At 44.6% G+C, this 72,089-nt stretch overlaps 1 protein-coding gene across 1 annotated transcript; it reads left to right on the top strand.

Moving 5' to 3' along the window:
* Nucleotides 1-21,246: 21,246 nt before the first annotated feature.
* kiz (kizuna centrosomal protein) lies at nt 21,247-63,806 on the top strand. Its single transcript, XM_080783287.1, has 15 exons — nt 21,247-21,364; nt 22,777-22,839; nt 23,526-23,688; nt 25,410-25,487; nt 27,130-27,715; nt 28,814-29,135; nt 34,905-35,036; nt 36,374-36,550; nt 38,225-38,375; nt 41,506-41,710; nt 44,440-44,502; nt 46,073-46,162; nt 46,702-46,762; nt 62,731-62,777; nt 63,506-63,806. The coding sequence occupies exons 1-15, from the start codon at nt 21,291-21,293 to the stop codon at nt 63,610-63,612; spliced, it is 2,319 nt and encodes a 772-aa protein (XP_080639413.1). The 5' UTR covers nt 21,247-21,290; the 3' UTR covers nt 63,613-63,806.
* The last annotated feature ends 8,283 nt before the right edge of the window (nt 63,807-72,089 follow it).

Raw genomic sequence — 72,089 nt, 5'->3', positions numbered from 1 at the left:
GCTTTACATTGCAAAATGCGAATTGTTTAATACGGCAACACTTCTGCGTTTAATATATACCTCCCCTTGCAACTTGCAGTTAAAAAAACAACTAATAATATTTGAAATAAAATACTAGTAATTGCGTTTTTTAGAAACATGACATCAGGGGCCTTCTCCTTATCGTGTGACTGGGTGTCTTCTTTTCATTTTTAAAGGGAATCGACATGCGTTTAGGAATCACAGGAGAAACCACAGCCTCCCCATAAACCCTCCTAGTGCCATCTCTGACCAGGAGGGGGCACCCTTAACCAAGTTTTGAAACACCATCATGCTTGCTTGTTGGTGAGTCGAGGCAGCGTTTGACAACAAGGAAAAGGAAAATACACACATTAATTATAATATACAGCAAATGGGTTTGATTTATTCTCATACCTAAAACTATATTCTGTTATATACAACAAAGTTCAACCAGTTTCATATCAAGGCCCATCATTTAGTCCTGTATTTGAGCCACAGACAGACCACCATTTGATGAGACTTAGCCTCTCAGAGCCAAAACGAAATACAATATTTTATTATCGTTGGATAAGATTTTGTCCACAATCCCATGCTGTGTTGATGTGGTACCATAGGAGAGATAACAGGCGAACGTTGACGAAAATAACAATTATTCTACATTCTACAACTGTGCAGACTTCTTGTAAATTAAGTAATGCTAGATCTTTAACAATAATGTAACTCTTGAGACTAGAGTAACATTTTACACAGATCTATTTGGTTACCAACTCTCCATCAATTAGCTGGGGACCACCTGGAACCCCCTCAAGGACCACTGGTTGAAATCCACTGTGTTACAGGCTACAGTATTTATATGATTTAGTCATACCTAAAAAAAAAAAAAAAACATATGTGACTAACAGTTATATTATCACTGTATAGGCTTGGCTAACGTTGTTAATGTTGGTTTTTAATGTTCAAAGACTATTTGTTAAATGCACGTTTTAAATGCAAGCAATGTAACATGTAATTAAGCAAGAGCGCATCCGGCATACAGTAGTGTGTGTCATATTGTGTACTGTATCCATAGTAGGGGATATGATGACTGCACTGGAGCCGCCTATTGTTTTGTGGAGTGTAACACTAGATGGCTCTGTACTCTGTTAGTGGTCCTGAAGAGCCACTCAGTCTATTTTCATAGATTCTCTGAAGTCGTCTTATTTCTCCCCTCCTGCTAATCTTATAATGTGTGATGCAAATAATTCAGCTTTTGTTTTCAGACCATTGAGAATATTGTATACTACATGATTGTTATTATTATTATTATTAATTTTTTTTTAAACATTGATTCAAAATGATTATGAGAGATCAAGTGTGTCCATAATGCAGTGGGGTTACTTTCAACCCTTTTCACATCAAGGCCTATTATTAGTTATTCGGCCACGCACGGACCACCACTTGATGGGATTTAGCCTCTCAGACCCAAAACTAAAGGATATTTTGTCGTCGTTGGATACGATTTTGTCCACAATGCCTTGCTGTGTTGCCGTTGGTGTAGCATTAGGAAATAACGGGCAAATGTCGATCAAAGTAACAATTCTTCTACATTCTCTAACTGTGTAGACTTCTTGTAAATTAAGTAACGCAGATTGTTTAACAATAACTGTAACTCTTGAGAGTGTAAAATGAAACCAAATGGACCCTGAGGGTTCATGTTCATTGGAGATCTAATAAGGGTCCATTTGGTTACCAACTCTCCGTCATTTAGCTGCAGGGGACCACGTGGAACCTCCTCAAGGACCACCGCTGGTCCCCGGGTACCACTGGTTGAAAACCACACATTTAATATATACTGTATATATACCAATTTTAGAAAGTAATAATATAACAGTTATGAATTTCCCTCACGTCTTCAAATAATTTTTGCTAACAAATGACACGCACGTCCATTCACGTATATCTTTGCCAAATGACATTTAGAAGTGCCGATTGAATCCCGGTCATTTACACACGTGGTGCATGCGTGGCGATCAAGAAAACACAGTGGTGCGGCGCGGCGCTCAAACCGGAGTCGTAATGGACGGTTAACCCCTTCTGACCTGAGATCAGATTCATACGATGTTTCCACTGGACACACACTGGTCTGATGAACCCATTCTGACCCGAGATGAGATTCTAAAAATGTCAGTCGCTCTTTGATTTTTCAAAAATAGCAGACCTACAAGCTCGTGGCGCGCCACTCGGTGGCGCGCTATGAGCTTGTAGATCTGCTATTTTTCAATAGCTAAAGCATAACATGATGCTATCACCAAAATGGGTTCCCGTTCAGAATGGCTTAAGTGACTCCTCACCAGATCTCTTACATATAATGTAAGTTCCATTAGCCTCCGAAATGGCTACTGTACGGCATTTAATTAAATATAGCCTTTCAAAGAAACCCACGGCAAGCAATTTAGAGAGTGGCTTCACGTTTGAAGCTCGTGTGAGGTTATACCAGTGCTTTTAACCACTGCACCCACTGTTAATTAACATATTGACAATGAAGGAGATTCGCCGCCGCGCTAATCATCCTCCAATTCACCAAGAACCACAACCTTTTCAAAACACGCTGCTGCGGACACTATAATCAACATGGCCGGGGCCTAAAAAAATAAATTACATAATCGCTAATTGGGTTATGCCAAGGGGGAATAAAGAAATATATAAATAAAAATGTACATGCATGAAACAAAAGGCGCTTTGGGTTGAATGATTAATAAGGGAGGGGGGTGTCTTTGCGAGGGCTAGGTCTCTTTGCCACGTGCATCACACACACAGAGACCCCTGCGACCTACGATAAATATACAACACACAGCCACGCGAGAGTGAGAAAGAGAGGAAGTGATACAGAGACAGAGAAAGACCCGGAGAGAGAAAGAGAAAGAGCCCCTCAAGTGCTCTCCTCAGTGACGTCAAATATTTAAAACGCATGTTTTGTGCCCTGGATTGGACACAGGAACGCATTATTTTGTTCCACTGCGTCATTCTGAAACGGGGGGCCCCCGCCCCGACAGGCCACCATAAACAGAGTCCACTCCCCCCTAACCCCCCACCCCATACGTACATACGTACGGTGGGAGGGAGGGAGACGAAAGAGGGAAGGAGCAGAGGATTGTCCCAGGGAGAGAGAGAGAGAGAGAGAGCCCTAGTGCACCATGGGTAATGGGTTTGTCTCTCCTCAGGTATAATGAGGGAGCGGCGGTTTGGCTGCTGAGAGGGAGAGTGGCAGCACTCCAGAGCTGACCTCTCCTAATCCCGGGGAGGGAAACCCATCCTGGGCTCAGCCAACACACAGTGCATGGCGGGGCTGGGATGGAGAGGGCTGGGAAGTCCTTCAAGCCTGACGGTTTATATAGCTCCCGTCGCACGTCGGGGTGCGTGGGGGGAATAGCAGACCCACAAGCCCACGAGTCATCGCTCACGGGACGCCTCGTGGGCTTGTAGCTCGGCTATTTTCTGGTGTCGTCACCAGGGGGGGGCAGTCAGACAGATATTTTGTGAAGCCACTAAGGGAATCGGGAGTCGGGACATCCTGAAAGTTCATATAATGGCCTGTTGTGGCAGCTGTCATTGGGCCCAAAAAAAACCATATCCCCATAGAGGTCCATGTATTTGGGCCCAACTTCACCTAGACTGTATTACCTTAATAAACATGGTCATGAATACTTTCTGCTTCTAGTCACTAGTTTAAGGTCTCATTTCTCATGTCATAATATTATTTTTGGAAAATTATGTTCCCATTTATTTAAAAAATGTCGCGTATGTCCTGAGGGGCGTGGCATCCGTTACAGTCTATGAACGGGAGCCACCCCCCGTTCGAGTCAAAATAAAAACCAACTAAGAAGAAGGGGGGGGAAGTCCCGCCTCGTTGTCTGGGCCAGCCTATGGCCAGCTGGGCCAAAACGGATCTAGAAAGATGGCGATTTACAATACAAGGACTGACTGGCTTCATTTTACGTCCATATCAGACCCGGCGAATGCTTTGTCCATATTTTTTTTTACAGTCTATGGTTGTGACACAGTCCTGCGGTGAGGCTTCAGTCTCCAAGAGGACCCATCAGTGTGGACTGTGGAGACTCTGAACGCCAAGCACCGGTGGTCCCGATCATAGACGGTAGCCACGCCCCTCAGAACATACTCGACTTGATGGTTGTTTTTTTTATAAATGGGACCATAATTTTCCAAAAAGAATATTATGACATGAGAAATGAGACTTTAAACTAGTGACTGGAAGCAGAAAGTATTCATGACCATGTTTATTAAGGTAATACAGTCTAGGTGAAGTTGGGCCCAAATACATGGGCCTCTATATGGAGCTATGGGGTTTTTTATATGAACTTTCAGGAAGTCAGGCTTTCCTACTGGCTTCAGACACTATTGGCTTCACTGGTGTAGAGTCACCCATGGGTTAAAGCAGTGGATATACTGTAGGACTGTGTGTGTAGAGTATTTTGCATTCTCTAATTGTGTAAACTTCTTGTAAATTAACTTCATTAATGCATGATGTACTGTAACCCTTGAGAGTTTAAAATTAAACTTAATTTTACGCTCTCAGGATCGACAAGGGTCCATTTGGTTACCAACTCTTCATCATTTAGCTGGGGACCACCTGGAACCACCCTCAAGGAACACTGGTTGAGAACATGGGGGTTACAGGATTCCTTGGAAAAATAATGTAAATCAACCAGCGTGTTATTCAGTGTTTACAACAGGGCCGCAGGCATGAAGTGCAATTATTTTTGGCCAACGGATTCCTCGCCTTAATTCCATCTCAGACACCATGAAAGTGATTTCAAACGTTGTTTTTTTTTGCCTTGTATTACAGGGCAAACACACCTAAAACTCTATTCCATAAAACTGAATTTATAGCTGCCTTCAAAATGAGGGGTTCACTTCACACTCTTTTCTCAGGGTCTGAGGAATTCAGTGAAGTCACAGAGATAGTTTTAAGCCAGATGCATTTTTTTTATTTGCTAATTTGAATGACTAATGATTAGTCATTCAAATTAGCAAATAACAAAAATGTGTTTTGAAAAAGAAAAAACCAGCATTTTCTCTGTATAGGAATTGGATATATGTCACAGTACGAATGGAGAATATATATATATATATATATATATTATATATAGTTCAGTATTACTCAGACATAACCATACAGTATGTAGAGTGGTACTTTCAAACCGGCATCGATGAGCACAGACGTTGTCGCCTGGAAGATCAACAACGACAGGTCTGCTCCAGGTCTGCTCATGAGGTGCACGACAACGCAAGCGTGAAATAAAAAAACCTCAACAGAATCCAGGTCTGGTCATTCGCGGGCGTGTGTCGCGAAACGAGCACTCACGCGACAATTTCACGGGACTGCAGCGCCGCTCACGTAAATACGCTTGCGTTAATCGCTGCCCTGTTTGAAAGGTCCTTCACTCAGACAAAATAACCATATAAAGAGTCCCCACTGCAGCTACAGCTATATAGCACCCAAAAACAGTATGTTTAGGCCAATGATACTGACAGATCCTGCTAAAGAGACTATGGTGACCAGACAGTGGCCGCCCTGAAACTGGGAGGTCGGCCGGGTCATACAAAAGACTGTCAAAATGAGACCCAATGCCTCCCTGCTTGGCACTCAGCATCAAGGGTTGGATTGGGGGGTCAAATCGACTAATCAAATGATTCCCGGGCGCGGCACGGCTGCAGCTCACCGCTCCAAGAGATGGGTCAAATGCGGAGTAACTTGAGTCACCATGGCTATAAAGATCAACATTCACTGATGTCACATCAAATTCAATTCAAATTCAGTGTGGAGAACACACTGATGCCATGCACAACATAAACATAAGATAAACCAAACACTGTATGGAGAGTTGCACTGATGTCAGTTACAACAGAAACCGTGTCAAACAAGTCCATAATATGGTCTTGTAACACCATAATGTATGTCCCTTGAGAAAGCGCTACTGCAGATAAAGGTGAACTCATGTTCGAGTTCGCCTTGACTGAGTCAGTCAAAATGTGACTACAACAGAAATGTTAACAAATCAAACAAACGTGTATAGTCTCTACAGAACGAGACGAGAGGGGGCTTGGCACTTGAAAATGTCAATTGAACGCCACGCGAAACCCAGCACAAACATCTCACAAAGTCCTGCCTACCATTCAAGGAGTCCATGATTAGCCCTAGCAAGAGGAGCCTAGAACCGATGCCTATCCGCCTCAGGTGTCGGGATGCGTCAAGTCCATCCCAATTGGCGTTTGGCCCCGTTCCACCGAGGGGTCTGAAGCTCACACCCCGAATCTGGGGTGGACAGTCAGGAACGAGGGAGGGAGAGACGAGGAGAGACATGCAGCAAAGGGACACGCTGTCATTATGTGGCATGTGCCTGGACCACTAGGCCAGCAGGCGCCCCAGCGGACAGAGACTTTTCTTGCAGACAGAGACTTGGTGGCTTATAGTATCATAAGATACTACGATCATAAGATTTTTTATACACAGTATATATATATATATATATATATGAAAAGAGCAGTAAGAAGCAGCACAACTGTTTAGCTGGTGGGGGGTTCAGATATATTTTGCGGCTGTATTATTTCAGAAGCCTGCATGGGGTTCAGTCAGATGTAGACATGGGGATGATCAGACGGTCTGTCCTGGTGGTCAGGTGACATTCTGGGAGGTTTTTTCGATGTGTTGGCGGATCCCAGCAGGGGAGGCGATGTGCTGATTCGCTGACCGCCACCACACGCACGCACACACACACACACACACACAACAACGTCCGCCTCTGAACCCCGCCTTTCATGGCAAGTCCCTCCGGAGCTTTGATGTCGCATTTAATTGGCCGAGATGAACTGCTGCTGTTCGGCTGCATGTTACACGATGGATGGTCCGCACGCACACACGCATGCACACACGCACACACTCTGCATTTAATTAGGTCCTCTCTGCTATAGCCTGTGTATGTTTGTGTTTGAATGCACAGAAAAACATACACACACACACACACACACACACACACACACACACACTTCTGTATGTTTGTGTGCACCCCCTTGTGCATGCATACGGGCAACTGACTGAATTTATGATGTGTTTCTCCATCTTCAAGGAAGGGGGGGGGGGGCGGTATAGTGTTCTCTCTCTGGTATAATGAAGAATAACCAGAATGGTATACTCGTAATCCCGAGGCCTGCGAGAGTTCACATCACAACGTGCCGACGGGGGAGGCAGGGAGGTGGGATGGTTTAACCCCGCAGCCTGGATGAGGCTCCGCGGTGGGATTAAAATGAAAAAGGCGTACATGTATATGTGCTGTACACTACAGGAGGTGGTTTATGTGCATGGCCTCGTCAGGTATAGACAGAGGTATACCGTGGCGTGGTGGTCGACTACAAGGAAGGGAGAGGGGTGTGATGTCGTTATTGTCCTAACGTTTTTATTTTTGCCAGTTGTGGAGCGTAACTGTGTACCTTTACTTAACTACTGTATTTAAGTACAATTTTGCTATTTTAAAGGTCCTTACACACACTGGCAAATTAGCGATGTGATTTATTTGTGCGAATAATATTATTATTCTTTTTAAACCTCGTAAAGTCAATGTAAGCTTCCACATCAGTGGCGAATGTGCGAATTTGCGAAAATGCGACTGTTTTAGCTCCTTATTTTTTACTCTGTCGGCAGGTCAGAAACCGTCTTCCAGTGACATCATCGATGGGGAATACAAGCGAATACAAACTGCAGGCTTTCTAGTCCTGAAAAGTTGCAATGCGAAAATGGAAGCCATCGTTCTCACAATAAATACAATCTTGTTTAAAAAACTACCTAATGATGATGTCACTGGAAGACGGTTTCTGAACTGCCCACAGCCCTCCTATATGAGACACAGACAGAGTAGAAAAGAATTGCGCCATTTTTTCAAGATTGTTAGTGAGGACCTATTATATGAAGATAGGTTGAAAAGTGGTGAAGTGGTCCTTTAAGTAAAACACGCAAGTACTTTTCCTACCACTGCATTAGCGGTGTGTTTCCGCAGGCCCTTCACCTCTCAGCGCTTGGCAGCGCTGCGACGCAGGACGGGCTCTTTGTTTAACATCCTCTCAGTGCTCAAGACACCAACAGGGCCCGCTAATGAGTCTGCAAACACAACTAACATGGAAGACGCCTGCACACCGTACAATCCTCCGTGTCAATGTATATGTTAGTGTATACAGAACGCAGAGTAATGTAGTAAGAGAGTGGTGACACGCTTTGATCTCGCCGCAAAGCGGGTGCCTATGGGCGATAGTTCCAAACATTGCTCCTATGGCTGGAACTATTCCATTGAGATAGAATGAGGCACTTCCGCATTCCATTGGTACAATGGGAGTCAACGGGAGTGTCATTACTCTCTTACTAGATTACTCTGACAGAACGTACGCTGGGGTGGGTGAAAAATATAATATCAGTAAGTAGTATCACGTGATATTATCATAGTTTTTGTGATATTGTTCACGTTATACTTAACAGTACAACGTAACAAAAACTAAAAGAAAAAGGAGTAACACTACATTTAGTTTAGACCAAAATACGTATACGAAACCGTCATTCTACAAAAGTATAAATGAAAGATGGAGTGCAGTGATTTTTGTACTTTTTCTGTTTGGCATGTGTCTATGGAGTTAACATTATTCCAACAGACCCCCAGGTATGTGGTTATAATAATCAAATATGTCTTCCCTGTGTATTTTTGGTTTCTTCCAGGAAAGCTGAAAGCCTTTGAGTCAAAAGGCCCAATCGCAATAACACCATTTTAGTGACATCATAACCCTAACCCCGCCCCCATTATCATACAACAGCTGTGGGCGAGGCTTAAGTTCAGGTGGGTGGTGCTAAGGTGAATACCAGGCATACTTAATGAACTGGTGGGTGTGGCCACATAAAAACATAATTTTAACACTTTCTGTACACTTTTTTGAAATAAATGTTCCTCCTAGTATAATCATAGTACCTGATGTTTTAGGGGGGGGGACGGGGGGTCACAGCACATCATCTTTAAGGTATAGAACTGCAAATCCACATTTTTATAGTGCTTTTACAAGAGATCATAGCCCATTGAAATGGTCCATTCATTCATACATTGGGAGGTGAAGCGGCGAACAGTCGACACCATTTTCATATATTTCATCACGATGTGATATTTATCACCATATCGCCCACCCCTAAATGTACGTTTGTAAAATTAATAAATTGTCTATATGCTTGTGTCTCTGTGGTACATTGTGGCATTGTACATTTGGCAACGGGCATTAAAATGAGGAAACTCTCTTCAAAGCTGTGCTGGTTGTTCATTTGCTGGTTGTTAATTTCAAATAATTGTGTTAAGTGTTGTTGCTGTTGTTGTAACCGTTTGTTTTTTACTGTTTGAGACCGAAGACGAATTTCCACACGTGGACAATAAATTAAACTAACTAACTAACTAACTACAATTGAAACAAAACAACGACATGCATGTATCATGTCTCTCAGCTAGTCAGCTTGTGCTGAAACTTATCTGTGCACACAATGACCAATTATGACAAATTACCATCTCTGTATGAACCAAACAGCATCGTCTCTGCGCCGTACGTATAGGTATGGACGTACAGTATGTACAGTATACGTACTCAAGCCGAGAAAGAGGAACGATTCCACCAAAATACAATGAAAACAGATTGGAACTTGCTTTCATGGTGGGTTGTTTTGCTATCTTTGTTTGTATATGAACCGGTGCCGTCAGTCACTACAGAATACTAGTAAACGAAAGGATTACCGTATAGATGGCTAGAGAGAAAGGTTCTAATGAGGACGCCATACCGTCAGCTCATGAGATACTGCTGCATTAAATGTCCGTTACATTCTTCGGTTTTGTGCTGTGTGTGTGTGTGTGTGTGTGTGACACTGTGTGTGTGTGTGTGTGTGTGTGTGTGTGTGTGTGTGTGTGTGTGTGTGTGTGTGTGTGTGTGTGTGTGTGTGTGTGTGTTCATCAATGAACACACACATATTGATATTGTGTTCATCAATGAAATTAGAAAAACTGTCACTATATTTGAAATAGGCTGCCCATTTGATTTGTATATGGACACTTGTTTTACATCCAAACTTATGAAATATCAGCTTCTGGTGGAACGTATTATGGCCTTGGGATATAACTGTCAACTTATTGTCCTTGTATTTGGAAGTCTGGGCCATGTCCATAAACTTGTGCTCAGGGGTTTGCAATTGGGTGGATTGCTAAAAACAAATGCAAAAAAGCTGGCTAAATACTGTTCTGTCTCAGCTACTATGGGCAGTCTGTCTGTCTGGAGAAGGCGTTGTTTCATTTATCCCTAGGAGGCTTAAAAAAACTCAAAACAAACATCCTGTCTAGTAGTATCAAGTATATAGTATGTCAACAATGTGCTGTATATATATATATATATATATATATTTTAATATATACTTTCTCTTCTTTTCCCTCTGTGTGTTAAGCGCATGTGCAGCAGCTTGGTTGGACCATGTAATGTATAACCTTATTCTGACCAGTGTTTGGGTCTATTCTGTATACGCCTCTTGTGCAGATCCAAATAAAAGAAATCAAGTGTGTGTGTGTGTGTTTGTGTGGAGGGGGGGCTGCTGTTTGATGAGAAGGGTGGGAAAAGTTTGCACAACTGCTGAGGAATCGCATTGTTGTTGATAATCCTTTGGAAATTGAAAGAGGGAGGCAGCAGCTCCTCCGGGGAGGCTGATGCAGTGGACACCCACAGCGCAACGCCTGCGCGCTCGCGACACACACACACACACAACACACACACACACCACAGGGGGGGTGGCACGGATTGGGGCACCGAGAAGGAGGAAGGTGAAGACGAGGCCACATCTGCAGTGATTGCAGAAGGACACGCATATCTTCTGAAGTCACCTTCGTGCTCACACAGTCAAGTCACATGACTGCGGGCGACGACAGCCTGACGTAATTAGTCTATGGGACGCGCCAACTATACTGGCGATAGCAGGCAAAGAGGCAACTGTCAAAAAGTGGGTCGGAGGAACGTCGTTCAAAAAACATGAAAATGTTTTATCTTTACCCTCCACGTGGAACCTTACAGTACCACCTGTACGAGGTCATACTGTAGGACGGTAATGACAGCAGGAACGCCCACTAGAAGATCTGTATCGCCCCCAGAGTCGTCGTTGTTATCCCGCCGTTCAAACTGTATACTGTTGGGGTTGGGATCCTGTAGGAAGCTCTACAATTGTGGTTCCTTAGCGAGGTCCCTTTAACGATTTGTATATATATTAGAGAGAGAATTTTGGCTTTGAGGTCCAACTACTTATGGATTACTTATGGACCCTTATACAAGTGTGCAACGGTCCCTTAATGTTGGCTCTGGTTCCAGATGACGCCACCCCTCTAGTCACCGTGGGTCAGTCGGTCACTTTCTAGCTTCACACCAGGGGGGCAGTGAAGCCAATAGTGTCTGAAGCCAGTAGGAAATCCTGACTTCCTGAAGGTTCATATAATGGCCTGTTGTGGCGCTGTCATTGGGCCCAAAAAACCCCATAGCTCCATAGAGATCAATGTATTTGGGCCCGACTTCACCTAGACTGTATTACCTTAATAAACATGGCCATGAATACTTTCTGCTTCCAGTCACTAGTTTAAAGTCTCATTTCTCGTGTCATAATATTATTTTTGGAAAATGATGGTCCCATTTTTTTAAATAATTTCCATAAAGTCGAGTATGTTCTGAGGGGCGTGGCTACCGTTGCAGTCTATGATCGGGACCACCCCCCGGGCTCGAGTCAAAATAAAAACCAACGAAGAAGAAGGGGGGGGGGGGGGGGGAGTCCCACCTCGTTGTCTGGGCCAGCCAATGGCCAGCTGGGCCCAAACGGATCTAGAAAGATGGCGATTTACTGACAGGCTTCATCTTACGTCCATATCAGACATGGAGAACGCTTTGTCCATATTTTTTTACAGTCTATGCTTCACACAGTCACTCGGTTTACTCCATCCAGACCATGGAATGTACTCCGTGCTTCCATTAGTGTCGTTATGAGTGTGCTTTGATTACTGCACTCGTTCAAAACGTTAATTACGATCCTGGAAGTAGTGCTAACATATCAGGTATAAACAGCGAGAGTGGCGACACGCCGCTAGCTATAAATACACACAAAACACAAAAGGCACGCAGGCAGGCGGGCCTTTAGTGCGCGCACACACACACACGCATGAACATTGCACATGCACACACACACACACACACACACACGCACACATACACAACTGCAAATGTATACAGTATTGACATAAAGATGGTCAAATCAATGACATTTAAAAGGATCTCTGTGGGAGGATGATTCAGTCACAGTGTGTGTGTGTGTGTGTGTGTGTGTGTGTGTATTTGACTGTGTATTATACATCACGTACATATTACAGGCGTCAAACCAAAGCAAGAATCCACACAACAAGGATTCAAAAATGTCCGCAGTTTTCACGTCCAGACGCCTCGTTTTATGACCTCAATTACACCCACACAACCTGAACTTATGGGGTTTTATCTGTGTGTTCTGAAGCCTTTTTGAGCTGCAATGAAAACAGGCAAAGTCCCTCAACAGTGACTTCTGCTGGCAAATTCCTATATGTCATATATGGGATTTGTGGACTCTTACCTCACAGTACAGTACATAGGCAAAATCAGAGCACTTGTTTGAGCCAGAAAACCCCAGACAAACAGAATATCTACTGAATGTTAAAAGTTCAGGTTTTTTGGGTGCAATTGAGCTCAGGGGGGGGGGGGTGTCCACACATATTCTCATAACCACCACAGAGTTGGGTAAAACTGAATTTGGCGTTACTGCATGTTGACTGACACTGAACACAAGAAGTCAGTGACTGTCCCCTTTAATAAGAAGCAGAAATGGACCGTGAATATGACTTCCACTGGCAATTAATTAATCTTCCTTCCCATTAAGCAAATAAACAAACAATAACGACAAGGTTTCTGCAGTGATGAGAAATACCCAGCAGGTCATTTAACATTTCCCCTTCAAAGACATTAGAATCTACGTCACCATATTAAACAACAACCAAATATACAGAATGTGCACATTTGTTTATTTCTGCTATTTAGGCATCAGTGTTTTTTTTTTCTTCTTTTCTCTTCTAATTGTCCCCTCTGAATGTAGTATGTCTCCTGTCATTGACGCAGCACTGACTGAGGTCCTGATGAGAGGAATTGTTATCTTAAAAGACGGACCCGTCTTTTCATTTACTTTAGTTGTATTTTTGTCCCGCCTGCTGCGACGGCAGCATTCGACCCAGACAGTGCATTTCCATCCCCGCTGTCATCTCTCTAGAAATGACGCTGCGCAGTGCTTCAAACTGTTTATCCCATTTGGACCCCGACGACGATTCTACAAACTAGATCATGACAGCTTTCTGAAAAACCCTGTGTTTCCATGTCAGCGGTGCTCAACCTTTTTCATGCCATGGACCCCCAGAATTATCTGTATTTGGCCGCGGACCCCCATCTCGTTCCAGGGACGCCCCCAGACGTAAATATTTGAGTTAAAAAGACGTTCGCTCTGAAATAATATATGTTCAAAGATTTTCCACATTTTCACGATTTCTCAGAAAATAGCAGACCTACAAGCTCATAGCGCGGCACTCGGTGCCGCGCTATGAGCTTGTAGATCTGCTATTTTTCAATAGCTAAACACCAAAAAGGGGCTTCCCGTACAGAACGGGTTATTTTCAAATTCAGACCTCCTCGGCGGCAGCACATCGGCTTCAATTACCAGTTTTTCCTGAGCGGAGCCATCAGCCCGGGCCTGACACCGAGGTCCAACCTAATTCCCACCTTCTCCAAAGTCAAGAGCATAATGTGCAGATAAAAAAAAGAAAAGGTGGGAAAATAGCCTGCCTGCTCATTAGCATGCAGCGCCTGCCTGTTCATTTGCCTGCCTGCGAATGAAAGTTCTGACACTCAGCGCCTTGTGCAACGCGAGCACAGTGCCTCTTCAGACTTGCCGGCGTGTCCTTACTGCCGGGAAAGGTCATCGGCATGGGGGGGGGGGGGGGGGGGGGGGGGGGGTTGGGTGCTGCGTGTGTTCGCCAACCTGGCTAGCATGCTCTTCACCCGTCCGCCACGGGAGAGAGAGTGAGAGAGAGAGGTTACCCGGGGGGTATTGATTCAGGAAGCACCTCATTACCTGCTGAATCAACATATTATTGCTGTGTTTCACCCAGACGAATTGTTTACAAGTGTCTTTAGTAGCGGGCAAAAGGGACCTGCTCCGGTGGGCTGTGACCGCATTCATTAGTCCCTGACCCTGGTGATTATGTGTTACGCGATACGCTGCTCCCTGGCTTGGCCATCTGACCAGAGGCCAGTGGCCTGCATTGGCCCCGGCCCATTACCCACCCAGCGTTCTCTCTCTCTCTCTCTCTCTCCGTCTCCCTCTCAATCCCTCTCTCTCTCCTTCGCTCTCTCTCCCTCTATCCCTGTGCTCCCTATGAATGTATCCATTAGCCCGCCGATGTGTAAATTGTTTTCACCTGCACTGCAGGCAGATGGGGAGCAGTGTCTCTGCCGTGATTTCCTATGCATGAGGTTTCTAATCAGTCGGAGAGTAACACGATTCCCCCTGCTCCTCGCTGGAAAAAAAAGGCGACACGCGCACGCACGCATGGCACGCACGGCACGCACACACACACACACACACACACACACTCAATGCTGGCGCACTCTCCAATCTGCAATCAATATGCATGCTGTGTTGTGGGGATATTGCTGCAGTGGTGGCGGTGACAGGGTTCATTATATGAGCTCGCCTTACATCGCCGTGATGGCTTAATACAGAGCAGAGAGAGAGAGAGAGACGGTGAGCCCGGGCTGATCCCCCCCCCGCGCCGCCGCCATTCCCAATTCCGCTCCAAATTGAAGGATAATTTGACCTGGAAGACTAAACCCACATAAGCGTGGACCACAATCCACCGGCGGTGTCAACCGGGGTGTGACCCTGGGAAAATGACGGCAGCAGAGAGAGAGAGAGAGACAGAGACAGAGGATGTCTCTCCCCGCCTCGCACAAACAAATAAAGCACTGGTACTAATGCCCTAATGTGGATGTGACATGTGGCCCCGTGGGGGCCCCTCTCCTGGAGGACGAGGTCAACCGGGGCCGCCCCAGGCCAGCGTTGGCTCTTTGGATGTCGGATACGGGTCCTCAGATAATGAGCTGCACGACGGCAGGGCTGTCTGTGAGTCGCAACCTGTGTCGACCGGCAACGTTCCACGTCGGGTGATGATGACAGGGTCTGTTTTACAACGTTATTGTAACTCTGATGTGTTGCCATTTTGCAATTTTTGTCAAATCTCTCGCCGCTGCCAATTTGCAGGCTGTTTCTTTTTGTCCTTCTCCACGCCTTTTAAGTCGCGGTATGATCATCATTGCGATAACTATACCGTAGTCGTAGAACAGCACCACGGTTTATTTGCTGTCAAACTATAGGCAAAGTGAAATCCAGATATTGTGCCAATGCAACCAAAAAAATAACGTTTTGCATAATTATGCTCCGGAGTTAAATGAACACTCTCAGGATATCAGTGTGTAGGTTGAGGTCCGTTCCCAGTTAGAAAACAACTGTTGGCTTCATCATCAGTATACTAGTAGGATCAGTTAATCAATAAATATATCTATCTATCTATCTATCTATCTATCAATACTGCGATATAGAAATACTCTGTTACAAGTAAATGTCCGAAATTCAAAATGTACTTAAAGTAGCAAAAGTACTCATTTTTCATCATTTATATATATTTTTTAAACTTAGCAGATCGGCTAAGTTTAAAAGAACTTAGCAAACTTAGCAGATCGGCTATTTTCAAATGGCTGAAATGTATATAGGACTGAATTGGTTAATGTATGTTTTGCAATAATAATCCAAATCTACAAAGAAACTAGTAACTAAAGTTTTCAAATAATTGTTAGTGGAGTTAAAGTACAATATTCGTCTCTGAGATGTAGTGGAGTAGAACTAAAAGTACTGAAAATTGGAAATACTAAAGTAAAAAATGCCACAAAATTGTACTTAAGTACAGTCCTTGAGTACATACATGCACATAGTAACTTCACACCACTGGTTAAACTCAGTGACCTGAAGTAAAGCAGGTAAACACAGAGGTGCTTGACCATCGTCTCAGGTTACACGGGTTAGTCTGCAGCTGAGTCCGGGCATCGAACCCTGGCTCTCATGCACCCAACCCCCAGGGTCCGAGCATCGAACCCTGGCTGGCTCTCATGCACCCAACCCCCAGGGTCCGAGCATCGAACCCTGGCTGGCTCTCATGCACCCAACACCCAGGGTCCGAGCATCGAACCCTGGCTGGCTCTCATGCACCCAACCCCCAGGGTCCGGCTATTCTCTGTAAGCGACACTGGCATCCAACTAAGTATAAAATAAAATCATCCTTTGGATAAAGCCAATCGAAAGACATGTTTGGCAATGGAATCCAAATGACTGAAATCAGTCGTGGCGACTGACAACTTTAACCCATTTTGGTTTTAGCATTATGCTATGCTTTAGCTATTGAAAAATAGCAGATCTACAAGCTCATAGCGCGCAAGCTTGTAGGTCTGCTATTTTTTTTAAATCGAAGAACGACTGACATGGAAACATATCTTTTTCAGAAAACTGTCAGGGTGTAGAAGACATTTTTCAGAATCTGATCTCAGGTTAAGCCATGTGTACAGTATAGTACCACACAGACCCAGCTATCATAGCTGTCTGTCTCACACACGGTCGTCAAGTCTGAGGGATGTTGATCTCGGTATATAACGTTAACGACGTGTCCTCTCACACCACCAAGGCCATGAACAGCTGGCCCCGAAAACACTGCAGAAGGTCGATCACGGGGAAGGGGAGTAAACGGAGAATGGATCCACTCACTGAAGATCGTGACATCACAAGATCTGCGTGCGCTGACAAGAGGCCATTGTCCCCCGACCTGTGAGTCTTTTGATTTGAACCACAGTGAGGCATTGTCCTCTCAGACGCCACTCGAGACTAGCCTGATGTTTATTCAAATAAACGACAAGTGCAGCATCATGGTGAATCTGATTTTCTCAGTCAACCATCCAAAGAAGAATACACTATACACTATGCTCGGGGAAAACAATCTCAGTATTAGTTTTCCTCTGTTTTCTAGACACTACTCTTCTGCATTTTTCGATCACTCACAGTGTTACGTTGCGTTGATAGTGGGCCGTCAAGAATATTCATTTATGGAGTTTTCTAGGGAGACTAGAAAGATAGTACTTATTTGCTGTTACACTCAATGTAACCTTAGTGTTTTCCATTCCATTTCATGTTCTTCACGTAGTTATAGAACTCGAATGACTATAATTACCCTTTATGAGAGGCAATGCCTACAGAAGGCCACCCACAACCCATCCATTGTTCATAAGGACTATTCTATGTGAAACTACTGTCAAAAGTGTCAATAACACTGCATGCCGTTTCCACATACACTATTACAAGCCGTGTTCAAATTCTTCAATGCAGGAAAAGAAGGCAAATAACGGAAGCTCAAATTCTCCATTCCATTTTATGTAGCCTGATTTCACACTAAATTGCTACACATTTTATCCACTTGACAACACACAGGGGGAAGAGATATATTCTTACAAAGAGGTTCACACATATGTACACACACACAAATATGTGGGCTTGCCTTGCTTGCACTCATGCGCGCATACACAATTACACAGTGCACAAACACACGCATGCGCGCAGCCGTGTGTGCACGGCACACATGTGATTTTGAAATGCCATGTAAAACCTTTTACACTAGAATGATGCACTTTGGGGAAAATAATTGTTTTTTTGTTAGTTTTTATTACGATAAAAAAAATAGCAGATCTACAAGCACAAAGAGATGTGCTATGAGCTGGTATATCTGCTATTTTTGAATATCCAAAGTATACAATAATGCTTATAGTGGTTAAAATCTTAAAAGACACAGACGCTAACCCGGTGGAACTACGAGGCTATTCCAAAATATGTCACTAAGTGACTAGTTGTTTATTATTCAGACTCGAGAACTTGAATTAACCTTAAACGCAACTTCATAATCTAAGTAGGTGGTGAAAGGAGGGATAGCCAAGCACACAAAAGACAAGATGAACCTAGATGAACACAGTGCACCGCAGACTGTGCAAAGGCAAGCCAACTGTTCCAAATGCCAAACAAGGGGGAGAGTATAATTTGCCATTTGTATAAGCTGTTTATCAAATTATTAACACAGCACAGATGTTTTGTGACCGGCTAGCGGCTGAATACACTCTGCTGGGCAGGGCAACACGGCACTCTGAAGGATGCATTGGAGATAATGTGCATTGAATACCAATTTAATTAATTTAGTAGCTGTTCTCATAGAAATCTGTCTTGAGAGATTAGTTCTCATGCAAAGTGGCCACCGTTGAGGATTAATCAATGACCATAAATGTATTTATCTCTTAAAGGGAATAGAAGCAGAGCAAAAGTGGTCCAGATAAAAATATATATATGTAAAGTATTACTGTAAATTAGGGCTGCATGCATGGACAATATATCAACATTATATCCATATTGTGATACGAGACCAGATTTCACCTGGGATTTGGGACACCGTCGCTTGATATGGTGGAGCGTTGAGCAGAGGAGCTCGTGGATGTTCTACTTTTGAGTTTTGATGCTTTTGTGGGACGCAGTGGTAGGCTACGATCAAGTATAGGGCGTAAGACATTTTAACCCATTCTGACCTGAGATCAGATTCATACGAGGTTTTCCACCGGAAACACACTGGTCTGATGAACCCATTCGGACCTGAGATCAGATTCTAAAAATGTCAGTCGCTCTTCGATTTTTCAAAAATAGCAGACCTACAAGCTCGTATCGCGCCACTCGGTGGCGCGATATGAGCTTGTAGATCTGCTATTTTTCAATAGCTAAAGCATAACATGATGCTAACACCAAAATGGGTGCCAGGTCAGAATGGGTTAAGTATAAGCACAGGGGTTGATCACTAGTGACACCAACCTCATCTCAGAGCACCAGCAGGACAGCAACGGCTGCAGCGTCTCCCGTCTTCCTTCGACATCTCCAAAGTGCAGATCTGGCGCTCGCTCAGCCCTCCGTCGCCCCAAACAAAGAGCCCTGCGAGAATATCAATTATACATGCAGGAGGCAAACAAGGGGATTTATTTCACAACAAATAACCTCACAGAGAGATGCTGAATGGGCCACATTAGCATGAGAAAGGGACTACAAAACTCCCCCAGTTCAACGGCCAAAGGAGCAATTTGATGGGGCTGGAATTGGGGAAATTGCTTGATTAGGGTCTTAGCATGTGGAGGGGTTTACAATTACGCTATCATAGGCAAGATGAGGTGTGTGTGTGGTAGCCTTAGCCAATATGTAAAGATTAACAATGAAATGGACAGTACCTGCATGGACCAGTGCTTCTCAAACATTTTCATGTCAAGGACGCTCAAATTAATGTGCATTGGGCCGCAGGAACCCCCCCCCCCCCCCCCATCTGAAAATATTTTGTGATGGGTTAGGGTTATGTGTGATGCCTTGTGAATTAGTATATGATGTAGTATATTTTCAAATAGCCAATGTATAGGGTCAGTGGTCAAACAGAAACTAGAACTCTCGCCCCAAAACACAGTCACCATAACCTAAATATTCCTAAACATTAACCTCGATAAAACGGTGCCAAAATGTTAAAGGTAGGCCTATTTTTTATCTTATTCTCAGTAAAACAAATACAAGAATACAAGAACCGCTCCACCGAGCGCTCTGCATGAGGTAGGCGAGGAAAAAAATGGGCGAGTGTGTTTTAAGGTGAGCATTCCGGATACACGGTCAAACAACTGATATTATTAATATATCAACTAATTTAGCTGGGGAGTGGGGACCACCTGGGCCCTGGAACCCCCTCAAGGACCCCTGGGGGCGTCCTTGGACCCCACTTTGAGAAACAACTGGCTTTAATAACGACAAGCGCCACATGCACAGCAGTCAAAACATGACATTATGAGAGCTGTCAGTGGTGAACTTTGAAAATGCAGCATGAGGTGAGATCAGGGGACGATATGTGAGACCCTGTCACTGTGTCTCATCTCAGAGAGAGAGAGAGAGAGAGAGAGAGAGAGAGAGAGAGAGAGAGAGAGAGAGAGAGAGAGAGAGAGAAGCTTATCAGCTAAAGACAATGCAACAAGACTTTCTGAAGCTTGGCATTCACTAATAGACATTCATCAATGTCAGCTGATGAGCTGATAATGTTAATGTTGGGTATTATTTGATGTACAAACTCACCCGTGCTGTCTACATGGAAAGATTATTTCCCCCCCCATTCTATGCAAATACCAATTATTAAAATATTTGTTGTAAAAAAAAAAAAAAGTAAATAAGAACAACTGAAGAAGACAGAACTATTACGAATAACAAACACTTTGGAGATGCCACGTTAGTGTGAACTGTGTTTACACACATTTTCTAGCACAAAATAAGACCTAATTTGTTAAAAACGTCAATTTCCTTACCGTGTCTGTGGTTTTTGGCTTATTATTATTGTTGTTGTTATTCTCAAAAGGTACACTTGTTTCGAAGGGGGAAACTATTATTAATTTGGATACATGCAGTTTGTTTGTTTGTTTGGGGCGCGAACGAGGAAACACATGGTCCGTGTGTTTATCAAAGGGGATTGTGGGAAGCAGTGTTGCCAGATTTTGCTAGAGAAATAAGCACCAGTTCCAGTTATATGAAAACAAGCCAAAAATAACTGACTTTAGGCTATATTTGACAATAGCAGATCTGCCATTTAAAAATAAAAATCATGTCGGAAAAAAGTGACGAATGTGGACAAAATATCTCCAACTTGGACCCTACAACATCTAAATTAGATGTTGTAGGGTCCAAGTTGGACAAATTTGGGTCCTCTTGACAAGTGATGGATGGAAATGTGTGAGAATCACTTGTTTAAACAACATTAAGAAACAAGCCCAAATCAGCAACTACTACACTTTAGAAACAAGCCCCAAATAACCGCAAACAGCAGCTTTAAGGAAAAACAAGCCCAAAGTAACTTATAATGAGCAGACATGGCAACACTCGTGACTATGGCAACAGACTCAAACATCTTTTATTCCCATTTCCCCCCCCCCTTCGAGTGTCGTTTCTTCTTCCGCAATCCGCAGTAAAGGAGATAGCTATTATCATCATCACCATGGCTGCTTCTTCTTTCACTAATCAGGAATACTTCACAAAGATCGCATCCATCCAGCAGAGTTTACATGAAAGGTGAAGCTTCGATTCCGTTTCTCTTGCACCAGCAGCACAAGAGGCTCAGCGCGCGCGCTGCTGTCTCTGCGGTTCAAAACAACAGCGGTTAGCTTAGCTGGTTAGCACAGAGAGATGCTAACAGTGTAGTGGCGTCAATAAGCTACAGCTGGATGGATCAACATCAATCAAGTGTCTGCTTTCGAAACGATTCGATTCAATTCAAAGGAGCTTTATTGGCATGAGAAAACAGGGTTACATTGCCAAAGCAAGTGTCAAAATATAACAACAGTTGAAAATGGGGATGGTACAGCATTTTGTAAACACAGCTCTATTATGTCACATTGCATTGCGTTATATTATACATGTTATACACTATACAGGGTATAAAGCTTTTTTGAAATGGCAGCATGTTTTTCCAGTCACTTTGGGACAATAAATAGCCGCATTTGCATTATTACCAGCAGCAAATATTTGTAAACCAGAACCAAAAGCATGCTATACTGCATGCTATAGTTCTTTACTTTAAAGTTTAAACTGGACAGGACTCGGAGTCCTTGTGGTTTATTTGTGGTGATTTGATGCACGCCAGAGCTATTATTTTGCGTTATTATCAAGAGACACTGCTCTGCTCTAGAATAATGATTTTCAACCAGCAGTCCGGGTACCACTGTGGTCCTGAGGGGGTTCCAGCCAGGTGGTCCCCAGCTAAATGATGGAGAGCATGGTAACCAAATGGAGTGGGCCCTTATTAGAACTTTAACTCTTGAGAGTGTAAACTGATTTGGTTTCATTTTACACTCTCAAGAGTTGAATTATTGTTAAACATCTGTCTAGCCTATACTACTTCATTTACAAGAACTCTACAAGATTAGAGAATGTAGAAGAATTTTGATCAACGTTTGCCAAAGGAATTGTAGACAAAATCTTATCCAACAACAACAAAATATTACGTTTTGGGTGCGAGAGGCTAAATGTCATCCAATGTTGGTCCGTGGCTCAAGTGGTATATAAATAATGGGAAATAAAGGTCCCAGAGATCGAAATGGTATCAAATTTGGGTCTAATTTGATCTAATGCAGTGGTTTTCAACCCATTTCATATCAAGGCCCATTGAAGGCCCGTTGACTTGAAAACCACTGATCTAATGCATATCAAATGCTAGGGTCTTGAAAAGGGTTGAGAATCACTGCTATAGCTGTAAAACTCTCCTCTGTGGGGGTCCCTGCATGGCATATCTTTTCAAATGGTTGGTCCGCACCGGGCTATGTGCTGCTAAAACATCTGAGTACTCCTTTCACCACTGGTTAGGAATAATCAGGCAAGAATAACAACACAAACTACCGTGATAACATGACATACTGTAGATAAGAAACTATTGTGATTATGAATTATGATTTATGTTTTTATTTTATTTTATAATGTCTATGCAGGGAGAAAAGAAGGCTGGAGTTGGAGAAGGAGCTATTTTCTTACTCCATGTCTGATAAAAGAATGTAAGTCACCTCAACAACATCTCTCTCTCTCTCTCTCTCTCTCTCTCTCTCTCTCTCTCTCTCTCTCTCTCTCTCTCTCTCTCTCTCTCAATTCAATTCAATTCAACAGGCTTTATTGGCATGACGTTTTACAAGTGTTGCCAAAGCACAATCACAGATATTACAAACAACAACATAACAACATAATATCAATGACATGAAAAAATAAATAAAAATAATATAAAATAAAGCAGGTGGTGCAGAAAATAAAACATCTCTCTCTCTCTCTCTCTCTCTCTCTCTCTCTCTCTCTCTCTCTCTCTCTCTATCTCTCTCTCTCTCTCTGTCTGTCTGTACACATGGGGTGGTTGTATTTGGTCTCCCTGCTCTTCTATTGAGATATTTAAGATCGTACTGTCAAAGGTCATGTCTCACCTATAGACACAGGATCTGATACAAATTATGCCTTGATGGTCAATGTTCAGTTTATCCCCTGAGAAAGCAGGCAGGCTCTATTTTGTATTCTTTCTTTGTCCCATAACCCTGAACATGTTGGTTAACAAAGTGTAACTTGAGATCAAACGTGAAACCACAATGTGTGTATAAAGCTAAAACAAACCAAAAAAGACCCATCTAGCCCTTTATTTGTGACAATGCTTTCAGATAAAGGTTCTTTTAGATAATGGTTCTCTCTCTACTGCCGCCAGCTCACAGATAAAGAGTGCCAAGCTGCGCAGTTATCTCCAGGAAATCTGCGAGAGGGAGACGAGAGCAAAGATGAGAAACCTTGAGCTTCTGAGAGACGCGGACAGCATCGAGACGAGGATGAAGGAACAGGCTCGTGACTGTGCCCCCCTGCATCGAAAGAAGGTATCCCGCCCTCAGCCCGACATCTGACATCAATAGGCACAATGTGAATCATGTTGTTTTTGTTTGCCGTTATTTATTTATATATATACTGTATATATATATCTATAAATGCACCAAGTCTCTGTGTGTACGTCTGTGATCCACGTAACTCGAGAACCGTTCGCCTCCACCGACTTCAAATTTGACACACGCGTTCCACACCACCGCAGGGAGTGCAGTGCACGGTGTCGAGGCCGTCGGACAGCCGGTTGTCCAGAACCAGCACAAAAGCCTCTGCCCGGGCTTCTGGACAGGGCCCCAAAATCCAGATCACCCCTGGATCTCCATATATGGATCTGGCCTGTTCTGACATCACAATGATGTTCTGACATCACAATGATGCGCGACCTCGCTCTTTATTAGCCAATTGACCACGCCTGATGATGACAAATGTGGGGCTTGTATAGATATGTGTAGGTTACACAATTTAGTTCCATTAGTTAGGCCTATGTGAAACAGAAAATGTGCAAAGCAAGGGAATATTAACACAGAACATAATAAAATATATTTATCCGCATTTGCCTCAGTATCACCCTCTAATTATCATCCACTGTAGGAACGCTCGCTAGCAATTGCTTGATGTGACAATAGTAAACACTCAAACACTGCAATTTATCACTGCAAGCAAATGAGCGAGCGAGAGAACAATGAGCCAGTCCGATTATCACTTAAAACTCAATGGCAGTGCTTGACAGCTTAATATCAAATTAACGAAATTGGTTAATTATGACTCGCCGAGATAATTGCTCAATATAGAGAGTGTGAAGTGTTTCAGAGGGTTAGTCACTCTCCCCTCAAGCAGTTGCTTTATTTCCTTGTGATGCTTTATGAGTCACACACAACGTTATTTTACTTATTGCATTTCCTTGTGTTTACTGTGTGATTACACAGCAGCGCATACACAGTATTAGTGCGAGTTCTTATTTTCTTTCACATGGATGTCTGTGTTGCACTAAATACCATCCAATTCCTTGGGAGTCGAATGCGGCAACATAAGCAAAACAAAACTCCTCATTTTTAGTCTAATAGTCATACTTAGCAACCGCCTGTATTAATTGATGGAGACGTTTTCTAAGGTTGTGCAGAAGATTGCCATTGTTTTGACAACACAAAAGGGGGCCTAGCCGCCTAGGATGTAGAAGTTAATCCCTATATACCCTCAACGGCACCATTAGACTGTTTTAATAAGAGCCGGGTGGGATTAAGACGGCCCCAGTCTGGGCTTGTCAGATAATTGATTAACGAGCGCTGGCAGCACAGAGTCACTGGGGAGTCACCGCGGTGACTGAGTGACTCTCCATGTCACGTTGCACTGAATGTCACCAGCAGGCAGGCAGGCTCCCTGCCCCCCCCCCCCCCCCCCTGTCCCCTGTCCCAGAGCCCACACCACCACCACGCCTAAACCTGTTTGTACATCATGTTTAACACACAGAATTATCATGTAGACAGAACCCCCTCCGTGTTTATACCGTGTCCACAGAGTCGGGTGGCCATGCGATGTGTCAATCAGTGTTGAGAGATGATGCCTTCATTGACGAAGCATTATGAGACACGACGTTGTTTAAAATGTGAAGCAAATGCCTCTACTACCGTATATCTTATAATCAATAGTGTATCCAAGATAGAGAAAATATATATTTTGTATTTGCATTTCCTTTTCTCCCCCCCCCCCCTCTCCACAGGCTGAGTGCATGAATCAAATCACCAGATTCATGACGGCAAGAAAAGACAAAGAATTGAAAGAATATGGAATGAAGGAGGTAAATATGTGCCTGTTAGAAATGAGAAATTACAAATAGTTAATATATTTGAAAAGCATGAACTATGCAAAGATTGTGTGTATACGCACGTGCGCGCGCACACACACACACACACACACACACACACACACACACACACACACACACACACACACACACACACACACACACACACACACACACCACATTGGCTCTAGAGCTGTAGGTGTTTGACTATCATTTCACATTATACATAGATTGTACTCTACTGTATGTTGTACAAATCAAAAGTATGCATGATGGCGTATTTACATTCTTGTTGTGTATTAAACACCCCCCCCAAAAAAAAAGAAGAAATGCAGGCTACTTGATGTTCCTGTGCGGAATGCAGATTTCCGTAACGGTTACCTGGGATAATGCAAATCTCAATCCGTTCCCACAGTGTTTTCACGGTTTAGAACAACAAAGGGAAGTAGATATTATGCACGAGTATGAAAATCTGCGTGAGGAGGAGTCTAAGGTTTAAACAGTGTATCTGTAATGGCACAGGTGTCTAATCCTGCCGCTTGCATCTGCAGCAAGCGCTGCAGTTCAAGCCCATAGCCGTTCCCTCTCCCTTCACTTAAAGCAGTTAAAGCTCTTTTAGATGAAATGTCTAAGACATCTCATAATAACTTGGAGCGTTCCGTCTAGAGCAGTCACTTGTAACTGTGTGCACACCCCCACCCCCAAAACCCCCCACCCACCACCACCCCTGCCTGGCGATATTGTAATGAGCAAAAATGGTTCCGTCACTCCATTATGCATACAAGCCATTGGCTGGCAGCGTGCATGTCCCTCAGGCTGCAGCATTCATTAAGGGAAGCTTATACCGTGCTGAAAGCTGGAGCCCGATGATAACGGGATATGATTTTCATATTTAATACATTCCTTGGAAGAGCACACGCGTGCCGCAGATTGATAGAAGAATCAATTGCTACTTTAGTGAAACACTTTCTACTTTGCCCTGCAGCTACCGATGGAATCACTCAGCCAAGAAATTAACTTTTCCCTCTTTTTTTTTTCTTTTTTTTTACCTACTTTGTGGATCTGCTGGCCCGGGCTGCATTGGTTTACAGTGAATGTTATTAAGCGGCTAACTGTTTGGTATTTAAGACGCTTATCAGAAAAGAAACAGAAGCCATGCTTTTTGTTATTATGTTTGGAAGGGAGGGTTTTCGCCTCTCCCTCTCCTCACCTCGGTGACATTGGAGACATGAATCACAACTTGTAGTAGAGGATTTCTAATAAGATTAAAAGTTAAAACATTGATCCTGAAACATTCTCCTTTTTTTATACATCTATATATAAAAATATGTCTGTAAGAGAATTCTCACCTTGGTCCGAATAAACTATATATTCAAAATCGAAAAACAAGCTTTTAGGCACTCGAGTTGAATTTCTTTTGAGATTAGCCCATTTAACTTGACTTAGGAGGTGAACATTTGAAGAGAATAAAAATATAAACGGGAAATTGTGAGCACTATGGAAAAACATAGTCCCGTGGGCCAATGGCTGTTCAATAGATGCTATATGTTACAATCTGAGCATGCATGCATGCATACATACACACATATACACAGTATACAATACATACTGTATATTATAATGTGCTTTTCTACAGGTCGAAGGTGCGCGTGAAAAAACCCAGGATGCCTCGTCCTCCGCCCGTCGACCAGCGGCAGTAATATTCAGAGACAGCCACGGAGGAGGAGGAGGGTCTTCGGCCACGAGAGTACACTCGGTCCGAGCGGCACGCGGTTCACCCGGTCGCCTCGCGGCGCACTCCCCCGAACGTCTGCCGAGTGGCCTCCTTCTGAAGGACTCCAAAGTCAGCGGAGAGGAGGCCGCCGCGGACCGCGCGGCGCGCTTATCTGATGACATTTCAGGCTCAAACGGCTCCCCCGGCGGCAGCAGCTGCGGTTTGAGTGACGGACATGATAGGAGAAGAAGGGCGCCGGTGCTTCTTCCGTCCGCCTGCGCCTTAACGGACGCCGCTGCCGCCGTGCCTTTCAGAGCCTGCGGCGGCGAGCGGCCGCTCTCACCTCCAGTGACCTTGACCTTGAGGCCCGAGAGGAACATCTCATCGTCTGGTGGTGGTAGTGGCGACGCGACGAGCCCCGTGTGGGCCGAGAAGAGCGGCGCACGCGACGCCCCCCATTCGCCGCAGCCCGCCGCGGAGGAAGAGGAGAGAGGGCCGAGCCGCTCAGGTTCGCAGTTTCTACTGGCCCCCTTTTAGACCCGAGGACGCGCATCTGTGTCACCTCATAGCTTTTTAACCATTATTTTAAACTTTAGCTGTTGAAAAATAGCATATCTGCAAGCTCATCATAGCGCAATGTGACAATGTGTGCAAATCTTTGAATATGTGTTCTTGCCCAGCGAACGCTTTTAACTCAAATCTTTGCTTCTGGGAGGTCCCTGTAACAACATATTGTCAGGTGGGGGTCGGCGGCCAAATATAATCTAATAATTCTGGGTGTCCTCGACATGAAATAGTTGGAGAACCATTGGATATAGAAATATAGGGTTTTTCAGATAAATGACATTTGTAGAATTTGGTCTCAATGGGTTAGGTTAGGGAAAATATCTGCAAAAGTAGAAGGCACGGCGACACTCCAGATTAGATGAAAGTCGTTTACTGTATGTACTGTAGGTGCAGCTATAGGACTCACTGATGTAATAGAAATGAAGACGTATAGCCAGCACACGATAAATGTCCTTTTCACATGCTTTATTTAGTGTTCCTCAGCCAGGCCTGTCGGGTCAAAACCAGTCTGTATAGCTTGTCCATGAGAGATAAATAAACCATGTGAAAAGGACTTATTGTTTTCTGACTACTTCATCATTCATTTCAGTTCCTACTGGAGCCTGGCCGGTGCCAGACTTTTGGCTCCGATAACCAAATCTATCTGATCCCCATTTTCTGGAGAGTCCTAGCCCACCGACCTTTATTTTGTCAGAAATATGTCTGATCAATTTGACAATCGTAGATTTGATTCAAGTTTTTCCACAAATAAGAAGATTCTGAAATGGCCAGAATAGGGACGCCAGGTTGAAAGTGGTTAAAAATCAGGACACAAAGGATGCATAATTATGGCCATTATTAAAAAAAAAAAGTCAAATAATGGCCATAATATATATTATGATATATATTAGAATCTAATATATATTATAATATATATTATGGCCATTATTTGACTTTTTTATTTTTATTTTATCTAATAATTAGATAGTATATTATTCTCCAGAGCTCAAGTTTTCCTGCGAAAACATCGTCAAACTTTCAACATCGTCTTTGCTTCCAGGGCGACGTGAGAGCGAGGTCAGCACGGACAGCAGCAGTGTGTTGGTGAGCAGCGACAGCGACCTGTCCATTTCTCTGACGGAGTCCGAGTCCGAGCTGGACCACGACGACGAGGAGGAGGAGGAGGAGCCACCTGAGGGCGTGGCCCACCTGGACACGCCCCCCGGCGTCAGAGTGACGCCTGAGAGGAGCGCCTCCTCGCCCCCGCCGCCGGACGACCAGAGTCTTCGCTGTCGGGAGGAGGAATCATCCGTCCAAGAGTCCAAGAAGCCCCTTCAGTTCATGTGTGACTCCACAACGCCTACAGAGTCTATGACAGAAAGGTACGCGTGGCTTTTTACACAGCTAAAACTACCATAACACTTATTTATTGCTTAAACCCTCCTTTGCCAACCTGAGAAATCTCGGGTTTCTTTAAATGTCTATTAATCCAGAATTAATAGCATTTCATTCACCGTCGCGTTAGCTGTTTTTAGCATCCATCGCTAGCCTCCGGTGGCTCCCATGTGGTGTGAGTCACGTCATCGAATATCCCAAATATCGGCGCGCACACACACACTCACGTGATCTAAAGCATCTTCAGGGCTCAGATTGAGGTAAAGGACGATGTTTAGAGCTTAATTAAACTTTAATCCGCAAGTAGAAAAGTAATGTTTACATTGACAGACGGCCCGGACTGAGTCACTTCGGTTCAACGAGCGATTTCACGGGCTGTCTAAAGAGTGTCATTTTCTGCATTAAGCTGGCACAGTGGCTAGTGGCTCCTGAGTGGAGCCATCTGGTGGCGGCATGTATTCGGTTTTAAAGTGAATGTTTCCAAAGACAAATTGACAATCAATGAAGTGGCAGAGCATCGTTTGTTTAAGGTACTAATTTGATGACACCAACTCGTAAGACACTATTTTATTCAGTGACATAACCGTTTAAGACCCGAGGCCGATTCTACAAAATGACGAAGGCGTGAGTGGCCGAGGCGTTTTTCTTTTCTTTTCGCCGCCCGATCAATAGGTTTCATTTGGGAGCATTAAGATGGTGTGCGGACCTTCTCGTTTTGAGTTAAAAACGTTTGCTGTGAAAGAAAATATATATTTATGCAAAGATCTACACACATATTCCAAGATTTTTCAAAATGAGCTAAATGGATAATGTGGTTAAAAGCTAAGGCGACACAGATGCGTTCCCGTCCTAAATGGATTAAAGAAGGCTGACGGGAGGAGGGGATTTTTTGGGGGGGGTCCGTCACGCTCCGCGCCACCTCGGAGCGGCCCCGGACGGTGCTTCTCGACAGCAGCAGAGCCACACAGCAGTGGCAGCGGCGGCGGTGGCACCTCATACGGAGAGCTCAGGGCCCCGTGACCGACCGACCGCATTGCCGTAATCCAAGATAATGCCGTAACAGAGCAATTTTCCGCCTCAGAGACCTCGGGAAGTCCCCCCCCATGCAGTGGAGGAGGAAATTTGGGCCGCAACGGAGTGTTCTGGAGGGGCGGGCGGTGCATGTGGACGGCGTGCACTCACTCACTCACTCACGGCCCTCCGCAAATCCCCTGGCTCGGGCGGTGAGGGGAAAGGCCTCTAAGTTGAAGGATGGTGGAGTTTTAGAAGCGTTGCGAGGGCCAAATGTGAATATCTGTGTGCCCGCAGATTATGGCATTTTGGCCCGGAAAGTCTTTCAAACACGAGCACTCATAAGCTCTCGAAAGGAAAAGTTTCATGTTATAGGTTAAGTTGCTGTTCTTTCATGGAAATCCTCCCATGTTCACTGGTGTCGTTTCTTTCCCCATTGCAATGTTTGTTTGCTGTTGCATTGTTTTATTTTTTGAATGCACTGGAGTCGGAACAAATTGCACGCTGATGAGGCTTTAAGTATACTTCCTTCAATGTAACTTAATAATTTTTATATTGTACTGAAGCCACTAAGCAGCATGTGTTTTTTTTTTATTTTATTTTAGATTTAGTGATTTAGTGGCGAATGCATCAAATATGTTACTTTCCGGAACTCTTGGAACAAAGTTCAGTTGATATCTGTAACGGCAGGAACGCGAAGCGTGGCTTCTGAACAGGAAACAATGCAGAGGTAGAGCTGGACGATATGGACCAAATCAAATATCCCAAATGAGCTAAATATAGTCAAAAATCTACAAGCTTTCAACACGTTCACCCATGACCCATCCAATGAAAGTATAAACTATGGATTTAACAGATCATTAAAACCAGGAAAAACAAGTCCAAGTTTCCCAGACAATTATAATAGTCTCATGCTCAATGCTATTGATATAATATTGATACATTGCCTAGCCTCTTTCTTGAGAGAGAGGGAGAGCGAGAGACCACAGAATGTTGTGTGTGCATGGGCTCTGCTCTGCTGTTAGTGTGAAGAGCAGCACTAGCAGGAGAAATATACACTGTTAACACCAAGAGCTTCTGTGGATGAGCTATCGTATAGGTCTTTGATGGAAAGCACTGACTCCAAACACACATTCTCCTTCTCTCCCTCCCTGTCTATCTCTCTCCGTGTGACTGTCAAGGTTAGAGTTTACACACAGGGAAAACAAATTCACAGCATTATCCCATTATTGTATTATTGGCAGCAGGAGACTCTTTAATATATGCTGCATTATGTGGGTGTATACAGTGTTTGCAAGACCCACACGTCATACGCTGATGTGGCAGTCAGCTGACCAATTGAGCGGGGTATTTAAGCTAGACTGCATGCATTCTTCCTGCCTTCCTTCTGCATATGGTCCTTCGGCTCCGTTATTTCATGGGGGGGTTGTTATTGTCTCCACAAGGCCGAAGGCATGGGGAGAGAGAATGTTTTGCACTCCGTCCGGATCGTTGCGCCATTGCGTTGTGTAATTGTGCAAAGCAGGGAGAAAATGCAGCAGAGCCGAACGCCAAGATATGCACACTTTTCGATATTCTATATAGAAACAATACAATATATTTTATCTATAATAAATATTGGTTAAATCCATTGTAAATATGTGCCCTTACTGTATATCAACCGATCCAATATTTCACAGAGAGAGAGTTTATAAGTCACATTCGTGGCATTCCCTGTGGTCAGAAGTGAAAGTGATTTTGCCAGTGTGCTGCATAGAGGCCCATGTGATATGAAAGCACATTTGGAATCAACATAGCGTATAGTCCAACTGCATGATGGGAAATCAAAAGGCTATCTGGCGCTCATTGTCACATGTACCAAAATCTGTTGATTTCGTCGACTAAAACTATGACCAAAAAGTGTTCCGTCGACAAAACTAAACTCACTGACGAAAACTAAATAAAAACTATGTGATGACTGATGACCAAGAGTAAATATATTGACACATTTCGTCACCAGATGAAAGCTGGACTTTCATCTGGCCCGGCCCGGCAAAATACATTTCAGTCGTCTAAATCAACTAGATTAAAACTAGACTAACACTAAAACATTCCAGGTGACTGAAATTAAACTAAATGAAAACTATTCAAGAGACTATAGGACTAAAACTAAAATCAAGACGTTGCTATTAAAATCAACACTGGGTGAATCCCCCCCCCCCCCCCCCCCCATCACCGAACACTGAGGCTGTTTCACGTCACAACACATCGTCACCCTGGAGACGGCACAGCGCACGCACACACACACACACACACACACACACACACACACACACACACACACACACACACACACACACACACACCGTGTGTATAAGAGTAAATATCACTGCAGAGAGGACAACCTCTCTCTCTCTCTCGCTCTCTCTCCCGGCTAACAATGCACTACTCGCGACGGTGTCGAGATGCGGACAGACTGACAGACAGATAGACAGACAGACAGACAGACAGACAGACGCAGCGCCTAAAGTAAGCTTTCAGACCTCGCCATGAGACCTGGCAACATGAGTGACTATATTATGAGAGAGAGAGAGAGAGAGAGAGAGAGGAGCACATGACAAATTCACTTTCTCCCTCTCTAAAGGTCTCCCTTTGAAGAGCATTGACAAATAAAGTGGAGAGAGTATTTCAAGGCCCACGCTGATGGGAAAGGGGAGGGAGGAGAGAGAGAGAGAGAGAGGGAGGGAGAGAGAGAGAGAGGGAGAGGAAAAAAAGACGGCGCTATTGGCCGCGCTGCTTCAGCGGCGGTGGAGAGGACTTAGCACACAGATGGATTGCACACTACAGAACGCCATGGATATCATTCAAGCCGCCGCCTTAATCAGGATGTTACCAAGAAACAACCTGCAAAAGAGAAGGAGCAATTGTTTGCTGACCCCCCCCCCCCCTGACCTCGGGGCCCATTACAGATTGTCATAAATTCTTTTTTTTTTTGCCCCCTTTCATGTTTTGTATTTTGGGGGGGGTGGCTCAGGGTCTCTCTCTCTCTCTCTCTCTCTCTGGGCTCGGGGGGGGGGGGGGGGGGGGTCTTTCTGGGGGAGAATTCAATGAGGGCCACCCAGAGCTTAATGCTCGAGAAAGACATGAATTCCCTCCCAATATCCACATGCATTAGGCGTCCATTTCTCATTTTGCTGCCGCGCACACGGCCAGATTAAAGCGGTAAATCTCTGCACCAAAAGAAATCTCGATCCAAAGTCCCCCCCCCCCTTTTTCTTGTCGCCGGGGTCCTTACTTATTTGAATATGCGCTTTATTTTTTGTCTTTAGAGATTTATTTCTGTCTGCATGGCTTTCTTATGTATTTGCATATTAATCCATTATAACATTATGCCCTTTTGATTGAATGTGAAGAAGGAAATGTCTCCAGGTTGTCCGATGTGGATTGGAGAACAGGAAAGACGACGATAGGCAATTTTTTTTCCTCATTCAAGAAGATTCCCATATTATCCTGTACCACAGTGGTTTTCAACCAGTGGTCCTTGGAGGGGGGGGGGGGTCCAGATGGTCCCCAGTTAAATGATAGAGTTGGTAACCAACCAAATGGACCCTTATTAGATATTTAACTCTTGAGAGCATAAAATGAAACCAAGTTTCATTTCTCAAGAGCGGAATTATTGTTAAACATCTGCATTACTAAATATACAAGTCTACACAATAGAAGAATTGCTATTTTCGATCAACGTTTGCCTGTTGCCTCTCCTATGGCGCCAACGTCAAGTACGAAATATACCGTTAAACAAAATATTCTACGTTTTGGCTCTGAGAGGCTAAATGTCATCAAATGGTGGTCCGTGGCTCAAATGCCAAATAGTGGGCCTTGATATGCTGTACCCTTAAAAGAATCTGATCACACTGCCTGTGCGTGTGCAGTTTATTCTAGACAGACTATTTTACATTTCAATCGCTACAAGCTAATATTGATGATTAAATAGTTGTGCTTGAAGTGAAGTAAAATAAAATAAATGCATGAGAATCTATTCCCCCCTCCCTCCCCCACACTAAATTACACTGGATAAATCCTTTATTTTCAAAGAAACATTTGAAAAGGGAGAAAATAAATAAATCTGACGTTTTCTTGTCCTTAGCAGCCGATACGATACCGATATGTACAGTACCGATATGGTGCTAAAACATCACACCTGTGTGAAGTGAGGGGCACTCTTCGTACATCATCCATTCATTGTCAATGGGACTTTAATATTTGTGACAAAAATAGCCGATTTGCTCGTCTACATGAGGCGTAAAGTTTGTGTAAGACAAAGATCTACACTAATAGCTGAATATAGGATGCAAATGCAAATATCTGCCCGTGTTATCAGTCAATCCAATATTTCACCTCACCGATAATGTTTTCCAGCATAGTTTTCCACTCATTCTCAGTGTTTCATGTCGAACCACTCCAACAACCTGTGCTTCCCTCTAACCTGTCACGTCTTCGACATCCATGGACGTAGTTCTGAACAGCTGAAGGTCGAAGGGCACTCTAATCGAATCAAATTCCTTCCGAAGACCTTGACGACCTCAAGGAAATCTGGAGGGGGGAGAGAAAAAAAATTAATCAAATATATACCACGGAAATTTCAATCGGATGGCACTTTTTATTTATTTTTTATAAATAACCACATATCGATCAATGACCTCCTTTCTATTTCGAGGCTTTCCTTTCAGTGGTTTTATTATTAATGTGTAATGATGTTCTTTCAGGCTCTCCCACCAAGGACTCGTTCGTTTGCTGGAGAGCATCGAAGGACGTTTGCGCGACGGAGCGGGGCAGGTGCACGTCTACCAGAACGCCCCCGCCGCGCTCCACGCCGGGAAACGGAACCACGTTATCAGGTGCAGGCGTGTCTTCTTTAAACCCTTTTTTATTTTATTTCATTCCAATAGTTTTATTTCATTTTTATTCATTTTTGTTGTTTTTTTTGTTTGTTTTCACGATCATCGTCAAGTCGTTTCCGTAGATTTGTAAGAAAATGTATTATCCTGCTGCCAAGGGCTCTCACTTTAGATGAAGTGTCATCACTTGGCAGAGACAACAAACACACACACCCGTGCGTGGACGCGCACACGCACACGCACACACACAGCCACGCGAGCGTGCACACGCACAAACACAGGCTCCTTCCTGAGGGGTTTTCAAGCACAGCGGATTGTTATAGTAACCGTCCTTTGCTGCTGAATTGTTGGTCTCGGCAATTGGCGGAGTGAGTGAGTGGTGGGAGACACAGAGGATGGAGTGGTCCTGTTTGATTAGACCGGATTCCAATCTTGCATGCCTTCAATACTTCAAAGAAAGGCCTGGCTAATTCACGGGCAATCTGAGCACGCCATTTACAGATAAAACATCTGGCAAAGGAATACGTAACCACGTCGATCCTATAGCGTCTATGTACGGGGCGGGGGGGGGACGGGGGGGGACACATTAATGTTAAATATATAACATCTTACATTAAGGTGGAAATAGATGATCTACAAGCCCAGAACGTGATCTGCTATTTTATGTGAAGATATTTAGTGTCGAGTGAAAAACATGAGGGGTCCTTGGCATAGACCCCTGGGGCACTCTAGTCAACTTAGTATACTAGGGTTTAAAACATGAGGGGTCCTTGGCATAGACCCCTGGGGCACTCTAGTCAACTTAGTATACTAGGGTTTAACTCACTCACGGCCACGGACTTAATTAGCGTGTATTTCACGAAATCCCAGGTGGCCAGGAACGTAAAGGCCCTTTTTGAGCTTTCTATTAATCAATAATCCTCTCCATCATATTTACCGTATAGCGGGGGTCGCTCTGCTCAATGTGTTTAGCCCGTTTCAAGATGGCGGCCCACGCACAATGCTAGATGATGTTTATAGCCGTTTATCTCGGAATTGCGGCTCAGATTGAGCATGATTGAACAAACGACAATGTTAGCGGCTCAATACTAAATCCCGGTTACGATGCCTTTCGGGTGGACAGAGAGAGACGTGAGATTTGACACGATGTTTTTACACTGGCCGTGTGTGTGTGTGTGTGTTTGTGTGTGCAGCATGTATGTGTATGTGCGTGAAGCTGGCTCGCTTTGCCTCCATAATAAACCGCATGGACCTGCAAGACGAGGTGCTCCCTTTTTGCTAACCGACATCTTCTGCGTGCGTGTGTGTGTGTGTGTGTGTGTGTGTGCACACCGCAGCCTTTGTAACAGCGGATCAGCGGCCTTGAACGTGGAGGACCTGGAGACGTGCGGCGCCGTCGTCCTCGCCGAGCTCCCGCGGTTGTCCCGGAGCACGGCGTCTGGCGCTCTGCTCACGCAGGACCTCGTTAGCGTCAGCGCTGCTCGCCGCTCCGACGTGCGGCGCAAGGACATCAGGTATATATCACCGCCACGACCTCTCAGACCCTCAATCGGGAATATGAATTATGGCCTTCTGGCCAATGGTTAAAGCCGCTATAAGCAATAATATGTCAAAATTGTAATGACTTTTTTTTTACCCAACAAACTGTAGTCTCTGTGACACATCTAGGGGCCGCAATCTGCATGCATTCAAAGATTTTCCTAGAAGCTTTGTCATTCCCGATTGGTTAGTCATTGCGGCCGGGTTTCTTTATTTTTCGACCAATGACAAGGCGTTAGTCATTGCGACAGGGGTTTTTTTCTCGACCAATGACAAAGCTTCTAGGAACATCTTTGAATGCAGTTTGCGACCCCTATATTGTGTCACAGAGACAATTTTTAGTTGGGAGTGTTCTACCCATTGCAAAAAAAAAAAAAAGTAATAAAGAATTTGACATTATCGCTTATAGCAGCTTTAAAGATCCCCGTTACGAAAAACAATAGGTACATATTTTCATTCCATTCGTACCATTAATAAGGGAAGCAGGAGGAGGTAGCTTAGTTTCTGTTCAGGGGTGAGGTGGGCGGGGCACTATGTATGTATGTATTGGTCTGTTCTTGCAGTCTTTACTGTTTACTGTGTTTTTAGAGCATTTCTACCTGGAGTCTGCGGCCAAATACACGTCATTCTGGGGGGTCCTTGACATGAAATAGTTTGAAAACCACTGATATAAATAGAAGCCACAGAGAGAAGTAAATTCCGGACTCCATACCGTGTGGTGTCTGCTGTACCACTGCTATACCTCTATACCACTCCTCCTATTTTCACTGGTAATATTTTTACAGGACAGGGAGGGGGAAAGGGGGGGTTGAAATAAGACTTGCTGCAGACTTCTCCTTTGATACGACCCCCCCCCACCACCGTCCCCGTCCCCCCGTCCCCCGTCCCCCCCCTGTCCACAAATGGAAAAGGTCATCTCCGCTGTCACCTTTGGCTGCAACGCTGCACGGGTGAATGTCACGAGCAAATTAAAATGGCCCCTATCTGTGACTCGCAGTGCTGTTGATAATGAGCAGCAGTCACCCCCTTGGAACCAAATCCGTGCTCCGCTTCACTACTTTATTGATTTGGGGCGAGACCTTTTCTGCTGGCGGCTAACGTATATACTCCAAATAAATCCAAACGAAACGTGTCCGTCTAGCGGTGTCATTTTAAACCCCCCCCCCCCCACTCTCTCTGTTCCCTCTGGAGACGCCTGTTGGCTGGTTGACCCCAGCGCCCGGCTTTAAGCCTGGAGTATGAGAGGCGAATGAGAGAGTCTATGTCTATTTACGCTTGAACTCAATTAAGTGTTACCTACGTGCGTTATGTTACGATGGGATTTTAACACTGCGCTCTGAAGGGGTACACATTGTACCATCATTTTGATTTATTTATGTGTACAAATTCTCACAGTCTCCCTGGCCAGTGAGTCAAACAAGGCAGCTCTCAGTCTTTCAGACGCAATCATATATTTTTAGTTTTTAGACCCGTGTGTGCGTGCGTGCTTAGCTTGCTTATGATCCTTGATGACTGTTTCTATGTATTTGATGTATTACCATTGTTCTTGCTTACTGTAAATCTCTCTGGATTAAGAACGTCTGCTAAATGCCTAAATTGTAAATGTGTGTGTGTGTCTCTATCTCTCTCTCCCTCCCTCTCCCCCACAGTGCGTCTCTCCCCCCGGACGGTGCGGCGCTGTGGGACCGCTGGTTCGAGCACGCCCTCGTGCTCAAGGAGCGGCGCGTCCTCACCGCCGAGCGCCTCGCACTGCTGTTCACGCCACTGCTGCTGGAGCGCCATGCCGCCTGCGGCCAGCAGGTAGCGCCGCTAACACACGCACGCACGCACGCACACTTTAACCATTTATATATGATTGTCCACACAAAGGAGATGCATGCAAGGAGACAAATAGTAAAAGTGCAGTAGAGTTATACACTTACACAATCATGGCGTGTGTTTTCATGTCACTCAGCATCTATGGTCTCCGCCATATGTGGCGGAGATGCTGCTACTAGTTTAATCCAGTATAAAATAATCACTTTTCAACAATCAATAGCCGATCTACAAGCTCTATTTGAGCTATTTCCGCCAGACACCGTTGACAACAAAGTATAACATAGGCCAGGGCATGTGCTCCACCACCACTGTAATCCACAACGTGCCGCCAGTGCCAAAGAAATCTGCGCTATATGAGCTTACAAAACGTGTCACTTAGATTTGACAGCCACCCATATTTGGAGCTAGATTCTCACTATAGGGATAATTGATGCATCGCCACGGATTGCTTTCACTTTCTTAGTGCGATCAAAGTTTAGACTTTTATGAGGGTCTGAAAGATTGGCAGTTTGTCTCATTTTGAAGAGAATAAGGACTATTAAGCGTGCGCACGGCCGCGTGCACGGCGGACCCGTGTGGAGGCTGTCTAACATGTCAGTTAAAACAAAAACAAACCAAAAAAATATAATTAATAATAATTAACGGATTAAATTAGATAAAAGAAAGACGTAATTTCACGTTCTGGCACAGGCGGGGGGGGGGGGAGGAGAAATGTATTGGGTTATAACACACCTGCTAGATATATATATATACACACACACACACACACACACACACACACACTCCTTCAAAATGGAGAGAGGAAATGATTATGTCCCACTCATTGACTTCCTAGCTGAGGAGCAGGATGGCCGATTAAAGGATTTGGTTCTGTTTATTTAAATGTTGCATTTGTGGTAGTCGTGGCGACGCAGCGACCCCGATACATGCACGAGAGAGAGAGAGAGAGAGAGAGAGAGAGGCAGAGAGAGAGAGACAGACAGGCAGAGAGAGAGAGAGACAGACAGGCAGAGAGAGAGACAGACAGGCAGAGAGAGAGACAGACAGGCAGAGGGAGAGAGAGAGACAGGCAGAGAGAAACAGTCGGAGAGATAGACCTGCACGAACTAGTGAAAATAGCCAAATTACTGCTCAGTTGTGAGCTTGTAGATCTACTATTTTCCCTCATTTTAGCCCCACACCGTTGAGCGACCTCTCTCTCTCTTACAAGGAGCTCTTACTCTCTGCACACAGCAGGCTAAGGCCTCACTCACACCAATTTATATTGAAAAATCAATGTTAATTTAACTCTGAGAGACTAAGCTAGATTAAAATCATTTCTACAAGCACACAACGTGTCGCACAGCAACGCGTTGTGTGCTTGTAGATCGGCTATTTTCCGCAAGCAACCACGGGTAAAAATCTACCATTACGACGCCATCAAGGCCCGTAAAAATGCATCTTTGTCGACAAAAACACAAAAAAAAAAAAAAAAAAAAATTCAGTCGGCTAAATTGTGTGACACTAAAACATTCCAGGTGACTAAAATATGAATAAAACTAAATGAAGTTTCATTCCAAAGACTAAAGACTAAACTAAATGTAAAATGTGCTGCCAAAAACAACACTGCTTCCTTCCACACATGGCCCGGTCGTGGTGGCCACTCTGAACACATGGAGTGTGTATGCAGCTTGCATGCAACGGCACTCAAAAGGGGCCCTTTGAATATTCAAGTGCTAACAGTTGCATTCATTCATTGATATCTAGGAAAGATGCAGCGGGGGTTCCAGCCAGCGAGAGGGTCCTCTCAGTCTCAACCGCACGGTGCATTAACCCATTTTGACGTTGACCTGACATCAGATTCTAAAAAAAAAATGTCTTCTACATCCCGACAGTTTTCTGAAACAGCCATGTTTCTGTGTCGGTCGTTCTTCAATTTTTCTAAAATAGCAGACCTACAAGCTCGTAGGTCTGCTATTTTTCAATAGCTAAAGCATAACATGATGCTAACACCAACAGGGGTTCCTGCCCGAAATGGGTTAACTCCAAAAGAAAAATAGGAGAGAAAATAAGTAAATATCAAGACCATATCGGAGACGGGAATTGAGTTTTGATTGAGCGACACGGTCACGTACCAAGTGGTCGGATCAGGAGACCTCTTCTCTGTATGTGTGTGTGTGTGTGTGTGTGTGTCTCTCTCTCTCTCTCTCTCTCCAGAAAATTAAAGCTCAATCGTCAAATCGTCCAAAGTGACCCTGCCGATAATAACTGCCCACGTACTTAAAGTCAGTCGCCGTCAAAACAGAAGAAAAAAGGGGGAAAATCCCACTGATCACTTTCATATTAGCGCTCATTAAAAGTTGCAAATAGCCATCGGAGGCTGAGAGGCTTGTGTGTGACGATGACGAGAGAGAGAGAGAGAGAGAGAGAGAGAGAGAGAGAGAGAGAGAGAGAGAGAGAGAGAGAGAGAGAGAGGGAGAGGTGGTGATGTTGGCCATGATACGGAGGAAGGGATAAGAGAGATGGAGAGAGAGAGGGGGGGGGGGGGGGGGGAGGCAATCGGCGCGTGGCATCTCCCCGCTCCTCATCTCACGGAACAGCACCTCTTAATTGTGTCTCCTCCTCGTCTCCCCGGAGATCAAATAAGAAAGCTGGAGTAGGAGAGTAGAGAGCAGTTTGTCTCGATCCTCTCAGCCAAGAGAGGAGATATCTTCTGGAACGTGTTGCACATTAACGCCAGGGTGATTGCATTCTTTAGTCGCTCCTCTAATCTCATGGATGAGAGGAGACTGAGAGACAGAGACAGAGAGAGAGAGACACACAGAGAGAGAGAGAGAGACGGGAGGGAGGGGGAACGCATGATTGAAAGAGAGTCGCAGAGCGAAAGTGTGCGAGAGAAATTATCTTTTTTTGTAGTTAGACGAGAGAGAGAGAGAGAGAGTTGCATTTGAAGTTATTTCCTACCCTCGGTGTCACCTCCAACGAGAGGAGAGCCAGGCCGCACCCACCCAACCCTGCACGAAAAATAAATGACTTCTCTAATCGGCCGGGGAGTTCAATTTGACGCTTCCTTCACAATATGGATGGCAATTAGAGTGTGGATTTTTAATTTGTGTGTGCCGCTCTTTGGCAGGCCAGAGAGCTGCTGAGGACACTCCTGTCCCGGTCCGATGAGGAGGAGGATGAGGAGGAGAGTGACTCGTCCTCTCCGTCACACCGTCTTCCCTCTCTCCACCCGGACGACAAGGAGGGAACTGCTACGTCACACCATCCATGGCCAACTGGCGGCCCGCCGCGGGCCACATGGGGCCCCCACCCTCACTCAATGCGGCCCGCAGGTTAATATCAAAATACTGATTACATTACTGACTTCAGCTGTTACAATTCCAAACACGCAAACATGACCTTAATTACATCAGTCTATATTAGTAGCTGAATGGCCAGTATTATAATTTTATTTTTTTATGTCCACTGTATTTGCATTTAAATTCAGAAAGTTACTACTAACTAATTGCATTTGAAATTAAAGGACAACTTTGTTTTAGGTTATCAGAAAGTAAAAGATGAGTGTTCATTTGCTGCTTTCTTTCGTTTTAGAGGTTTTAGCTATTTTTGAAAGGGGGGCGGGGGCATTCGAACACAGAGCTAAATATGGAAAAAATAAATCCTAATTTTTATAGCGATTTTTTTTTTTTATTATTTACTAGGTATAGTCCTACTAGACCCCAGAAAATTAATTAATTAATCAAACTGACATATTGAGCCTACAACACAGTATGGAATCCCGCTAGTATCCCCTTCACATTCAGTAGATCCTGTGATCTTTTGTGGCCAGATGTAATTGTCTGGGGTCTCGTATAGGACTACAGTGGGGTCTCGTATAGGACTACAGTGGGGTCTCGTATAGGACTACAGTGGGGTCTCGTATAGGACTACAGTAAAAAATTAAATAGAAGTCGCTATAAAATGGAGCAAAAAAAGAAATACATATTTAGTTGAGTACTTGAGTAAATGTACTTTACACCACTGCCACATTCATATCTGATCGGCTTCCTGGCTTTGGGTTTAAAGTTTAAACTAAGCCTGATTCATTCTTTAGCAGATCTACAAGCAACTATAAATCAAGCTTAACTTTGCAAGAAGCAGTGAATCAAATCAAAACAAAACAAAGTTTTGTCAATCAGCCTGTTTTGGACAAGAAGGAAGCAGCAGATATATATATTTGTTTCATTAGGCAGAAAGTCAGAGGAATAGATAAGCTACTAAAGCTACAGTCCCAGACCTATCTTATGAATAAAACGATTGAACCAATCTATCTGTATGGTCATACAGTATATAGCTACAGTGGCACTACTGGATGACAAATAAAGTTATTCCAAACATCTTTACTGTAGATTGGGCGTCGTTGCACTTCTCTCCAATCCACACGGAGAGACACAAAACGTACAGTATGGATTATAGCTTTAACCCATTCTGGGTGGGAACCCAGAATGTTATGCTTTAGCTATTTTTGAAAAATCGAAGAACGACTGACATAGAAACATAGCTTTTTCAGAAAACTGTCAGGATGTAGAAGACATTTTTACAATCTGATCTCAGGTCAGAATGCGTTCAATGCAGCACTATGTAACTTTCCCCTTCTACCCCGGATTTGAACCTGGTTTCCTTCCTGCGCAAAGCGCCGACGTTTCACCATCGAGCTAGTCTCTCGTAGCCAGACAACCATTCCACAATCTCCGAATGCTATATAGAGTCTGGAACTACACCTCCCGAAAGTAAAGAAGCTGCTATTTCCGTTCACGAAAATATATTTTAAAATATCTATATATATTTTTTATTTCCTTTTCTGCTAAGCAACAAGCTATACATATGCTTAGATGTTTTCTATTTATATTAGGGTACATTTGCGCGACGGTAAAGACGAAACAGAAGTGGGGAGGAGCCCGGAGGCTCCACTTCCGCTTTATAGTTTACTCACGATAGCTTTTCCGTTGCTCCAGACTGTATGACGGAAGCATTTGGAAATTGCGAGAGGCAAACGCGAGACTACCATCGAGCTAATAGAGCCTGCCTGCTTGCTCAGGGGATAAATTGAATCTTGACCATCAGGTCAGAGTTCGTGTCAGATCCTGTGTGTCTATAGGTGAGACATGACCTTTGACACAATCTAAATGTCTCAATAGAAGAGCAGGGAGACCAAATACAACCAATTGTATACGTTATATTGCATTACTCGTTACATAGTGAGGCTTTAAAACATTCGATAGCCTAGTTAAAAGCTACTATAGAGACAACACATTGCAATGCATTGACTCATTGTACGGTTGTGTTAGCAACACATTGTGACACTTTTAACCCATTTAGGCCTGACGTCGAAATTGTATGTCTTTTTTTCCTGAAAAACCTCATGTTTCTATATCAGTGGTTCTCAATATTTCATGTCAAGGACCCCCAAAAATATATGAAATTGGCCGCTCACCCCCATCTGAAAATGTGTTGTTTCAGGGACCACCTCCCAGAAGCAAAGATTTGAGTTTAAAACGTTCGCTCTGAAATAGTATATATTCAAAGCTTTGCACCACATGTTCATGATTTTTCAATAGCTAAATGATAACATAATGGGTTAAACACAACATCCCAACCTGTCCTGACATCACCCCAAAAGCTCTGTTCTTCTGTGTTGACGAGAGAGAGAGAGAGAGAGAGAGAGAGAGAGAGATGGAGAGAGAGAGAGAGATGGAGAGAGAGAGAGAGAGAGAGATGGAGAACAATGGGCGCTGAAATCAAGAGCCAATCGCTGCTCAAAAAAAAAACCCACAAACCCCTTTTTATGAAAGAAATAATATTCACCACAGCTCTTTTCTCATGAATCCCCCACAGCTCCCAGCGTTCACAGAGCCCCCCCACCCCACCCCCCCCCCCCCCCCCGCTCCCAGCGTTCACAGGGCCCTCTATTCAGAACCCCGCACACACACCCCCAATACCACCCCCCAGTCCCTATTTCCATCCCCAGCCTCCCTTCATCCCTTGCTCTGATTCTCACCGTGAGCTTTTCTGTTTCTTACAGAACTACAAAGTAGTGAAGAGGACAGCCGGAACCAAAGCCCTGCGGAAAGTATTCCTATTAGAGGTAAAAAAAAGCACCGGTGCCCCGGCATTCAGACCGTGTGTGTGTGTGTGTGTGTGTGTGTGTGTGTGTGTGTGTGTGTGTGTGTGTGTGCGCGCGCGCGCGCGGCCCGGTTTGTGTTTTTCTTTTCCGGCGCGGCGGTGAATAAATGGGTTCTTTTTGTTAAACGCCGACGGCTGAGGCAAGGATGATCAAGGTGAATCTAGGGTCAAAGTCCCACCTGAAGAGTTGCGCTAGTTCTCTCTAATTATCTCTCCACAAAAAAAAAAAAGAGAGAGTGAGAAGAGAGAAAGAAAGATAGAAAGCAAGAAAGAAAGAAAGAAAGAAAAGCCCACTGCCCGGTCCGAGGCGCTCCTGGCTAAACAGATAATTCACTGGGCCCGCGGGCATAATGCGGCTCCTCTAATTGTCCAGACGCCGCGGCGCAAGAGGAGCGAGATCTGTCACACGGTCCTCATTATCTATCTAAACAATGCTCTGGTTGGAGGCTGGAAACTTGAAAAAGGAGGAGATGTGAAGACACGCTGCAAAGAAAGCGTCCGTCCGTCCGTCCGTCCCTCCACCCCCCAGTCCTCTGAAATGTAAAACTAAATGCCTGTAAGGCACTTTCCCGTCAGATGTCCGTCCTACTGGGGGCTGTTTCATGCGGCGACTCGTCTTCCCCAGTCACTGTATTACTAATCAAAAGAGATGGAAACCTAGTGAATATAGCTCCACTGTGGCTGTCTCCATCCACAATAAACACACAACTAAAAAGTTCCCCCTATAGTGAGAAGATGTCCGTTTCGTCGGCGATGCACGTGGTTAGCCCTGGTGTAGGTAGACCGACCGGCGGGTTCTCAAAGTGGGGTCCGTGGACGCCTCATAGCTGGGGACGAACTCGTAAGAAATCACCAAGATTTGGCTAGTTTTTTTAATTTTAACATGGTGGTGGGTATGGATATAGGGCTTTTGAAAAGACTCAAATATTAGATACGTGTATGGTTGAAAACCAAAAAAAAAAAAAAAAGATTTTTCAACGGATTCTGTTACTATTGGGTGTGTAAATAACATACTACAAACGAACAACCAGAAAGGCATCGTTTTCAAGATGGCGTTCACGACGGCTGCCAGGAGAATATGTCCATATTTATTATGCACACCTGAGTTGCACTTCTCATATACGATACGTACTCCAGTGTGCGGCAAACCCATTAGGAGTGTTTTTAAAACGGAGAGAGCGACCGGACGCTGTCTTCCTGGAAGGCGACCGAGTTAAAGAGGGTGATTATACCGGCCTGTGGAGAGAAGAAAAAAACACGGACGCGTGTACGCTCGACTGGAACCAGTAGCTTAGCCTCGACTGGGCACATTGTCTTCACACACACACACACACACACACACACACACACACTCCTGCTCAGCCACTGAAGCGTGTTGTCTGATCAAACACAGTAACCTCCCAAAGTTGGAAACCTAGGTCTTGATCAAATATTTGACACGGACATTTGCCCCTCTCTCCCCTCTTGTGTGTTTGTGTGTGTGTGTGTGTGTGTGTGTGTCTGTGCGTGTGCGCGCGCGTGTCTTTGAACAGAGACAAAAGCGTATCAGCTGCTTAAACAGTCTGCCACGCAGGAGAGAGCGCGGAGCTCTGGGGAGCAGGAAGAGAAGAGCGCTCCGTCAGGTGAGAGAAGAAGAGAGAAAAGAGAACAGAGAAAGCGGGCCGGGGTCAGCGGAGCCCGGCCGTCGGTCAACACTGACCATATGTTGTTCTCGCCGCCGCCATAAAGATACGGCGCAAACAGCACATTTCCTCTATGTTCACACGTTATCTGAATGAGAGGCAAAGAGCACAGGCCTCTCTGCCCTGTGGCGCCCTCACAACCACCTCAGTGTCGTACTTCACTAAGTAGTACTGAGCCTGTTGGCTTAATACTTAGCGATTAGCATAGTACAACACGGCCGTACTGCTTTAAACACGAGGTCTTGTGTACTTAGTACTTAGTCGGTAATACCAAGCACTATACGCTAACAACGCTGTTGGCTTGTAGATCTGTTCATTTTGCCCCTCCCCCCCCCCCCCCCCCCGTTACGATGGAGTATACTATATGAATCTAATCTCGAGTCACACCGTATTAATATGCATCTCAGATTAGCGCCCCGATTTAGAGGCCCCCAACAAATCAAATGGTTTGATCTGTCCCCATGTTTGCTCTTTTAAAGGAATAAATGGCGGCGATGAAGAGGACCTGCACTCCTCACATCAAGACCCTCCTCAGCCGCGGTAAGAACACCGCCGTTGTTGTTGTTGTTGTTCACCCAGCCTGACAGGGGGAAACGGGCCACCACCATGCAAACACGCCAAAGTGCTTCATGGACATTTGCATGGCCGCTCTCATAATTCCACATTCATTTCCATAAGATCAAGGGCCCCCCGCCACCCATTAACTTGCCCACAAAGACAAAGGGGCCCCCAGTGCCGCCCCCCCCCGCGCATGTCTCTCACTATTTGCAGCGTTTTCCAGGATTTATATATATATATATATATATATATATATATATATAAAAATCAGGAATCGAAAGCAAAATGGTTACCAGGTAAACAAATTAGAGTTGTGTGTTCCTGAGAGCGCAAACAGATCAAGTCAAGAGCAGGATCGGAGACGACTGTTTTGGAAGAAGGACACTTCGAGTGTCGACAAGTGTACGAGTATATATACATCCTTTCTTTTCCATTTGTCTTTTCCTTGAAACCACATTTAGGCCACTCAAAATCAGAGCTCTGAGTGGGCTGGGAGGGAGGGGGGAGGGGGAGGGGGACGGGGGGGGAGACGACGACATCTTCGGATAAATATCCGCTGTATACCTAACATCGCCTCGCTGTCGCATTTGAATATCAACGCGACTTCATCAAAATGTGCAATTGCGCGGCGGGTCCTTAACCCATTGAGACCCATTGATATTCTTTCTACGAAATGTCTTCAGTCAGTGCGTGGTTCTCAAACCTTTTCATGCCAAGGACCCCCAGAATTATCTGTATTTGGGGCCGCGGACCCCATCTCAAAATATGTTGTTCCAGGGACCCCACCCACCCCCAGAAGCAGAGTTAAAAACATTTGCTCTGAAAGAATATATATTCAAAGATTTACACCCCATTTTCACGATAGTAAAAAGCCGATCATACAAGCGCTATACGAGCTTGTAGGGGGGCGACACAGAGCGCGTTCCCCCGTCCCAGACGGGTTAAAGCACCTCTTCACCAAGCCTGCCGCAGCCCCATTTGGTGCTCCTCCGGTAATGGGCCGGGTAAACGTTTATGGGGAATAATCTTCTCTGATTTCATGTGATTACCGCCGGCACCACGCTGACACTGAGGGGGGAGGGGCCTGAAGTCCATGTGCGCGTCGTCGCGTCGTCGCGTCCTCTCCCTAGGCCAGGCCGGGGGCCAGCATAGGGCTGCTGCTCCTCGCTCGCCCCTCTCTGCCTATTAGCCCCCGGGAGAAGAGAAGAGAAGAGAAAAGAGAGAGAGAGAGAGAGAGTGGGCATATAATGGGGGCCGGCGATGGCTCCATTGTGCCGCCGCTCCCCTCGCTCGTATATATCCGCCGATGTCGAGTCGTCGGGGCCACTGCCACCCCCCCCCCCCCTCTTTAATAAACATGAGCCAATTTCAGGCTCAGACCCCTCTCTCTCTCTCTCTCTCTCTCCCTCTCTCTCTCTCTCTCTCTCGGATGGCGCTCGTCTCTCCGTCATTAGAGGCGAACGGGAGGCGCGGCGGCTTTAGGTGATGAAACAAAACAAGGGAAACACACACACACACACACACACACACACAAGGCGTATAACAATTCTTTTAAATGAATAAATAAACTAGTGGAAAACGGGGACGGTATATAGCAACGCGGCGCCCGCAGCGGGACGAGCAGCTGTGTGTGTACAGTACACAGAGAAAGAGGATTGATAATGACTATATAGTTATGCATGCCTGACACTCTTGTGTCCTCCTCACTGGGGATAGTGAGGACACTGTGGGGCTCAGAGCTGGTCTGCATAAAACACTCTCCCTATATAGTCCTAATGTGACCCCACCCCTCCCTTTCTGTCTTTTCTTTTTTAAATGTATTTCTCGTCCTCCTCCCAGAGACGCGTATATACGTTTTAAGCATTCCCACTTACAGCGGTCACTTCTTCTCCATGCGCTTTATTGGTTCCACAAGTGGTCAGGAAGCTCGGCACTTATTGAGCGGAAGCCCGCTGCTGTTTGCCCCGCATACTCTCCTCTCTCCTCTCCCTGCTGTTTGCCCCGCATACTCTCCTCTCTCCTCTCCCTGCTGTTTGCCCCGCATACTCTACTCTCTCCTCTCCCTGCTGTTTGCCCCACTACTCTCCTCTCCCTGCTGTTTGCCCCTCTACTCTCCTCTCCCTTCTGTTTGCCCCTCTACTCTCCTCTCCCTTCTGTTTGCCCCTCTACTCTCCCTTCTGTTTGCCCCTCTACTCTCCTCTCCCTTCTGTTTGCCCCTCTACTCTCCTCTCCCTTCTGTTTGCCCCTCTACTCTCCTCTCTCCTCTCCCTGCTGTTTGCCCCTCTACTCTCCTCTCCCTTCTGTTTGCCCCTCTACTCTCCTCTCCCTTCTGTTTGCCCCTCTACTCTCCTCTCCCTTCTGTTTGCCCCTCTACTCTCCTCTCCCTTCTGTTTGCCCCTCTACTCTCCTCTCCCTTCTGTTTGCCCCTCTACTCTCCTCTCTCCTCTCCCTGCTGTTTGCCCCTCTACTCTCCTCTCCCTTCTGTTTGCCCCTCTCCTCTCCTCTCCCTTCTGTTTGCCCCTCTACTCTCCTCTCTCCTCTCCCTGCTGTTTGCCCCTCTACTCTCCTCTCCCTTCTGTTTGCCCCTCTACTCTCCTCTCCCTTCTGTTTGCCCCTCTACTCTCCTCTCTCCTCTCCCTGCTGTTTGCCCCTCTACTCTCCTCTCCCTGCTGTTTGCCCCTCTCCTCTCCTCTCCCTGCTGTTTGCCCCTCTACTCTCCTCTCCCTTCTGTTTGCCCCTCTACTCTCCTCTCCCTGCTGTTTGCCCCTCTACTCTCCTCTCCCTTCTGTTTGCCCCTCTACTCTCCTCTCCCTTCTGTTTGCCCCTCTACTCTCCTCTCCCTTCTGTTTGCCCCTCTACTCTCCTCTCCCTTCTGTTTGCCCCTCTACTCTCCTCTCTCCTCTCCCTGCTGTTTGCCCCTCTACTCTCCTCTCCCTGCTGTTTGCCCCTCTCCTCTCCTCTCCCTTCTGTTTGCCCCTCTACTCTCCTCTCCCTTCTGTTTGCCCCTCTCCTCTCCTCTCCCTGCTGTTTGCCCCTCTACTCTCCTCTCCCTTCTGTTTGCCCCTCTACTCTCCTCTCTCCTCTCCCTGCTGTTTGCCCCTCTACTCTCCTCTCCCTTCTGTTTGCCCCTCTACTCTCCTCTCTCCTCTCCCTTCTGTTTGCCCCACTACTCTCCTCTCCCTTCTGTTTGCCCCTCTACTCTCCTCTCCCTTCTGTTTGCCCCTCTACTCTCCTCTCTCCTCTCCCTTCTGTTTGCCCCTCTACTCTCCTCTCCCTTCTGTTTGCCCCTCTACTCTCCTCTCCCTTCTGTTTGCCCCTCTACTCTCCTCTCTCCTCTCCCTTCTGTTTGCCCCTCTACTCTCCTCTCCCTTCTGTTTGCCCCTCTACTCTCCTCTCCCTTCTGTTTGCCCCTCTACTCTCCTCTCTCCTCTCCCTGCTGTTTGCCCCTCTACTCTCCTCTCCCTTCTGTTTGCCCCTCTACTCTCCTCTCCCTTCTGTTTGCCCCACTACTCTCCTCTCTCCCCCTTCTGTTTGCCCCTCTACTCTCCTCTCCCTTCTGTTTGCCCCTCTACTCTCCTCTCCCTTCTGTTTGCCCCTCTACTCTCCTCTCTCCCCCTTCTGTTTGCCCCTCTACTCTCCTCTCCCTTCTGTTTGCCCCTCTACTCTCCTCTCCCTTCTGTTTGCCCCTCTACTCTCCTCTCCCTTCTGTTTGCCCCTCTACTCTCCTCTCCCTGCTGTTTGCCCCTCTACTCTCCTCTCCCTTCTGTTTGCCCCTCTACTCTCCTCTCCCTTCTGTTTGCCCCTCTACTCTCCTCTCTCCCCCTTCTGTTTGCCCCTCTACTCTCCTCTCCCTTCTGTTTGCCCCTCTACTCTCCTCTCCCTTCTGTTTGCCCCACTACTCTCCTCTCTCCCCCTTCTGTTTGCCCCTCTACTCTCCTCTCCCTTCTGTTTGCCCCTCTACTCTCCTCTCCCTTCTGTTTGCCCCTCTACTCTCCTCTCTCCCCCTTCTGTTTGCCCCTCTACTCTCCTCTCCCTTCTGTTTGCCCCTCTACTCTCCTCTCCCTTCTGTTTGCCCCTCTACTCTCCTCTCCCTTCTGTTTGCCCCTCTACTCTCCTCTCCCTGCTGTTTGCCCCTCTACTCTCCTCTCCCTTCTGTTTGCCCCTCTACTCTCCTCTCCCTTCTGTTTGCCCCTCTACTCTCCTCTCTCCCCCTTCTGTTTGCCCCTCTACTCTCCTCTCCCTTCTGTTTGCCCCTCTACTCTCCTCTCTCCCCCTTCTGTTTGCCCCTCTACTCTCCTCTCCCTTCTGTTTGCCCCTCTACTCTCCTCTCCCTTCTGTTTGCCCCTCTACTCTCCTCTCCCTTCTGTTTGCCCCTCTACTCTCCTCTCCCTTCTGTTTGCCCCTCTACTCTCCTCTCCCTTCTGTTTGCCCCTCTACTCTCCTCTCCCTTCTGTTTGCCCCTCTACTCTCCTCTCTCCTCTCCCTGCTGTTTGCCCCTCTACTCTCCTCTCCCTTCTGTTTGCCCCTCTACTCTCCTCTCCCTTCTGTTTGCCCCACTACTCTCCTCTCTCCCCCTTCTGTTTGCCCCTCTACTCTCCTCTCCCTTCTGTTTGCCCCTCTACTCTCCTCTCCCTTCTGTTTGCCCCTCTACTCTCCTCTCCCTTCTGTTTGCCCCACTACTCTCCTCTCTCCCCCTTCTGTTTGCCCCTCTACTCTCCTCTCCCTTCTGTTTGCCCCTCTACTCTCCTCTCCCTTCTGTTTGCCCCACTACTCTCCTCTCTCCCCCTTCTGTTTGCCCCGCTACTCTCCTCTCCCATTCCGTGTTCTTTCTCAAGCCCCAACGATTCATTACTTTGTCGCACAAAGCCGTAACAACCCGAGACCAACACTACAACACTACAGACCAACACTACAAGACACTACAAGCTCACAAAGCGATGCGACGGTCGAGTGTTTTCGGTGTGCGACATCGTCGTACGATGGAGCGTATACTGCGTTGCATTGGGCTTCACTCATTTGTGTCAGCGTTTCTCTCCCCCTCCCCACCCCCCCTGTCTCTCTCTCTCACACACACACACACACACACACACACACACACATATACACACACCATCTCTTCCCGTATTTTGCCTCCACCCCACTCCTTCTCCTATACTCGTTAATTATTTGCTTTATTTATGTCAGCGAGCTGATGGGTGACATCAAAAAAAGAGGGACGGACTAAAAAAATCCAACAAAACAAAAAAATAGCTTCGTCCTCTCTCTCTCTCTCTCTCTCTCTCTCTCTCTGTTGTCTTAGAGACAATAATTATGATGTGTCTGTTAAGCTCGCGCGCAGACTTATAGCGGAGAGGGGATTGTAGTTTAAAGCAGAGGCTTTGGTGCAAAAAAAGAAGGAAAAAAAATGCATTTATAGCCCTTTGTGTAGCTCCTCATTATGTGTGGGCCCCGATTCATTAAGTAATTGGTTTGCAGTTGTTTACATGAGTATTAAGGCCCTCTATTCAGGGGCCTTTGAGAGATACATTGTGCAAATGTAGCGCGTTATGAATGCAGAGCGAGAGGAGCGCGCGGGGGGGGGGGGGGGGGGGGGCACGGCGCCATTGGCCGCAGCGCTCTGCTCTGAAAAGCAAGAGAAAAGGCGTTGGGCGCTGCTTTGCATAGCAATGACTAGGGCCTTAATAAGCTTTACACATTAAATACATGCAGCCTTTACAACATGCAAAGAGATACTCTTAACACATTTATATGTGCTCATTTCACTATTATGGCTTTGGAGAGAATTGGGGGTTCTTTTCATATTCTCTCTCTCTCTCTCTCTCTCCCCCCTCCCCCCACATGGCGTTTTTCAGCCAGATACTTTCATATGGAACGCTGGCACGCTGTTTATTGTATTACTATGAATCGGTTTTGGCAAGAGCAGAGCCAACCTTCTTTTTTTTTTTTGGTTATTGGAGGATTTATAAATGTCTCTGCGTTCTTTGTGCCGAGCCACAGAAACATCACTTTGTGCTTGAGTGCTGATGATGAAAGGAAGGAACCACCAAGGAGTGAGTCTTCTTAATAAGCAGCTGCACTCATGGAAAGACTCTTGTTAAGACCACCCCCCTTTGTACGCACGCACGCTGCATGTCTGTCTGTCTGTCTGCATGCCAGGCTGCATGTATGTCTGTCTGCATGCCAGGCTGCATGTCTTGTCTGTCTGCATGCCAGGCTGCATGTCTTGTCTGTCTGCATGCCAGGCTGCATGTCTGTCTGTCTGCATGCCAGGCACACACACACACACACACACACACGTTTATATAAATCATATAGTACAGGAGCCTTCGTCTCACCCGGTCTTATTCCACCCAGATGTGCAGAGATGCACAGTTGCACACATGCACAGTACACGCGCGCACACGCACACACACACACACGCACACACATACACACGTCCGCTCATCATCAGTGGTGTTCTCTCACTCTCACTCTCTCTCATGTCGCCTTGACAAAAACCTTGACTCAACAATTAGCGACGCCTCGGACAATAGGATGTGCTGCTCTGGCATCCCCACTCCAAACGCTCCCCACACAAATGTGTCATAAGCAGGAGTTGGCCCTCTCTCTCTCTCTGTAGAGTAGGAGTTGGCCCTCTCTCTCTCTCTCTCTCTCTCTCTGTGGAGTAGAGGCTGGTGGAGGCGATGTGTGTGGCATCTGTGACAACTCACTGGAGGGGTGTGTGTGTGTGGGGGGGGGGTGTATGGCCAGAGAGAGAGAGAGAGGGGAGGGAGGGACACAGAGAGAGGGAGAGAGACAGAGAAAGCCACTGAGAGAGACAAAGAGAGGCTGTGAGAGAGAGAGAGAGAGAGAGAGAGAGAGAGAGAGAGACAAAGAGAGGCTGTGAGAGAGAGAGAGAGAGAGAGAGCTGAAGCTGCACTTTCCAGTCTGGACTCTGGACAGACTTATAGAGAAAAAACAAAAACCTCCTCTTTGCAGCGCTGTTTGTTTAGTCCAAAACAACTCGTGTACTGTAGAGAGGTCGGTGTTGCCATTTTGCCGGAGAAAATAAGCAAAACAGCTCTATGAAAAATAGAGCCCAAAAGAAGCGCCTAACACCCTGAGCACTTTATACACATATAATATATATACCTATATACACATCAGCTATTTGATAATAGCAGATCTACAAGCTTGCGACACGTTGTGAGCTTGTATAGATCTGCTATTTCTATTCTTAGAGGGGGAATCTTTTTTTATTTTTTTGAAAAACATTTTAACACAAATCTGGCCGAGGGTCCCTGACATAAAATGTTTTCAGATGTTGATACGCGGACAATTGCATATTAATCTGGGGGTCCTTGCATTGAATTTATATTTACAAACTACTATTTTCAATAATAATTGAAAGATCTGGAAGCCAGGCCCCAAACAGAAAAAAAAAACAAGCCCAAAGTCGCTTACAATAAGCAGACGAGGCAACACAAGGGGGGGGGTGGGGGGGGGGGGGGGGGGCTCACGTCCATGTGGCTCCTTTCTCCTCTGGCTGGACAGTGATTGGCTGAGCACCTGTGTGTGTGTGCGTGCGTGCATATGTGTGTGCGTGCGTGTGGGAGGGGTGAGGGTTCAGACATGAAGGCAGCATGTTGAGGCTCTGGCCAGAAGAGGTCACTGTCGTGCACAACAAGCCCCAGACAGCATATCTTCCAATATGCGTCTCCTATAGTGTGAACATACCTTAATGTTTATTAATGGTATCTTATTACATTTATTCATGTCTTTAAATGTATATGAATGTTGTGTATTCAACATTGTATTATTACAAGTATTTTACATGTATTGTTTATAGTTCCGTTAGGTATATTCCCAGCAGATAACAGTGTAATTGCAACTGTATACTTACTGTACTGTGCAAATATTGATACAAAACACAACTTTACATAAAGCTCAAAATGCTTTGCGTCGCGATACATTGTGAGCTATTTTCATTATGAATTTAAATAAATAAATGGTATATCTCAGGCTGTCATGATGTCATCATGGCAATAAGAGGAAGCTTCTCCCCTGCATGCCTATTATTATAATGCCTTGAGCTGCAGTACCACATCATGGCCAGCAGAGAGCACTCACATGTTGGTGAGGCGCTTCTCGCCTGTGCTCACAGACACACACACCATGGCCTCCCACTCTCTCTCACTCTCTCTCTCTCCTTTATCTCCTTCCTCCTCTCTCTCTCTCTTCCCCCTCTCTCTCTCTCTTAGTCTATTCTCCCTCTCCCCCCTCCCTCCCTTCTCTCCTCCCTGTCTCGCGCTCTCTCTCTCTCTCGCGCTCTCTCCCTCTCCTCTCTCTCTCGCCTCCCCCCCCCCTCTCTCTCTCTCTCTCATTCTCCCCCTCTCCTCCCTCTCTCTCTCTCCTCCCCCCCTCTCTCTCTCTCTCCCCCTCTCTCCTCCCCCTCTCTCTCTCCCCCTCTCTCTCTCTCATTTATCTCCCCCCCTCTCTCTCCCCCTCTCTCTCTCTCCCCCCTCTCTCTCTCTCTCCTCCCCCCCTCTCTCTCCTCCCCCCTCTCCATCCTATAGTCCGGGGCCTATACTATACTGTAGTGTTGAGAGAGCAGAGCTGCTGCTGCTGCTCACCTAAAGTACTGCAGTGTGTGTGTGTGTGTGTGTGTGTGTGCGCGCGTGTGGAGGTCAGAGGTCAGAGCGGGATGGGAGTAGGAGTTTGATGGGAACGATGAGGTGACGGGGTCTCCCTTTGCCTTTAGACAAACGCCGCAGCGCTAGAGTGCTATTGTGCTATTAGCATTTGTGTGTGGGTGGCTGGAGCTTAAAAAAGACATGGTAAATAAAAGCAGTGTCCCTCTCACTATGTATCTCTCTCTGTCTGGAATGCAGGGTATGAGCATTATTTCACCGGAGAGAATAATAATAATAATAATTGCTCTTGATAAAGCCACTACTAGTATACTGTAAAATGATAAGTAAAAAAGCACCAAGTTCGAGAGAAGGTACGGTCGCACGCGGCCATCTGAAGAGGATTTACACGGCCAAATCTCAGTGTTCATCGTTTGACTTTAAAAGGGATATTTCACTTAAAAAAAAAACTATTGGTCATTTAATCGTCTACTCAGGGTTATGTGAACAACCCAGACGGTTTTTTTTATAAGTTGCTCGATTCAAAAGAAAATCTAAAAGAATTACAAAAGATAAATGAAAACGGTGAATAAATAAATAAAAACACGGCCCCCTCACGTATTAGAAAGAAGGACAGGTATTGCCGATCCATGGTTAAAATGGAGTTTGAAGTTACAATGGGTTTGTAGGCTATAGTAAGGGGGGTGGGGCAGCTAAAATGAATATCAAATATCAAAAAAAATTAATCGAGTAACTTAAAAATGGTCCGGGGTGTTCACATAAGCCGACCCCTTTAAAAATGGTATCAAACATATAAATATCAAACATATCAAGAGAGTCTACATTTCCCAAAATGAAATGCATGTACATTAAAAGGTCTATTCATATTCATAGTTTTAGGTGATAAGGTGACCACTGAAAACGACAACATGACGTCACTGAGTGGTGGTAAGAGACTCACCGCTCACCCAAACACATCTCTCTTGTTTTTACTAACCCGTAAAACTGAAGTATGAATAGACCTTATAGCAGTCTGACCAGAAGCAGGCATAAAACATCCACCACGACAACGAGAAAAAAAGGAAAAAGAATGACCAGTGCAGAGATTAATTCAAATTCAAAAGTAGCAAAATATCTACAATCTCAAAACGCGTCATTTCGCGCCGCACTTCGTAAGCTCGTGGATCTGCTACTGTTGTGTGACACTGTAGTGTGATCATGTGGGACGTTCATTTATGAAAAAAGTAACTCAAAAAGTTCCGAAGTAGCAGAAGTACCTTCACTAAAAAAAGCTGGGACAGCGCTCCACACGTCCCAAACTCTTCTCCCTTCTGGCTCCAAAACTATGGAATAGTAGGCACTTCCCATTGCAATCAAAACTGCACAGACTCACTCCCAATCCTAGTCTAAAAACCCACCTCTTCAGACAATTTTTTTTGCCCGTAGCACTCTCGACGACCTTACGGGCATATACAAAGGCTCAACTTAAGTAACTTAGATAGCATTTTATGTAGACATCAACACACGCTCCATATATGGCCAGACCTCATCAAACCCTGTACACTACAGAATTCATTCCATATGTTGATCTGACCCCCCCCCATGCACTCTATAGTGTATACGCATAGTTTCATTATATAGATATATTCCACTGTTAGGATCTTAGCTTACGTATGATTCATATATATGACTAGTTTTTTATGTATTTAATGTATTTAATGCTAAATGACTAATTGTAAATTGTTAGAATATGGAGAGAAGAGGTTTCTGCCTGACGGCAACAACTTGTAGTTGTAGTAACGGTATAGTGGGGGGGGGGTTGCTCTCTCTCGCCGAAACACCACAGGTGGTCCATCAGACACACACACACGCGCGCGGTCGCGCACATAGAACGTCGTATACGCGTCAAATCAAACAGCCGTGACACGTGTCAATCACGGTCGCTCGGATGGATGTCAGCCACCTGGTCTGTTGACGGCTCAGCGCATCACGTCACAGTGCAGTGTGGCTGACAGTATGCGATTCAGTGATGGAGCTGTCACTGCCGTCAGGCGCTCCCTTTCAGCTGCTCGTCACACGAAACCGCACCGCCCGATGCCCTGTTCTGAAGACATGTGTGTGTGTGTGTGCGTGTGTGTGTGCGTGCGTGTGCGCGCGCGTTACACACGCTAAGCTACTCTTGTCATGTAGTCTGCTGTCAGGCAGAAACATTATCTTCATTCTCCATATTCTAACCTTTTGTGTTCTTTCGTAAATAACAACGCCCTTTACTACACACTAACATAGGCACGCAAAAGTAACAAACGTAGTAGTAGTATTTTGCGCACGCTCACTGAGCATCACCCAAGCTCATGCTACAGTGGCTAGAATTTCTAGGAATTTCACAGCCCTTATTTGATGCAAGCGTCGCATGGACTTTAAATCATATAGTATAGATCTCAACAAGCCCACACGATGGATACTAGCGGTTGAAATGATATGCCCGGCAACAGGTTACTCTGTGCGACAATGTTTAAACCTCGGCGCCTAATGCTACCGCGCGCACACAGGTATGTGCAGCACTCACACAACAAGCTGTTAATACATAAGATAAACAACAATATGCAACAATAGCAAAAGCCAGAGAGAGAGAGAGAGAGAGAGGGAATGAGATATAGACACTCTAAAAGGGGGCATTACAATAGCAGCAATTTGCATCATTTTATCACATTATATTCACCTCTGTCTACCGGAGCTGCAAAACACTGTTCCGGTCTGCAGTCTTACATATTCAGATTCAGATCATTGCCTCAATTAAGGCGAACTCAGCAGAAGCCGAACCGGCATAAATGTTTATGGAAACGGTATATTAGATTGGAGGGGTCAGAACCACAGCGGGCCCTCTATGGTAATACCACTGTCTTGAAATCAGCTCCGGCCCCGGCTGAAGTGGCACAGCTGATGGGGAACATTCTCACCGTCGGGGGAGGGGAAGTTGGAGAAAAGAAAAAGCCCAATTTACCCCCCCTCCCCCACCGCAACGGCCATTACTGTGCTGTGTATACTACTGTACTATGGTATTGTATTTGTCGCCGTGTTATTTTCTGTGATGAAAATCACTGCATGGCACGCAACAACAACTTTTATTTTTTTACATGTTGATCTCTTTCTCGTTTCTAAAAGGGCCGACCTGTGGTTAGAAGGTGATTTTAACCGCCCCTATTCTTGGTAGAGCAGGTTTGGTGTAGAGGGAGAAAAGGTGCAAACCAAGTATAGACCCCTGGGTCAAGGAAAGTAAACGGGGTTTAAGATGTTTAAGATGTTTAACACTAGAAGGTCTAAGAGGTCATTTTGACCGTTTTTTAAATTATTTTTAAGTTGATTATCTTTGCCCATGAAGCTTTCAGAAGGTTCCCCTTCCATGAGCATCATCATCCATCACCATTCTATCATCTCAGAAAATCTTGACATCTGAAAAAAATTCTAAATGTGAATTTAAGCACATGCCAATTTAGCTGATTTTATTTCAGACCTTCTAAGCATTGCATATATTAGATTCCCCCCCTCTTTCCTGCCTCCAGATTTCATGTAACAGCAGGCGTCATTCCATTGTAAGCAGAAAAAGGAGTTCATTTAAAAAAAAATATATATATATATATATATTCGTCAACATATTGCTTATGTTGAACTAACCTAAACTAAAACTAATAACTGATGTTCCTAAACATGGCAGTCTCCAAGGAAATACGAGTCCAAACCCCCCCATGAACGGACATGAATGTAGCTGGTATACTATTCAGACTTCTGATGTCAGAGTCATCTGGAATGTGACGTTTTCATTGACGGCTCTTAGCGAGCAGATTAGCGCTCACAAACTAATAGAAAAGGGCATAATGATCTCCAAACTACTTACAATTAATCTAATAATAAAATCTGCCACTGCTTCTTTGTTCTGTCATTTCCTGCCGTCGAGTGCATTCTCGTCCGCACAATGGAAGCTATGCTCATCCCCCCCCCCAGAGGTACTCTACTAGGATAGCAATTTCATAATCCTTTCATTTAGACAAAAACGGAAAAATGTTATCCCCGCATTTTGTATTGGCCCTTTTGGTATTAATTGTAGCCAGAAGCAGTAATGGGAGTATCACGCTATAGTTTGATCCTGTGTAGCAGTTAGATTTGTACTTTATCATCATTGGCGGGGTAACTATAGTGTCAGGAACTTATCAACCCATAATTCATTTTTTTTTTTAATGTTCATAAAACAATGCATGGTGTCATCTCACGGGGCAATGTCTCTTTGTGGCATGACAGATTTACCAAAAAGTCATTATCGTTATTATCGAAACATTCACTAAAGGATTGCCCTGCATGTCATATTATTGAATTTAAACACTTGAACACCAGCATCTGAATTGTGGGGAAAACTCTCGCAGAAAATAGTTTATTGACACCACGTTGTGAGCATGGTCAATCTGCCATTTTTTACATTTTAATCCCACAATTTTGCAACCCATTTGTTTTTTCACCCAGTGTCAATTATCTAATGTGATCCTGGGCGCTACACTTCCTCTGCCAACCTGGGGGGGGCAGCGGACTGACCTCATGCTTACTTCTATGCATGAGGAGTTCAAGCTGCTTCTTTTCACCTGACTGGGGAATTTCCCCGGCCGGACGTAGCGCGTGGGAGGAACACGTAATTCCGACCAGTTCCTTTCCCCTCCATCAGGCGCCCCGGCTGGCCAGGGGGAGGCAGTTTAGAGACCAGGATTACTGCATGTTTTTTGTGAGGGTACCTACCCTAGGGGACACGGGGAGAACATGCAAACTCCACACAGAAAGGCCCTTTTGACAACCCCGCCTTCGGGTATGGGCACTGATGACGGCCCCCAGTGCCCACAGCGTCCCCAGCGGGAATCGAACCCAGGACCTTATAGCTAATCTGCCATTTTCAGAGTCGATTTTTAAAGACTTTTTGACTTAAAGCTGTAGGAAATACTTGCCGTCGTCCTGTGGTGACGGTTCTGGTCTGGTTTTGGTGAATATTAAAACTCTTAAATTAAAAAAAAACATTTGAGACGTTTGTCTCAAAGAATATGATTATTGGCAGAATCGCCAATACAACAATACAACAGTATTGGCACTACAATACTGTTGCACAATGACGGAAAAAAAACCAAACGTAACCATGTCATGTGTACGTACTACGTACCCTAATCGCGACCGAAGGTCACAGTTAAGCACATATAAGGGAATGTCGGTCACACGCATTGTGATATCACGTCTAGTAACGTCCCCAAGACACGCTATATATGGCCATGAACCCTTTGTCCATACCCGTTTTTCATTGTGCATTTCTTGGCCAAAGTTCACCCTGTACACTCAAGACACTGCCCCCGCTGCCACCCGTAGATCTCCATATATGGAGCCGACCCGTTCTGACATTCCATGTGTTGATCTGACCTCATCACACCCTGTACACTCAAGACACGCTCCTCCCTCGCCCCTTTAGGGCGAGGTCGCTCCTCGCCCCTCAGGCGTCTTACTGGTGTAATTCCAATGGTAAGCCGTGTTGTTTTCACACCATGTGGCAATGGCGGATTCGGACACGCCCCGAAACACCCGCGTGTGTGTGTGTGTGTCACTCTCAAAGAATAATGTTGCTAATCACATTCAGTAGTATATCAGTAGTAATTATATGGGCATGTTATACGTCTCGTTATGTCCCGCCATTCAGTGCACGCCAACATATTATCGTCTCTGTCCGGTGGAAACCTCATATGTCCAGAACGGTTACTTCTCAGGATTTCAAATTCAAAAGCGTCAAAAGAGGCAGATCCACAAGAATGTCTTGAGCCTGTGGATCTGCTACTTTACGAAATGACAAAAGTAAAATGTGGAGATAAGAGGTTTCTTCCCGACACAGCAACGATACACGGCGTCCTTAACTGACTGAAGCAGTCAATTGAGTGCTTAGTATCTTTGTCCTCGCATTCTTACTTTCCTGACCTCGTTTTCCAGAGAATGTTCTCCGTTTACAATTCGCCCCCGGTTGTTTTAAGTAACTTAACGTTCGCTGTGAGTTCGTTACGTGCAGGTCGGATCCCGTGGGAATAGGAACCGCGTACACCTCCCTGACGCTGCCTTCCCATAGTGAATATTAAAGGTTATGTTGTAATGATGATGATGTCCCTCTGTGGTTTAATAATGCAACCGGTATCTATCACGAGGCAATCTGCTCACAGCTTGCAGAACGAGTGCAGCATGATTCTCATCCCGTCTTGAGTGGCCGTTGCAAAAGCAGAAACGTATGGTTTGTAAGATGGGGGGGGAAATAGGAACAGCCGGTGTAATTTGGTCCATATATAGGCCATCATTGTATATAGCTACAGCGGCAGGGCCGGGTGGGGGGGCAGGCAGAGACAAAGAGAAAACACGCGAGATGGATTGATGGGGTGACAATGGGAGAGGTTATGGGTTCCGATTGATGTAGATGGAACAATACCGACGTGTGATTGTGCTTTTAAAAAAAATGCATCTTTTTTTTTTAATTTATTTCTTTATTTTCTCCTCCCTCTCTCCAATTTTCTCTACGCTGCGGCTTAGCTCGATATAGACCGTCCAGACAAATGAGGCGTATATGTATGGATGTGTATGCTAACCTGGGAGATGATGAGGCTATATTGTTGGGCCTTTGATGATGTAAATGAAAGAGGATCCCTTTTTAAAACGTGGAATGAAGGGTGTGTGTGTGTGTGTGTGTGTGGGTTGGGGGGGGGGGGGGCTTATTGCATATGCATTGAGGCAGATCAAAGTCTTTTCAGAGGTCACACATTTGCATAGCGATATCGCCGATGCTATGGGAACCCGGCGACCTCGTCTCTGGCCCACTTGTGAATAAAGAGGGCCTCGTGGAAGTCCTTCAGCGCCATTAGAACCAGGAGTCAAGGAAGTTCTGTCAGCAAAACCTCCTCCACGGCTGGGGCCAAACAAGTGTCCTCACAGCGTGTTTGTCACAAATGCATTCTGGTTCAAATATGTATTTGGGGGTTATACTGTACTGTTTGTGCATGATGCGACAACGTCGCATTGTTGTCCTTATAGGCGACGTTTCATTTCACAACACGCATTAGTGCCCTCGTGAATGTGTTAACATCCAGTGCGTGTCACGTGATATCCGAATTGCTGCTCATCTTGAAAATGATTATTATTATTACTTTTAATCCAAAATATTTTGCGGTTGGACATAATTATGTTAACTCTTAACTTGTTGTTGTTTCCTTTGCATTTGATTTGACCTGCCATTTCAAATACATTTTAAGTGTGATCTTTATATTTGTATTTTTTTTTTTTTTTGTATAGGGAGGAGACGACAAACTCAAAGCGATTCTCAGCCATCCAGTCAAAAGGTGAGTCCGTATAGACGCGGAGAACTGCTTGCGAAGAGACAAAAGTATGCATGGCTTGACGCTTGATCTGTTGTTGTATAGTTCTATTGCTGCCATATGCACAAAGGGAATCATGACACTATAGTATATTCATAATTGCTGTAAACTCTTTTTCATCGTCCAATGATAATGGTCTGAGAGCAGCCGGACATCTATACTACTTGACACACATTATAATATGAAACAAATACTGTACACAGCGTACAAGCAAGGCAGAAGTATAGCTTTCGTTTTGCCACAGGTTAAAGGACAACTTCCGGGTTTTTTTCAACCAAGGTTCATGTTTTAGGTTGTTATTAGAGAAACTAAAAGGTGAGTGTTCATTTTTTGCTACTTTCTTTCGTTTTAGGGATTTTAGCTCTTTTTGACAGGGGGGGGGGGGCATTCGAGCATGCATGGGGCTAAATATGTATTTCTTTTTTACAAAATTGTATGGCGATTTATTTTTATTACCGGTATTTACTATAGTCCTACTAGACCCCAAGAAATTACATCTGGTCACAAAAAGCAAAAAATCCCTAAAATGAAGAAAGCAGCAAATGAAAAAAAAAAAAAAAAAAGTACACTATATCTTTTACGTCTACTCTAATAACAACCTAAAACATTAACCTTATTGGTTGAAAAAGAACGAAAGTTGTCCTTTTAACCCTTTGTGTTTTCTCCCTGTATATCTTGTGTTCCTACGGCAGCTTTCTGGGGAGAATCCGACGACAGCGACTCAGAGATCGAAGCGGCATTGCGTCCGCAGACCTTCAACACAAACGACGTCGACGACTTTGATGACTTCTATGACTGATCGCAGAGCTTTTAATGCGGTGCATTGTTTTCATTTTATTCCCAGGAATACACTGTGTGCGCCTTCAACCTGTTATTTTTAATAAGCGCTGCGTTTTCACACATTGCAAATCTCATGCACGCCGTATAGTAAAAAAACTAATAATAATAAAGTCGATAGCTCTCACTGTGGGGTAAAGTATAGTGAAGAGAGTTGTCCAAACGCTCCAATGTTAACCCTGCTTCAATCTCTTTATCTGAACAACTCTTCCAGCCCATAATAACAGCTTGAAATAGATTAAACAGATCTTTTAACTCATTTAGGACTCAGACCAGATTCTACAAAATGTCTTCTATACAAGTCATGACAGTTTTCTGAAAAACAGTGGTTCTCAAACTGCTTCATGTCAAGGACCCCCAGAATGATATGTAATTGGTCGCCGACCCCCATCTGAAAATATGTTGTTCCAGGCAGGCACCACCCCCAGAAGCAAAGATTTGAGTTGAAAACGTTCGCTATGTGAGAGAATATATATTCAAAGATGTGCGCCACATTTTCACGGGTTTTTTTTTTCTTTTTGGAAAATCGCAGATCTACAAGCTCGTAGCGCGGCACCACTCGGTGCCGCGCTACGAGCTTGTATAGATCTGCTATTTTTCAATATAGCTAAAAGCGTGACATAATGCTTAAAACGCCAAAAGGGGTTCCCCGTCCTGAACGGGTTAAAGCGATTTGTTTGCACTGGGCTGGAAATCATGCATTTTGAATGCCGCGAGCATCTCCGAGTGGCCCCCGGCTCCAGCATGCTCGAGTGTTGGCGTTGTGAGTCACCTGTGAAATGATTAACCCGTTAAGACCGCCGAGGGCCGACTACCACGTAATTATGTCTTCTAAAATCCCATCGGGTTTTCTATAATGAGCGAGTGGTTCTCAACTTCTCAAACGTTTTCCATGTCATGGACACCCAAAGATTGTGTATAATGTACACCCCCCCCCCCCCCCCCCATCTCAAAATGATTTGTTCCAGGGACCACCAGAGGCAAATATTTAGAATATGTATATATTCAATTAAATGTAAAAAAAAAGATCTACAAGCTCGCAGCACGGCACGAAATGACGCGTTGGGAGCTTGTATATCTGCTATTTATTTTAATAAATCCAAAATTACAAAATCGCGGTTAAAGTGGTTATAATCTAAAACGTGAAGGGGATACTTTCCCGGTCTGGATGGGTTAAGCACAATGACCACTCTGGATGGCGCTGGGCGACCTGTGAACCCCACTGAAGAGGTTCCTATCTCCCAGGACCAAAAGGATCGCTGCTGCTGCTGCGCTGTAACAAACTCTGCAAAGCGGCTGGACCGGTCCACGGAATGCTCGGCGACGTAATTTATTTGGAAGCACTTCTTTTTTAACCCATTCTGACCTGAGATCAGATTCATACGAGGTTTCCACTGGACACACACTGGTCTGATGAACCCATTCTGACCTGAGATCAGATTCTAAAAATGTCAGTCGTTCTTCGATTTTTCAAAAATAGCAGACCTACAAGCTCGTATCGCGCCACTCGGTGGCGCGATATGAGCTTGTAGATCTGCTATTTTTCAATAGCTAAAGCATAACATGATGCTAACACCAAAATGGGTGCCAGGTCAGAATGGGTTAAAGAGAGAAAAGAACACGTGCACAACAAGGAGAAAACACAAGGAAAAAGACAAAGGAAATAAGAGAAAAGCGTTCGAGGTCAAGGGTACTAGAGCTGTAGCTGGATCAGTGCAATGGACTTCTACAAAAGCCCCTTTTTTGCATATATATATATATTATTTTTTTAACTAAATTGTGCATAATATAATCTATTAATACCTCAAACTTTACGCGTGTGGGCGGCTACTTTTTCTGAAAAATCTACATTTTTTTTTTTACAGTTCATCGCGTCCGCAAGCATAAATGTGGTAAAAGCGTCTGGTTGCGCGGCGCGGGTGCTAGCGGTAGGATTCCATTAGTCAGCTGTAGGTGATCCCACATGCCTGAACCTTCTAAAGTAGGACTCCACACTCATTACCAGTAATGGCTTCAGCCGGCCCTGACCCAACAAAGAGAGAGAGAAGGGACTCCTGCTGCCTGCGTGTGTGCGCAGAATACATCCTGGAGTTTTTGCACTAAAAGGCTCCAACATAACATAATATCCATGTTAAGGAGCATGTCAACAGATACTTGTGTGTGTGTGTGTGACGGATAGCTCCGTGGCAGAAGCCGCAGCGGAGTTTATTATATGGGGAACTAAATATCTAACAACGCGATAAACATTTTTTTTTAAAGAACTTCCGCGACTCCGCGTCGGATCAGGGTGGGTCGTGGTAGGCTATACTGCAGTCAACCAGTTCTCGTTGCTTGCACGATTATGAAGTTATAGGACCGATCTCCGATTATTTGCAGGGTCGTGTCTGCCGTCGATACCGATTCTGACCGATTCCGATATATTATACAGAGAACCACAATAGAAACAAGCCTATAGGCTAGGGCATTCACTTCTAGTCATTTTTACTAGTTGACTAGTTGCCTAGTTTAGTTGACTAGTTGTTTAACTACCTATTACAGTATGTATATTAAAAAAAATGGAAATAAATATGTTTGTACATTGGTGACTATAACTGACTATAACTATAATCTACCTGATCTTGAGGCCTACAAAATCGGGGGGATTTTTTTTTTAATACAATCGGTTTTTTTTTTCTTCTCCTTATCAAATAGTCAACTAGTACCAACAAGGTCGACTAGTGGATTTACTAGTCGACTAGTTGAATAGGCGACTAGTTGCTTAATGCCCTAGCCTAGGCCCTATAGGCCCAAATTGAGTCCCTATTGTTTACAACGGAGAAGCTGCCGGAGGGAGGAAGCCGTGCGCCACCAGGTCTGTTGTTGTGTGACCGCCGCCATGGAATACTTTTCTACACTAAAACAAGCGATGACACCGTTTTAAAGTGGATATTCATGACGAGCAACTCAGCAGCGGTCGGTGCAGTGGCTGTTCAAAGGTATAACTTTGAACATAGGCAGTCTAGCCTGAAAGACGGCCATGAATGCTCCGCAGTCAACCTGTTAATGAAGTATTCAATCCATGAATATACTCTTTTTGTGTCCGTTTTCTCTACTGAATGAGATGAGTATACACAAATTAAATGTAGAGTTTTTGCCATTGACGGTCGCATTATTATTATTGCATCATGAATATCGGTGACAATAATCAGCATTATTTTGAGAGCGATCCGATACCGATATGGTAGTTTATATATCGGTATATGCTACCGTTTATATCATGCGTCTCTACTTAAATGTAGTCGGTGACAAAGTGACGTCCCACAAAGCCAGTGGTGGAAAAGTTACTCGCATGTTTTACTCAACTAAAAGTATCGATACTGCAATGTAGAGAAATACTCCAGTAAAAGCCCCGGAATTCAGAATGCACTTGAGTAAATGTACAAAAGCATTGGCATCAAAATGTACTTGAAGTACCAAAAGTAAAAGTGCTCATTCATGCAGAATGTCCCATTTCACAAGTTTTCAAATGTATAGTATATACTGTATGTACAATTTAATGTATGAACATCTTTTGATTTCATCTTACTACTTGTTGGGCGGGAACCCCTTTTGGCGTTTTAAACATTGTTATAATTTAGCTATTGAAAAATAGCAGATCTACAAGATCATAGCGCGCCACAGAGTGGCCCGCTACAAGCTTGTAGGTCTGCTATTTTAGAAAAATCGCGAAAATATTTATTTCAGAAAACTGGAGGATTTAGAATATATATATTTTTTTTATTTTGAGGTCAGGCCTAAATGGGTTGATGTAGCCTATAGTGTCACTGAGCAGTATGGGTGGGAGGGATTGAGGCTTTTCTTTTTGTCCGTCTTATTTGCTCTTTCCTTTTTGTTTTTCATGAAAGAAAAAGATAAAGCAAATAGCAGATCAGAGTCTTGCTCAAGGACATTTCGACACCAACTATGGGTGAATCATTATCAAACACTAGATCTACAAGAGGCAAAATGTGTTACTGATGCATCCCAGATCCATCTTCTGATGACATGTCTTTGTGGCGTAGAATGGAGACGTTTGGTCAAATTTACCAGATAATTGCACCTGGATGGTCTTGAACGAGGAACCATTTCACCATCATTTGCTTGAAAATTGGATCGATGATGATAAACTATACGGGCAGTTTATTGCTTCTCCGATCTGTCGGTTGCCGTTCCTGTGTAATATGTACTCTCTTGTAACGCTTGTGCCGCGTGGAGGAAAAAGCTCTAGAATATCGATTTGTTTAGCCTTCAACGGCACTTACAGAATGCATTCCAGTTGAGTGCATGAGTTTGTGAACAGGCGACACATTTGACCACCGTCATTGGATCTTTTATATAATCTAACGTGGCTGCCAATCTCGGGTCAAGGACTGTCTGTCTGCAATTGTGTATAAGTTGACGGCCAGCGGTGACGCTTTTAGAATCCCAGCCCTGTTGGGAGTTCCTGGAGACTATTGAAGATATGTGATATGAGAGAACTAGAAATAGTGCACTCAGTATAGAGCACGCATCTCCACCAGGAGGCATGGCCTAATAATAATAATATTAATAATAGTGACAACTAGAAAAGGTGCTGTGCAGGAGGATGCTAAACACACACCAGTTAGTTTGTTTGTTTGATAATCTTCACATACAAAAATATTTCGGAAATGATACACAAAAGGTCAATAAAAATGTGAAGGAGAAAGCCTAAAAACCCTCCAGGGGCTTGCAAGTGGCTTCTCCAGGCATGTTTATATACATTCATAGTTGTTTAAGTCTTACTTAGTAGTGGTGCCAGCTCACGGCAGAAACATCTAAAGAGGTAATGTCTTAAAAAGACAAAAGGGTGGCTGCACACACTGATAGCCATAGGCCCTCTTGCTATAGGGTCTTGACTGTATTACTTTGTATAGGAGAGACAGTTTCATTGCCAGTCAAAGACTGGAGGATGGCACGTCCTTGCCGGACATGCTTGCAGAGACTCTTGGGTAATGAAGTTGGCTGCCATGTTATTTGTGTCCAAAGTGGCCACTGACACCCCAGTGGTGTTGCTTTAATGCCACAGGGAAAGCTTCACTTTACTTCCCACAGAAGAGCAGTTATTAAGGGCTTGACACATTGACGGGACCGGGATTCGAACCCGGGACCTTCTGCTTGCCAGGCAGCCTATACCCATTCAGCTGCCTATTCTTATCAACACAATGTAAACAATGTGTTTTGCAGCCTCATGGTGGCGCTATAACTGGCAGATGTGGAGGGATGCCGGGATAAATATAAAGTTACACATCGATGCAGTTATAGGTAAAAACAGGAATTGGCCTGTTATAGCGTGTTGTACACTATCGTACGGCATACTATGGCACGCCGTTTTTCATCATTTTTGAGGATTTGGAAAAAATGAAAAAAACGATGGGTTATAGCCCATGTTTTTTGAAATTTTGAAAAAAAAAGTTAGCCTCGTTTCTCATCATTTTGGACCGTGGGCTATAGCCCATATCGTACGGCATACTATGGCACGCCGTTTTTCATCATTTTTGAGGATTTGAAAAAAATGAAAAAAACGATGGGTTATAGCCCATGTTTTTTGAAATTTTGGAAAAAAAAGTTAGCCTCGTTTCTCATCATTTTGGACCGTGGGCTATAGCCCATATCGTACGGCATACTATGGCACGCCCTTTTTCATAATTTTTGAGGATTTGAAAAAAATGAAAAAATGAAAAAAACGATGGGTTATAGCCCATGTTTTTTGAAATTTTGAAAAAAAAAGTTAGCCTCGTTTCTCATCATTTTGGACCGTGGGCTATAGCCCATATCGTACGGCATACTATGGCACGCCGTTTTTCATCATGTTTGAGGATTTGAAAAAAATGAAAAAAACCATGGGTTATAGCCCATGTTTTTTGAAATTTTGAAAAAAAAAGTTAGCCTCGTTTCTCATCATTTTGGACCGTGGGCTATAGCCCATATCGTACGGCATACTATGGCACGCCGTTTTTCATCATGTTTGAGGATTTGAAAAAAATGGAAAAAATGAAAAAAACGATGGGTTATAGCCCATGTTTTTTGAAATTTTGAAAAAAAAAGTTAGCCTCGTTTCTCATTTTGGACCGTGGGCTATAGCCCATATCGTACAGCATACTATGGCACGCCGTTTTTCATCATTTTTGAGGATTTGAAAAAATGAAAAAAACGATGGGTTATAGCCCATGTTTTTTGAAATTTTGAAAAAAAAAGTTAGCCTCGTTTCTCATCATTTTGGACCGTGGGCTATAGCCCATATCGTACGGCATACTATGGCACGCCGTTTTTCATCATGTTTGAGGATTTGAAAAAAATGAAAAAAACAAAGGGTTATAGCCCATGTTTTTTGAAATTTTGAAAAAAAAAGTTAGCCTCGTTTCTCATCATTTTGGACCGTGGGCTATAGCCCATATCGTACGGCATACTATGGCACGCCGTTTTTCATCATGTTTGAGGATTTGAAAAAAATGGAAAAAATGAAAAAAACGATGGGTTATAGCCCATGTTTTTTGAAATTTTGAAAAAAAAAGTTAGCCTCGTTTCTCATCATTTTGGACCGTGGGCTATAGCCCATATCGTACAGCATACTATGGCACGCCGTTTTTCATCATTTTTGAGGATTTGAAAAAATGAAAAAAACGATGGGTTATAGCCCATGTTTTTTGAAATTTTGAAAAAAAAAGTTAGCCTCGTTTCTCATCATTTTGGACCGTGGGCTATAGCCCATATCGTACGGCATACTATGGCACGCCGTTTTTCATCATGTTTGAGGATTTGAAAAAAATGGAAAAAATGAAAAAAACGATGGGTTATAGCCCATGTTTTTTGAAATTTTGAAAAAAAAAGTTAGCCTCGTTTCTCATTTTGGACCGTGGGCTATAGCCCATATCGTACAGCATACTATGGCACGCCGTTTTTCATCATTTTTGAGGATTTGAAAAAATGAAAAAAACGATGGGTTATAGCCCATGTTTTTTGAAATTTTGAAAAAAAAAGTTAGCCTCGTTTCTCATCATTTTGGACCGTGGGCTATAGCCCATATCGTACGGCATACTATGGCACGCCGTTTTTCATCATGTTTGAGGATTTGAAAAAAATGAAAAAAACAAAGGGTTATAGCCCATGTTTTTTGAAATTTTGAAAAAAAAAGTTAGCCTCGTTTCTCATCATTTTGGACCGTGGGCTATAGCCCATATCGTACGGCATACTATGGCACGCCGTTTTTCATCATGTTTGAGGATTTGAAAAAAATGGAAAAAATGAAAAAAACGATGGGTTATAGCCCATGTTTTTTGAAATTTTGAAAAATAAAGTTAGCCTCGTTTCTCATCATTTTGGACCGTGGGCTATAGCCCATATCGTACAGCATACTATGGCACGCCGTTTTTCATCATTTTTGAGGATTTGAAAAAATGAAAAAAACGATGGGTTATAGCCCATGTTTTTTGAAATTTTGAAAAAAAAAGTTAGCCTCGTTTCTCATCATTTTGGACCGTGGGCTATAGCCCATATCGTACGGCATACTATGGCACGCCGTTTTTCATCATGTTTGAGGATTTGAAAAAAATGAAAAAATGAAAAAAACGATGGGTTATAGCCCATGTTTTTTGAAATTTTGAAAAAAAAAGTTAGCCTCGTTTCTCATCATTTTGGACCGTGGGCTATAGCCCATATCGTACGGCATACTATGGCACGCCGTTTTTCATCATGTTTGAGGATTTGAAAAAAATGGAAAAAATGAAAAAAACGATGGGTTATAGCCCATGTTTTTTGAAATTTTGAAAAAAAAAGTTAGCCTCGTTTCTCATCATTTTGGACCGTGGGCTATAGCCCATATCGTACGGCATACTATGGCACGCCGTTTTTCATCATGTTTGAGGATTTGAAAAAAATGAAAAAATGAAAAAAACGATGGGTTATAGCCCATGTTTTTTGAAATTTTGAAAAAAAAAGTTAGCCTCGTTTCTCATCATTTTGGACCGTGGGCTATAGCCCATATCGTACGGCATACTATGGCACGCCGTTTTTCATCATGTTTGAGGATTTGAAAAAAATGGAAAAAATGAAAAAAACGATGGGTTATAGCCCATGTTTTTTGAAATTTTGAAAAAAAAAGTTAGCCTCGTTTCTCATCATTTTGGACCGTGGGCTATAGCCCATATCGTACGGCATACTATGGCACGCCGTTTTTCATCATGTTTGAGGATTTGAAAAAAATGAAAAAAACGATGGGTTATAGCCCATGTTTTTTGAAAATTTGAAAAAAAAAGTTAGCCTCGTTTCTCATCATTTTGGACCGTGGGCTATAGCCCATATCGTACGGCATACTATGGCACGCCGTTTTTCATCATTTTTGAGGATTTGAAAAAATGAAAAAAACGATGGGTTATAGCCCATGTTTTTTGAAATTTTGAAAAA

The sequence above is a fragment of the Protomyctophum bolini genome (assembly GCF_963924005.1).
Source record: "Protomyctophum bolini genome assembly, chromosome: 15".
Taxonomy (NCBI): Eukaryota; Metazoa; Chordata; class Actinopteri; order Myctophiformes; family Myctophidae; genus Protomyctophum; species Protomyctophum bolini.
The sequence above is the reverse complement of the archived record's forward strand: the minus strand, read 5'-3'. Positions and strand labels throughout refer to the sequence as shown.

Bases quoted from the DNA above. Each gene is read 5' to 3' on its own strand.
- kiz (XM_080783287.1), top strand. From the start codon at position 21,291: ATGGCTGCTTCTTCTTTCACTAATCAGGAATACTTCACAAAGATCGCA. The intron at 27,716-28,813 runs GTTCGCAGTTTC...CTTTGCTTCCAG, and splicing joins GAGAGGGCCGAGCCGCTCAG to GGCGACGTGAGAGCGAGGTC. The intron at 46,163-46,701 runs GTGAGAGAAGAA...GCTCTTTTAAAG, and splicing joins AGAGAAGAGCGCTCCGTCAG to GAATAAATGGCGGCGATGAA.